General features: G+C 41.1%; 1 protein-coding gene and 4 gene segments (V, D, J or C); all 5 read left to right on the forward strand.

Moving 5' to 3' along the window:
* The first annotated feature begins 8,376 nt into the window (after positions 1-8,376).
* Positions 8,377-8,944, forward strand: LOC132893678 (T cell receptor beta variable 30-like). The segment is given in 2 exon segments: positions 8,377-8,465; positions 8,553-8,944. Coding segments are annotated over 2 exon segments (456 nt in total).
* Positions 8,945-19,499: 10,555 nt separating this feature from the next.
* On the forward strand, positions 19,500-20,893 carry LOC132893986 (T cell receptor beta variable 30-like). The segment is given in 2 exon segments: positions 19,500-19,598; positions 19,686-20,893. Coding segments are annotated over 2 exon segments (480 nt in total).
* A 930-nt stretch (positions 20,894-21,823) lies between these two features.
* On the forward strand, positions 21,824-22,799 carry LOC132893987 (T cell receptor alpha variable 9-2-like). The segment is given in 1 exon segment: positions 21,824-22,799. A coding segment is annotated over 1 exon segment (345 nt).
* A 5,720-nt stretch (positions 22,800-28,519) lies between these two features.
* On the forward strand, positions 28,520-29,190 carry LOC132893988 (T cell receptor alpha variable 9-2-like). The segment is given in 2 exon segments: positions 28,520-28,607; positions 28,700-29,190. Coding segments are annotated over 2 exon segments (405 nt in total).
* A 2,218-nt stretch (positions 29,191-31,408) lies between these two features.
* Positions 31,409-40,895, forward strand: LOC132893679 (uncharacterized). Its single transcript, XM_060932823.1, has 4 exons — positions 31,409-31,562; positions 33,286-33,378; positions 35,342-35,714; positions 40,799-40,895. The coding sequence occupies exons 1-4, from the start codon at positions 31,409-31,411 to the stop codon at positions 40,893-40,895; spliced, it is 717 nt and encodes a 238-aa protein (XP_060788806.1).
* Positions 40,896-65,230: the final 24,335 nt, after the last annotated feature.

Consider the following 65,230-nt stretch of genomic DNA (forward strand, 5'->3'; position numbering starts at 1 on the left):
AAATGATAAGACAGTCAGTGCAGTTCAGTTCAGTTCAGTTCAGTTTTATTCGTCATGTGTTAAAGGTTCTGACTGCAAAGTTGAATTCTGGGCAAAATGTTCTCTTTATATAGCTGTTGGAGTTTTGAGATGTTTCGCTGCTACACACACACTGTGTATCCTGTGTGCAAATGTTTTGCCAAGATAAAAAGCATCCTGCATTTTATGATTCTGGAGATTGCCGAAGCAAGTGACCAGCAATATCACATGACCACTGTGGGGCGTGTTTGTCCTACTTTTAACCAAAACAAGTCGGCGTGGGCAAACATGGTGGACTCGTCTCTCCCTCCAGCTAAAAGCCAGCAGAAAAGAAAAGGAAAGCCTGCATAGTGAGTACAACTGCAAGATAGCGTTAGGTTAGATGACGTGTCATTTTTATGGATAGATAACTAAAGCTAGCGCTTTGTTATCTTAGCTTTAGAATGCATGGGCTCGACTCCATGGTCGCGAGTATGGAGTTATACACTGAACATTTTGATCTTACAGAGAAAGAAATGATAATGCAAAAGCAGTAACAGAGAAAATATATATTTGTCTTTTGTTTCACAGATCTATTTGCGAATGTCAACCACAAATTACATCCCTACGACTCAAAACTCTCTGAGGTCGATTCAGAGTCACAATGTTTTTCGCGCGTTGCCATCTTGGTGTGACGCAGTTCCATAGTTATGCTAGTTAGTTCAAGCTCCTCGCATTCGGCTGTTTCTGTAGGGCTGTACTGTTTACCTCAAGAGGGAGAAAAACGTCCCAAAACGGAGAAAAATGACCCTCAGGACATCAGAATGATCACATCTCATCCACATAACATTGTTCTTGTGAGACAGGAAAATGCCATGCACTCTAAAAAAAAAAAAAAGTGAACATTTCAGATGACTTTGCAATCAGCACCTTTAACACAAGGTCAACATTACAATGAAATGCGTTGAACGAGAGAAGAAACAGAAACAAGTCTCTCAGCACTGGAGTCTGACAGAAGTTTAAAAGTATTGCAATATAAAAATTAAAAGTCATAAATATAAAATAGAAATCAAATAAAAATAGAAAGAATTAAAAGTCATATCGAAGGGGAAGTATGTGCATGCATTGTCTCAGGTGGTGGGGGTGGTGGTGGGGGTGTACCACAAGCACCAGTCTTGCACGTTGGTAAAACTGACACATGTGAGTACCAATAATTGCACATTATCGAAAGACAAATTAAGTACGAGTATCAATTACAGTTAGCATTATAGACAAAGTAAACAGAGTTGGTTTAGTGTGGGAAGCATCACAGGCTGATGTGGGAGCAGCACCAAGCAGGATCGGCAGCGTCTCAAGAGAGTGGTGTGATCAGCTGAGCGTACCAGCCGCACTGAGCTCCCTGACCAGAAGTGTATCTACAGCAAGTGGTGCTCAACTGATGCCAGAAAGATAGTGAAGGACCTCAGCTATCCGAACAATGAACTCTTCTGGAAGTGTTTCTGCTCCCTGAAGGCCAACACATACAGTAAGGAGGAGGTTCTTCCCACAGGCAATTTGGCCCCTCAACCAGGAAAACATCTATAGGACTCAGCCTTGGACATGGTTGCACAGCACGACAACCCCTACATTCCTGTTAATAACACCAATATTACCTCATACGGTATTTATACAGTGGTGCTTGAAAGTTTGTGAACCCTTTAGAATTTTCTATATTTCTGCATAAATATGACCTAAAACATCATTGGATTTTCACACAAGTCCTAAAAGTAGATAAAGAGAACCCAGTTAAACAAATGAGATAAAAATATTATACTTGGTCATTTATTTATTGAGGAAAATGATCCAATATTACATATCTGTGAGTGGCAAAAGTATGTGAACCTTTGCGTTCAGTATCTGGTGTGACCCCCTTGTGCAGCAATAACTGCAACTAAACATTTCTGGTAACTGTTGATCAGTCCTGCACACTGGCTTGGAGGAATTTTAGCCCATTCCTCCATACAGAACAGCTTCAACTCTGGGATGTTGATGGGTTTCCTCACATGAACTGCTCACTTCAGGTCCTTCCACAACATTTCGATTGGATTAAGGTCAGGACTTTGACTTGGCCATTCCAAAACATTAACTTTATTCTTCTTTAACCATTCTTTGGTAGAACGACTTGTATGCTTAGGGTTGCTGTCTTGCTGCATGACTCACCTTCTCTTGAGATTTAGTTCATGGACAGATGTCCTGATATTTTCCTTTAGAATTTGCTGGTATAATTCAGAATTCCTTGTTCCAACAATGATGGCAAACCATCCTGGCCCAGATGCAGCAAAACAGGCCCAAACCATGATACTACCACCACCATGTTTCACAGAAGGGATAAGGTTCTTATGTTGGAATGCAGTGCTTTCCTTTCTCCAAACATAACACTTCTCATTTAAACCAAAAAGTTCTATTTTGATCTCATTTGCCCACAAAACATTTTTCCAATAGCCTTCTGGCTTGTCCACATGATCTTTAGCAAACTGCAGATGAGCAGCAATGTTCTTTTTGGAGAGCAATGGCTTTCTCCTTGCAACCCTGCCATGCACACCATTGTTGTTCAGTGTTCTCCTGATGGTGGACTCATGAACACTGGCTAATGTTAATGTGAGAGAGGTCTTCAGTTGCTTAGAAGTTACCTTGGGGTCCTTTGTGACCTCACCGACTATTACACACCTTGCTCATGGAGTGATCTTTGTTGGTCGACCACTCCTGGGGAGGGTAACAATGGTCTTGAATATCCTCCATTTGTACACAATCTGTCTGACTGTGGATTGGTGGAGTCCAAACTCTTTAGAGATGGTTTTGTAACCTTTTCCAGCCTGATGAGCATCAGCAACGCTTTTTCTGAGGTCCTCAGAAATCTCCTTTGTTCGTGTCATGATACACTTCCACAAACATGTGTTGTGAAGATCAGACTTTGATAGATCCCTGTTCTTTAAATAGAACAGGGTGCCCACTCACACCTGATTGTCATCCCATTGAATGAAAACACCTGACTCTAATTTCACCTTCAAATTCACTGCTAATCCTAGAGGTTCACATACTTTTGCCACTCACAGATCTGTAATATTGGATCATTTTCCTCAATAAATAAATGACCAAGTATAATATTTTTGTCTCATTTGTTTAACTGGGTTCTCTTTATCTACTTTTAGGACTTGTGTGAAAATATGATGATGTTTTAGGTCATATTTATGCAGAAATATAGGAAATTCTAAAGGGTTCACAAACTTTCAAGCACCACTGTACATAATTATTTATTATATATTTTGGCAATTTCACTACAGCTACCTCAGCCTGATGTTGTACAGCATTGTATTGCACATACTGTACAACTGCACATTTATGTGCTTTATTCCGCATATAGTCCATACTGTTGCTGCCATTTATCTTTTCTATCCTTTCTGTGTTTATATTTTTCCTTTTCTACTTGTATACAAGAAGAAGAACAAGCCAAGAAGCCTTTATTTGTCACACATACACTCAAGCACAGACTTAAAGGAGATTACGCAGAACCTTTATTTTTAAATACATTTCTGAGTGGATAGTATCTCCATTCTTGACTCTTGTATGCTGCATAAATGGGAACAAAATATACATTTTTGAGAGTTAAAATCGACCACAAAGTTGGCATTCAAGTTGCCCCGCTGAGCCAGCCAGCCCTGAGTGCGTGACGTCACAGCGGTAACTGGTTTTAAGGCCGAGGCCTTCGACAGCTATAGACCAAAGTCATATAAATAAAAATTTATGTTGAAAGTAAGAAATACCGTTACCGACTTGCTCAACTAAGACTGATTTGACTTCATTGATTGTGGGTTGACTCTCATTAAAACAGGATGGGTGTTATAACTTATGTAACCTACATGTACATGCATGCATTTTCACTGATAAAACGTAAAAGGCTCATTAAATAATCAGATGAACTGAGACAATCACGTTCTGAAGCAAATTAAATCATCTTATACCGGTAACTTAAACACACAATACAAGTTACATGGATTAATCTAAATGCAGGTAAACAACGAGTGTTTTTGTTGTTTTGTATCCAAATGAGAGTAGGAGCTTACCCATCTGTGTTATCGCTTCTTGAAGGCCGATCTTGTGGCTGATTGTTTTGAAACAATCTGACTTTCAGTTGTTCGTTCATTTCTCCGTCCATTCGCTTCTTCCACGTAAGGGTGAGATATTGCTACTGAGGTAAGCATATCCAGCGGAGAAATCAGATGGCTGCTCCACTCATTCTCCATTTTCTCCATACTGAGTACTCCGCCATTACTGCTCGGCTCAGGCAATTACTAAAACCCGGGACGGGACGTCACTGGTTTAAGCAACAACCGTGGGGAGGTCACTGCCCGAGCAATAATATGTCCCGTCCCGGGTTTTAGCAACAACCCTCAGCTCACACTCCAGGAGAACTGGTGCAACTGAACTTACTTTCCCTTTTCTTATAGTTTTCTTTTCCTTAAATTGTTGGTACTGCACCCTCTTTCAGTACAGGCTTATAGCCAATGCTCCTCAACAGATCAGAGGTCTCGTACGAATCTTCAGTAAAATGTGCAGAGCAGAGGAGAGATCACTTCGTAGGCATCCAACGTGCCCGTGAATTTCTCACAAAACGTGTCCAAATCTTTGCAGTTTGAACATTCTTGGGCCATGAATGCAACGTAAATCCACCTTCTGTTGTGTTGCTGCACCAGCCAAAAACACATCTACATGGCACGGCGATAAATTAGCTCAAAATGGAGGATCGGCTTTGCAATCAGGTCTGTGTTTTAGTATAGCGGAAATGACGATGAGACCGATAGACTTCCTGCTGTGATGTCATGGATCTCAAGGTCATTCACTCAGACTGCTATCATTTTAATCGTAAAAGTTACTATATTAGATTTATTGTTAATGCTTAAAACTATTCCTATGCCATTCTTGAGGTTTCAGGCATTTATAAATAAAAAGTGAGGCCATGGTTCTGCGTATATGCTTTAAGCACACAGTGAAATTTAACCTCTGCATTTAACCCATCTGAAGCAGTGAACACACACATGCAGACACACATGAGCAATGATCACACGCACATGCTACAGCACCTGGGGAGCAGTTCTGGGTTAGGTGCCTTGCTCAAGGGCACTTCAGTCCAAACTCAGCCCAAGGCCGCCCCATGTTAACCTAACCTGCATGTCTTCGGACTGTGGGGGAAAGCGGAGCACCTGGAGGAAACCCACACAGACACGAGGAGAACATGCAAACTCTGCACAGAAAGGCTCCCGTCGGTTGCTGGGCTCAAACCCAAAACCTTCTTGCTGTGAGGCGACAGTGCTAACCACTAAACCACCGTACCGCCAAGTAAATTCTGGTTGATGTAAATTCTATTTTTAGGTCATGGACAGTTGTACTGTGTATGGTTGTGTGTGACCAATAAATTTGAATTTGTACTTAGTACTCACTTGGCACAGATATTTCCCTCTAAAATACCCGAAGGTTTATGGCTGCTGTCCCGAGAAGGATTAGCAGAACACTGAAACACAAAATGGCCTGCAAAGTTTTCTACATATTCAATTCTCCACACGTGACTCACATCAAGGAAGCACAGGGTCCCACCCCATAGCCAGTAACAACCATCTCCACACCTACCCACTGCTAATGTATGTTTCTCTCCTCAACATGAGGTGTTTGTGTTTGATTCTCTGCATTCTGACAGGACAATGGCTACTGACTTCATGTAAGCTTATAATGTTGTCAATATTGCATTATTTAAAGCAGCTTCAAAACAACTACAATAATTTCAAATCTTTTAAATAATAAATTTATCATCATCGCAGGTCTGCAGGTCATACAGGTCCATCAGAACCCAGAGAACCTGATTCTTTCTCCTCGATCATCACTGAGCATCTCCTGCTCTATAACTGGCACAACAAATCCATATCTTTACTGGTACCACTGGAATGAGACAGCAGGGTTCACACTGGTCTTTACCTCTCTAGGTACGGGTTCAATGAATCCTAACAGTGAGGGTCAGTTTAAAGCTCACAGACCAAAAGACCTTCAGATCATTCTGGAGTCTGATGAAGTGAGTGAGATCGGCTCTGCAGTGTGGTACTGTGCAGCCAGTCCCCACAGCATCACAGTTTCATCACAGAGCTGTACAAAAACCACAACATCATCTTCAGCCTGGGTTTTATGCACAAATATACAGTATTATATATTGTTTTAAATAGTTCATCAGTACAATATGTTAACTTGTAGTGGTTTTATTGATCTATAAAGTTATGTTTGCTTGATTGAAATATTCAAAAGCTATGGTTGTCTGCATTTTTTTCCAATTTATCTTTTTTCCCCATTATGTTTCTTAAAGTTTCTTAAATAATTGCTTGTCCAATAAAACAATAAAGAAAATAATAATCAGTATTTGTATTATTGTTGTTTACAGTATCATAGATACTGTCAAGCACGAGATTATTTCAGAGAAAAACTTTTTCAGCAAGAAAACAATTCAAAGCAGGCCTTCAGATTCATCAACCACAGAATCACAGTGTTAAGTAAACGTGTGTGTGTATGTGTTTGTTCGTTCTATGGGTGATAATATCCTGTCAAGGTTTCCAGGCACTTTGAAACGAGAGAAAAACATCACCTAAGATAAACCCCAGCGTATGTACAACCCCGATTCCAAAAAAGTTGGGACAAAGTACAAATTGTAAATAAAAACGGAATGCAATAATAATTTACAAATCTCAAAAACTGATATTGTATTCACAATAGAACATAGACAACATATCAAATGTCGAAAGTGAGACATTTTGAAATTTCATGCCAAATATTGGCTCATTTGAAATTTCATGACAGCAACACATCTCAAAAAAGTTGGGACAGGGGCAATAAGAGGCTGGAAAAGTTAAAGGTACAAAAAAGGAACAGCTGGAGGACCAAATTGCAACTCATTAGGTCAATTGGCAATATGTCATTAACATGACTGGGTATAAAAAGAGCATCTTGGAGTGGCAGCGGCTCTTAGAAGTAAAGATGGGAAGAGGATCACCAATCCCCCTAATTCTGCGCCGACAAATAGTGGAGCAATATCAGAAAGGAGTTCGACAGTGTAAAATTGCAAAGAGGTTGAACATATCATCATCTACAGTGCATAATATCATCAAAAGATTCAGAGAATCTGGAAGAATCTCTGTGCGTAAGGGTCAAGGCCGGAAAACCATACTGGGTGCCTGTGATCTTCGGGCCCTTAGACGGCACTGCATCACATACAGGCATGCTTCTGTATTGGAAATCACAAAATGGGCTCAGGAATATTTCCAGAGAACATTATCTGTGAACACAATTCACCGTGCCATCCGCCGTTGCCAGCTAAAACTCTATAGTTCAAAGAAGAAGCCGTATCTAAACATGATCCAGAAGCGCAGACGTCTTCTCTGGGCCAAGGCTCATTTAAAATGGACTGTGGCAAAGTGGAAAACTGTTCTGTGGTCAGACGAATCAAAATTTGAAGTTCTTTATGGAAATCAGGGACGCCGTGTCATTCGGACTAAAGAGGAGAAGGACGACCCAAGTTGTTATCAGCGCTCAGTTCAGAAGCCTGCATCTCTGATGGTATGGGGTTGCATTAGTGCGTGTGGCATGGGCAGCTTACACATCTGGAAAGACACCATCCATGCTGAAAGGTCTATCCAGGTTCTAGAGCAACATATGCTCCCATCCAGATGACGTCTCTTTCAGGGAAGACCTTGAATTTTCCAACATGACAATGCAAAACCACATACTGCATCAATTACAGCATCATGGCTGCGTAGAAGAAGGGTCCGGGTACTGAACTGGCCAGCCTGCAGTCCAGATCTTTCACCCATAGAAAACATTTGGCACATCATAAAACGGAAGATACGACAAAAAAGACCTAAGACAGTTGAACAACTAGAATCCTACATTAGACAAGAATGGGTTAATATTCCTATCCCTAAACTTGAGCAACTTGTCTCCTCAGTCCCCAGACGTTTACACTGTTGTGAAGAGAAAAGGGGCTGTCTCACAGTGGTAAACATGGCCTTGTCCCAACTTTTTTGAGATGTGGTGTTGTCATGAAATTTATAATCACCTAATTTTTCTCTTTAAATGATACATTTTCTCAGTTTAAACATTTGATATGTCATCTATGTTCTATTCTGAATAAAATATGGAATTTTGAAACTTCCACATCATTGCATTCCGTTTTTATTTACAATTTGTACTTTGTCCCAACTTTTTTGGAATCGGGGTTGTAATTCTCCAGCTGTGACGCAGGGTGAACTCGCACAGGGTCCCACCCCATTGCTCAGTAACAGCCTGTTTCAGCACAGAGCCCGAGTTACTACAACTGCTACTGCATGTTGTCCTAATGATCTTGATGCATTTGCATTTAGCTCTTTTTATTCTGACAGTACACTGGCTTTCAACTATATGTAAGCTAATAGTGTGATTAATTCAGCATTACTGAGAACTTTTAGAACAGCAATATCAAACTAATTACATTTTTTTTGGATTCACAGCCATGCAGCTCATACAGGTCCAACAGGACACAAAGGACCTGATTCTGTCCAAAGGATCAAAGCTGAAGGTCACCTGCTCTATAACTGGCATAAGTAGTCCAAACCTGTACTGGTACTACTGGAATGAAACAGCAGGGTTCACACTGGTCTTCACCTCTACAGCTACTAATTCAGTGAATCCTACCAATTATGGTCAGTTTAAATCTCACAGACCTGAACAGCTTCAGATCATTCTGGAGTCTGATGGAGTGAGTGAGATCGGATCTGCAGTGTGGTACTGTGCAGCCAGTCCCCACAGCATCACAGTGTCATCACAGAGCTGTACAAAAACCACAACATCTTCTAAAGCTTGGGTTTTATGCTCAAATACACAGTATTATGTACCTTTTTAAATTGTTCATCAGTACAATACTTTAACTGATAGAGGTTTTTTGATCTATAAAGTCATGTTTGTTTGATTGAAATATACAAAGTTAGTGTCATCTGCATTTTTTCCCAATTAATCTTTTTTATTGTTTCTTAAAGTTTCTCAATTTCTTGCTTGTCCAATAAAACACTAAAGAAAATAATAATCAGTATTTGTATTACTGGTATTTACAGGATAACACACGCTGTCAAGCACAAGATTATTTCAGAGAAAAACTTTTTAAGCAAGAAAATGATTCAAAGCAGGCCTTCAGATTCATCAACCACAGAATCACACCGTTAAGTAAAACCAGAGTGCATCCTTGTGGGGAAAGTCCTATACACTACGTTGAGTGGATATAAAAAGTTTACACACCCTCTGTTAAAATTGGCGGCTTTTTAAATGTAGAAAATAATGTCAGATATTTTTCTACTTTAAATGTGATACAGCAATCAATGAAATTCAAGTACAAAACAAAAAAAGAAATGTTTTCAAAGAAATACCAATTACCTGGATGCATAAGTGTGCACACCTTTATATAATGGGACATGTGACTGTCCTCAGAATTCACTAATCACATTCAAACTCCTGTTCAAAAGTAATTATCATCAACCTGTCATCAATTAAGTGATTCTGTTGAACTCCAAATCAATATCAGCTGTTTCTGTCAGATTTTCTTGACATCTTCTTTGTTTCATTTGACTGCTGGAGCCAGGATTTACAAAGAATCTCATTGTTGAAAGTTATGACACAGGAGAAGAGTACAAAAAAAATTTCCAGCACCATGGAACGGAATGAAGGCCATCATCAAGAAGTGGAGAAAATGGAGCACCATAGTCACATTATCAAGAACAGGACCTCCCTCTAAAATTGATGACAAGACAAAAACCTATTGGGGATGCTGCCAAGAGAGCTTGGCAATGTTTAAAAAGGTGCAGGAATATATTGCAAGTACTTCTGTCTCTCTGCATGTGACAACGATCTCATATATTCTTCACATATCTAGGCTATGGAGTAGGGTGGCTAGACTGACGCTGTTTCTCACAATAAAGGAAAGCACCCAAGCCTGCCTAAATCACCCAAAGCCATATGGCAAAATGTGCTATGGTCTGATAAGACCAAGGTAGAATACTGGCGGCATAATTCTGATATGTTTGGGGAAAAAACAAAACAAAAAAACAAAACACACAAGACAACACACCACCCAAAGAACATCATTTCCATGGTGAAGCATGGTGGTGGCAGCATCATGCTTTGGGGCTGCTTCACTTCAGCTGAGAATGAGGCTTTACTCAATATAGAGGAATCATGGTTCACTTCAAATACCAATCTGTCTTGGCAAACAAAACAAAACAAAAAACAGCCAGCCTCTGTTAGAGAGCTGAAGATGAAACAAATTCATTTTCCAGCATGATATCGACCCATGCATGAATCCAAGTCAGCAAAGGAATGGCTTCAAAAGAAGATCAACATTTTGGAATGTTCTATTCAGAACCCTGATCAAAATCCAATCGATAACATGTGGAAGGACTTGAAGAAGGCTGGGCACATGAGATCTTCTCACACTTTAATCCATATGGAGCATTTTTGCAAGGAAGAGTGAAATAAATTTGCCAAATCATGATGATTAAGTTGGTAGACTCTTAACCAAACAAGGCAGAGTGCTGTATTGTTCGCAAAAGGTGCTTTAACCAAGTATTACTTCAGGGGTGTGCACACTTATGACAATTACTGTCAATTTTTTTCTTTTCCCCCAAAAAATTCTATTTGTATTTCAGTTGAATTTTGTTAGCTGCTATATCACATTAAAGGTGCAAAATAATCTGATATGATTTATGTTGGTTCATTTTTTACATCATGAAAAGATGCAAAATTAATAGATGTGTGTCAACTTTGATATTCACTGTAGTGACATAGAGAGAGAGAGAGAGAGTATTCTATGGGTGATAATATCCTGTCATGACTTCCAGACACTTTGAAACGAGAGAAAAACATCACCTGAGATAAACCCCAGCGTATGTAATTCTCCAGCTGTGACGCAGGGTGAACTCGCACAGGGTCCCACCCCATTGCTCAGTAACAGTCTGTTTCAGCACAGAGTCCGAGTTACTACAACTGCTACTGCATGTTGTCCTAATAATCATGATGCATTTGCATTTAGCTCTTTTTATTCTGATAGTACACTGGCTTTCAACTATATGTAAGCTAATAATGTGATTAATGCAGCATTACTGAGAACAACAATATCAAGCTAATTACATTTTTTTTTGTATCCACAGGTATGCAGCTCATACAGGTTCAACAGGACCCAAGGGACCTGGTTCTGTCCAAAGGATCATCGCTGAAGGTCACCTGCTCTATAACTGCCACAAGTATTCCAACCCTGTACTGGTACCACTGGAATGAAACAACAGGGTTCACACTGGTCTTCATCTCTACAGCTACTGGTTCAGTGAATCCTGCCAGTGAGGGTCAGTTTAAATCTCACAGACCTGAACAGCTTCAGATCATTCTGGAGTCTGATGGAGTGAGTGAGATCGGATCTGCAGTGTGGTACTGTGCAGCCAGTCCCCACAGCATCACAGTGTCATCACAGAGCTGTACAAAAACCACAACATCTTCTTAAGCTTGGGTTTTATGCTCAAATATACAATTTTATCCTCCATTTTACTTTGGTTATCAGCACATGGCCTGAACTGATAGAAGCCTGACTGATCTCTGAAGTTAAAATTACACAAGTTTGTCCTTGGCTACAAAGGGCTAAGAATTTTTTTTCTTCTGTCAAGCACATAAAACAAACAATCCCCACCAGAATGCCTTGCTTGTTCAATAAAACAATAAAGAAAATAATAAATAATATTTACATAAATATACAAATAGTCCGTGGGTCACCAAGGGGCTACAAAATGCCTGCAAAAAGAAAAATATATTATACAGACAATTCTTAAAGCATCGAACTATAGAGGCAGAGGAAAAATATAAAAAATATAAAAATAAATTAACTAATATTATAAGGATATGTAAGAAAGACTATTATAATAAATTAGTGGAGAAAAACAAAAACAATATTAAAGGTATATGGACTGTACTAAATGGTATTGTGAGGAATGGATCCAAAACTACAAATTACCCAGAGTATTACACTGAAAATGATAAGATCATAAATAATATGGAGGATGTGGTGAATGGTTTTAATCAATTCTTTGTAAATGTGGGACCAGATTTAGCGGCAAAAATAAAGGAACCTGAGACAACACAATGTGGGGACATAGAAGATATGGGGGACAGAAATCCAAGTACAATTTTTCTAACTGCAACTGATGAGGAAGAAATTATCCAAATTGTAAGAAAATGTAAAAACAAAACTTCTGCAGACTGGAATGATATAGACATGTTAACAGTAAAGACAGTTATTGAGGGAATTGTGAAACCACTCACCCACATCTGCAATTTATCTTTTCAATCAGGTACATTTCCAGACAAAATGAAAATTGCAATAGTGATACCATTGTTTAAAAATGGAGATAGACACCATTTCACAAACTACAGGCCTGTTTCTTTACTCCCCCAATTCTCCAAAATACTCGAACAACTTTTTTCAGATAGACTGGACAAATTCATTGAAAAACACAACCTACTTACAGACAGTCAATATGGATTCAGAACGGACAGATCAACATCGATGGCACTAATGGAACTAATAGAGGAAATCACAAAATGTATAGACAATAAAAAAATAGCAATTGGAGTATTTGTGGACCTAAAAAAAGCATTTGATACTATTGATCATAGTATATTATTAAGTAAACTAGAAAAGTGTGGTGTTAGGGGAGTTGGGTGGAGTTGGCTGTCGAGCTATCTAAGAAACAGGCAACAGTTTGTGCAGATAAGTGACCATAAATCTGATTTCATGAACATTACATGCGGGGTACCACAGGGGTCAATATTAGGTCCGAAATTATTCATAATATATATCAATGACATATGTACAATTTCGCAAGTACTGAAATTTGTTTTGTTTGCAGATGACACCAATATTTTTTGTTCCGGTGAGAATTTGCAGCAGACTTTAGAGATAATCACAACTGAAATAAATAAACTAAAACTATGGTTTGACAAAAATAAATTATCATTAAATCTAAGCAAAACAAAGATTATGTTGTTTGGGAGACACAAAATAGATTGTAATGTAGAATTGATAATAGACAATACTAAGATAGAAATGGTACAGGAAATTAAATTTCTTGGTGTGATTTTGGATCATAAAGTCTGCTGGAAACCTCATGTAGGATATGTACGAGCAAAACTGGCAAAGTGCTCGGCAATTCTGTGGAAAACAAAATATATTCTTGATTGTAAATCTTTGCATACTCTATATTACTCATTATTTTTGCCATATCTGACTTATTGTGTCGAAGTCTGGGGAAACACCTACAAAACCACTCTGCAGCCGATATGTACAATACAGAAAAGAGCAATAAGGACAATAAACAAAACAGGATACAGAGATCACACAAACCCACTATTCATAAAATCAAACATGTTGAAATTTATGGATCTGGTCAAATTCAGAACAGCACAAATAATGTACAAAGCAAGAAATAATCTATTGACGAAAAATATACAAGGAATGTTTAGTGAGAGAGAGGGGGAATATAATTTAAGGGGAGACCTAAATTTTAAAAAAACAAAGGTTCGAACAAATATGAAAAGCATGTGTGTATCGAGCTGTGGGGTGACTTTATGGAACAGACTGGAGACAGAAATAAAACAAAGTGCAAATATAAATCTGTTTAAAAAAAGGTACAAAAAATATTTTTAAACAAGTATATAGAAGAGGAAGTATGTTAACGGAGGATGATGAGGGATAAATAGAATAGGGTTGATTGTTATATTAGAACTAACTTAGTATATGGTATATATTTATTTATGGGGGTAGATATCTTCATATTTACAGGGATAGGTATGTAGTAGATATTTAATTTTGTAATTATATATTTATATAGATATTTATGAAGTGTATATATGGTATAAAGTATATATATATTTTTGTAATTATATATTTATATAGGGCGGCACGGTGGTGTAGTGGTTAGCGCTGTCGCCTCACAGCAAGAAGGTCCTGGGTTCGAGCCCTGGGGCCGGCGAGGGCCTTTCTGTGTGGAGTTTGCATGTTCTCCCCGTGTCCGCGTGGGTTTCCTCCGGGTGCTCCGGTTTCCCCCACAGTCCAAAGACATGCAGGTTAGGTTAACTGGTGACTCTAAATTGACCGTAGGTGTGAATGTGAGTGTGAATGGTTGTCTATGTGTCAGCCCTGTGATGACCTGGCGACTTGTCCAGGGTGTACCCCGCCTTTCGCCCGTAGTCAGCTGGGATAGGCTCCAGCTTGCCTGCGACCCTGTAGAAGGATAAAGCGGCTAGAGATAATGTGATGTGTGTGATGTGATGTGATGTGTATGTATGTATGTATATGTGTATATATGTGTGTGTATATATATAATATGTGTATGTATATATGTGTGTGTATATATATATATATATATATATATATATATATATATATATATATATATATGGATATGGTATGTAGTATATATTTATTTTTGTAATTATATATTTATATGGATAATCATGAAGTGTATATATGGTATATATTTTATAGGTGTATTAATGTAGTTTGGATTTCGGGGTAGTTAAAAAGGGGTGGGAAATTAAAAAAAAAAAGTATTGTACTTCTTCCCACTCCTATTTCGAACAATGTGCGGTGTATTGTAATGTCTTAGCTCTTTATGTTATTTTATTTATTCTTTTTTTGTCACTTTTTTCATTTTCTTTCTTTTGTATGTACAAATAGTTACATACATTTTTATACATGTTCGAAATAAATAAATTCATTAATTCATTCATACATTATTGTTTTAAGTATAAAAAGGATAGTGAAGACAGCCAGCAGGATCATTGGATCATTTGTGCCCCTCTCCCTTCCCTGATGGAGATCTACCAGAAGTGCTCCACCTGCAGGGCTATCTCCATCATTAAGGACCCTTACCACCACATCATCTCCCTCCTACCATCAGGGAAGAGGTACAGAAGCATCAGCTGCAGAACCAGCAGGATGCTAAACAGCTTCTTCCCACAAACTGGAAGAATAATAACAAATAAAAATCTGAAGTGTCATAAACTTTATTAGGTACTAGATTAAAATGGAGCAAAATGTCTCACTGTGTTCTCGGAGCCTAAAGTTAAAACATTGTTTGATTTCTAACACTGCAAAAATTGAAAACTGAATTTGAGGAGAAAATGAATTAATACGAGTGAAATTATCTTGCTGCATGGACAGATATTTTTACTTGATAAGACATCCTAGAATAAACTGGTTGCAATCTAGAACTAGGTTTAATAATCTCAGAATTGGTGTCTTGTATTCTTCTAATAGGAAATGCTAGATCCTTTCAACTATTTTCAATATATTTTCACTTGCTAAAATATCATTTTTTGCAGTGAACAAGAAAATGATCCAAAGCAATCCTCAGATTAATTGATCATAAAATGAAATTTTTCGATTAAAGGTAGACTGCCTTTCAGATTTTCAAGTGTAGATTGTCAAAACAAATTTCCCTGACACACAATTAGTTTTGTTTAGAGGACCGAAAGCTACTGAATTCGAATCACAGACTTCCAATTTTATTAGTTTTTTTTAATCGAACAATTAATGAATTTAGAGCCACATGGCCCTAAATTCTCTATTTTTTCCTGCTTCACCATGACCCAATTCAAGATACTACATCATGCATCCCACATGCTGGGCTTTCCCCTTTCACGCAAGGCATTGTGGGATATAAATTTGAAACAGGAGAGAAAAATGGAAAAATGCGAATGAAAGATGAAAGACAGACTACAGTAACGGAAAGTGAGAAGAAAAGACGTTATGTTACATGCAAAGGAAAGGAAATGCAAGACCAAACTAATAAATATCGGCGGTCAGCGAGCACCTCAGTGTGATCAGCTGTTCATTTAGCGACAGAATGATGTAACTGTTGGTGCACGGTCAAAGGTAAACCTGTAGATGGCAGTAATGTGACACTGGATACCAGCTGCTGTGAAACCCAAAAGAAGAAGAAGCAGGTAAACCTGCGTATGCGCACACGGACTTCCTCTGTCTGCCTGACTGTGCGAAGCAAGTGATTTCATGTACATTTTTTGTGATGGAATCCCCTCAAATTAAATAACTTTCCAGCCACAGAACGGTCTGTTTTTTTTTAAGATATTACAAAAATAAACATGTAACACAATGACCAAATTTCAGAGGGAATTAAATTTCACAGATTTTATGAAATCAAAAGGCCGTCTAGCTTTAAATCTTTGTGGGGAAAATATGAAGTTGAGTGGCCTGGAGAGGTGTTTCTTTTTCTGTGAGTGCTATCCTGGCTTGCAGATACTTTGAAACAAACAAACAAACAAACAAACAAACAAACAAACAAACAAACAAACAAACAAACATCACCTGAGATAAATTCCAGCTGTGACGCAGGGTGAACTCGCACAGGGTCCCACCCCATTGCTCAGTAACAGCCTGTTTCAGCACAGAACCCGAGTTACTACAACTGCTACTGCATGTTGTCCTAATGATCATGATGCATTTGCATTTAGCTCTTTTTATTCTGATAGTACACTGGCTTTCAACTATCTGTAAGCTAACAATGTGATTAATTCAGCATTACTGAGGACTTTTAGAACAGCAATATCAAGTTAATGACCTTTTTTTGTATCCACAGGTATGCAGCTCATACAGGTCCAACAGGACCCAAGGGACCTGGTTCTGTCCAAAGGATCAAAGCTGAAGGTCACCTGCTCTATAACCGGCATGAGTAATCCAGACCTGTACTGGTACCACTGGAATGAAACAGCAGGTTTCACACTGGTCTTCACCTCTCGAGCCACTGGTTCAGTGAATCCTGCCAGTGAGGGTCAGTTTAAATCTCAGAGACCAAAAGACCTTCAGATCATTCTGGAGTCTGATGGAGTGAGTGAGATCGGATCTGCAGTGTGGTACTGTGCAGCCAGTCCCCACAGCATCACAGTGTCATCACAGAGCTGTACAAAAACCACAACATCTTCTAAAGCTTGGGTTTTATGCTCAAATACACAGTATTATGTACCTTTTTAAATTGTTCATCAGTACAATACTTTAACTGATAGAGGTTTTTTGATCTATAAAGTCATGTTTGTTTGATTGAAATATACAAAGTTAGTGTCATCTGCATTTTTTCCCAATTAATCTTTTTTATTGTTTCTTAAAGTTTCTCAATTTCTTGCTTATGCACTAAAACAATAAAGAAAATAATAATGAATATTTGTATTGTTGTTTACGGTATCATAGATGCTGTCAAGCACAAGATTATTTCAGAGAAAAAATTTTTAAGCAAGAAAATGATTGAAATCAGGCCTTCAGATTCATCAACCACAGAATCACACCGTTAAGTAAAACCAGAGTGCATCCTTGTGGGGAAAGTCCTATACACTATGTTGAGTGGATATAAAAAGTTTACACACACCCTGTTAAAATTGGAGGTTTTTTGAATATAAAAAAAAAAAAATCATGTCAGATCTTTTTCTACCTCAAGTGTGATACAGCAATAAACAGTATTCAAGTAAGAAATGTTTTAGGAGAAAAATAATAGGAATAAAAATACAATAAGACATGCAGGTTAGGTTAACTGGTGACTCTAAATTGAGCGTAGGTGTGAATGTGAGTGTGAATGGTTGTCTGTGTCTATGTGTCAGCCCTGTGATGACCTGGCGACTTGTCCAGGGTGTACCCCGCCTTTCGCCCGTAGTCAGCTGGGATAGGCTCCAGCTTGCCTGCGACCCTGTAGAACAGGATAAAGCGGCTAGAGATAATGAGATGACATGAAAATACAATAACCTGGATGCATAAGTGTGCACACCTTTTTTTTCTAATGGGACATGTGACTGTCCTCAGAAATCACCAATCACATTCAAACTCATGTTCAAAAGTAATTATCATCAACCTGTGATCAATGAAGGGATTCTGATGAACTCCAGATCAAGATCAGTTGTTTCTGTAAGATTTTCTTGACATATTCTTTGTTTCATTTGACTGCTGGAGCCAGGATTTACAAAGAACTTACAAAATCTGGACAGGATCTCATTGTTGAAAGGTATGACACTAGAGAGGAGTACAAAAAAAAATTCCAGTACCATGGAACGGAATGAAGGCCATCATTAAGAAGTGGAGAAAACTGAGCACCACAGTCACATTATCAAGAACAGAACCTCCCTCTAAAATTGATGAAAAGACAAGACAAAAACCTATCGGGGACTCTGCCAAGAGAGCTTGGCAATGTTAAAAGAGATGGAGGAATATATTGCTAGTACTTCTCTATCTCTTCATGTGAGAACGATCTCATGTATTCTTCACATATCTAGGCTATGGAGTAGGGTGGCTCGACTGACGCTGTTTCTCACAATAAAGGAAAGCACCCAAGCCTGCCTAAATCACCCAAAGCCATATGGCAAAATGTGCTATGGTCTGATTTTTTTTTTTTTTTTGGGGGGGGGACAAAACACACAAGACAACTCATCACCCAAGGACACCATTTACATGGTGAAGCATAGTGGTGGCAGCATCATGCTGTGGGGTTGCTTCACTTCAGCTGAGATTGGGACTTTAATCAACATACAGGAATCATGGTTTGCTTCAAATACCAATCTGTCTTGGCAAAACAAAACAAAACAGGCAGCCTCTGTTAGAGAGCTGAAGATGAAACAAATTCATTTTCCAGCATGATATCGACCCAAGCATGAATGCAAGTCAGCAAAGGAATGGCTTCAAAAGAAGAAGATCCATATTTTGGAATGTTCTAGTCAGATCCCTGAGCAAAATCCAATTGATAACATGTGGAAGGACTTGAAGAAGGCTGGGCACACAAGATCTTCTCACACTTTGATACATATGGAGCATTTTTCCAAGGCAGAGTGAAATAAATTTGCCAAATCATGATGATTAAGTTGGTAGACTCTTAACCAAACAAGGCAGAGTGCTGTATTGTAAGCTAAAGGTGCTTTAACCAAGTATTACTTCAGGGGTGTGCACACTTATGCAAAACAGTTATTAAAAGTTTTTTCTTTTTTTCAAAAAAATTCTATTTGTATTTCAGTTGACTTTTGTTAGCTGCTATATCACATTAAAGGTGAAAAATAATCTGATATGATTGATGTTGGTTTCATTTTTTACATCATGAGAAGCTGCAAAATTAATAGATGTGTGTCGACTTTTATATTCACTGTAGTGACATGGAGCGAGAGAGAGAGAGAGAGATAGAGAGAGAGAGAGAGAGAGAGAGAGTATGTGTTCTATGGGCGATAATATCCTGTCATGACTTCCAGACACTTTGAAACAAGAGAAAAACATCACCTGAGATAAACCCCTGCGTATGTAATTCTCCAGCTGTGACGCAGGGTGAACTCGCACAGGGTCCCACCCCATTGCTCAGTAACAGCCTGTTTCAGCACAGAGCCCGAGTTACTACAACTGCTACTGCATGGTGTCCTAATGATCATGATGCATTTGCATTTAGCTCTTTTTATTCTGACAGTAAACTGGCTTTCAACTATATGTAAGCTAACAATGTGATTAATTCAGCATTACTGAGAACTTTTAGAACAGCAATATCAAACTAATTAAATTTCTTTTTTTTTCACAGTCATGCAGCTCATACAGGTTCAACAGGACCCAAGGGACCTGGTTCTGTCCAAAGGATCACCGCTGAAGGTCACCTGCTCTATAACCGGCACGAGTACTCCAATGCTGTACTGGTACCACTGGAATGAAACAGCAGGTTTCACACTGGTCTTCACCTCTCGAGCCACTGGTTCAGTGAATCCTGCCAGTGAGGGTCAGTTTAAATCTCAGAGACCAAAAGACCTTCAGATCATTCTGGAGTCTGATGGAGTGAGTGAGATCGGATCTGCAGTGTGGTACTGTGCAGCCAGACCCCACAGCATCACAGTGTCATCACAGAGCTGTACAAAAACCACAACATCTTCTTCAGCCTGGGTTTTATGCTCAAATATACAATTTTATCCTCCATTTTACTTTGGTTATCAGCACATGGCCTGAACTGATAGAAGCCTGACTGATCTCTAAAGTTAAAATTCCACAAGTTTGTCCTTGGCTATAAATGGCTAAGAATTTTTTTCTTCTGTCAAGCACATAAAACAAACAATCCCCACTAGAATTACTTGCTTGTTCAATTAAACAATAAAGAATATAATAAATAATATTTGCATTATTGTTTTAAAGTATAAAAAGGATAGTGAAGACAGCCAGCAGGATCATTGGATCATTCGTGCCCCTCTCCCTTACCTGATGGAGATCTACCAGAAGTGCTCCACCTGCAGGGCTATCTCCATCATTAAGGACCCTTACCACCACATCATCTCCCTCCTACCATCAGGGAAGAGGTACAGAAGCATCAGCTGCAGAACCAGCAGGATGCTAAACAGCTTCAAATTGTTGAAAGGTATGACACAGGAGAGGAGTACAAAAAATTTCCAGCACCATGGAACTGAATGAAGGCCATCATCAAGAAGTGGAGAAAATGGAGCACCACAGTCACATTATCAAGAACAGGACCTCCCTCTAAAATTGATGAAAAGACAAGACAAAAACCTATCGGGGACGCTGCCAAGAGAGCTTGGCAATGTTAAAAGAGGTGGAGGAATATATTGCTAGTACTTCTCTATCTCTTCATGTGACAACGATCTCATGTATTCTTCACATATCTAGGCTATGGAGTAGGGTGGCTCGACTGACGCTGTTTCTCACAATAAAGGAAAGCACCCAAGTCTGCCTAAATCACCCAAAGCCATATGGCAAAATGTGCTATGGTCTGATAAGAGGTAGAATGTAGTAGGCATAATTCTGATGTTTTTTTTTTTTTTGGGGGGGGGGGGGGGGACAAAACACACAAGACAATTCATCACCCAAAGAACACCATTTCCATGGTGAAGGATGGTAGTGGCAGCCATATGGCAAAATGTGCTATGGTCTGATAAGACCAAGGTAGAATGTTGTAGGCATAATTCTGATATTTTTGAGGGGGAAAAAAACACACAAGACAACTCACCACTCAAAGAACACCATTTCCATGGTGAAGCATGGTGGTGGCAGCATCATGCTGTGGGGCTGCTTCACTTCAGCTGAGAATGGGGCTTGAATCAATGTAGAGGAATCATGGTTCACTCCAAATACCAATCTATCTTGGCAAAACAAAACAGAACAAACCATCCAGCGTCTGTTAGAGAGCTGAAGATGAAACAAATTCATTTTCCAGCATGATATCGACCCAAGCATGAATCCAAGTCAGCAAAGGAATGGCTTCAAAAGAAGATCAACATTTTGGAATCTTCCAGTCAGATCCCTGATCAAAATCCAACAGATAACATGTGGAAGGACTTGAAGAAGCCTGTGCATACGAGATCTTCTCACACTTTGATACATATGGAGCATTTTTGCAAGGAAGAGTGAAATAAATTTGCCAAATCATGATGATTAAGTTGGTAGACTCTTAACCAAACAAGGCAGAGTGCTGTATTGTTCGCAAAAGGTGCTTTAACCAAGTATTACTTCAGGGGTGTGCACACTTACGAAAAACAGTTATTGTAAGTTATTTCTTTTTTCCCCCCAAAATTATATTTGTATTTCAGTTGAATTTTGTTAGCTGCTATATCACATTAAAGGTGAAAAATAATCTGATATGATTGATGTTGGTTTCATTTTTTACATCATGAGAAGCTGCAAAATTAATAGATGTGTGTCGACTTTTATATTCACTGTAGTGACATGGAGCGAGAGAGAGAGAGAGAGAGAGAGAGAGTTCTATGGGTGATAATATCCTGTTATGACTTCCAGACACTTTGAAACGAGAGAAAAACATCACCTGAGATAAACCCCTGCGTATGTAATTCTCCAGCTGTGACGCAGGGTGAACTCACACAGGGTCCCACCCCATTGCTCAGTAACAGCCTGTTTCAGCACAGAGCCCGAGTTACTACAACTGCTACTGCATGGTGTCCTAATGATCATGATGCATTTGCATTTAGCTCTTTTTATTCTGACAGTACACTGGCTTTCAACTATCTATAAGCTAACAATGTGATTAATTCAGCATTACTGAGAACTTTTAGAACAGCGATATCAAACTAATTACATTTTTTTTTTATTCACAGTCATGCAGGTCATACAGGTCCAACAGGACCCAAGGGACTTGGTTCTGTCCAAAGGATCATCGATGAAGGTCACCTGCTCTATAACTGCTACAGGTACTCCAAACCTGTACTGGTACCACTGGAATGAAACAGCAGGTTTCACACTGGTCTTCACCTCTCGAGCTACTGGTTCAGTGAATCCTGCCAGTGAGGGTCAGTTTAAATCTCACAGACCTGAACAGCTTCAGATCATTCTGGAGTCTGATGGAGTGAGTGAGATCGGATCTGCAGTGTGGTACTGTGCAGCCAGTCCCCACAGCATCACAGTGTCATCACAGAGCTGTACAAAAACCACAACATCTTCTTAAGCTTGGGTTTTATGCTCAAATATGTTTTATGTTTAATATCCTGTTTTACATTGTTGATCAGCTCATGGCCTTAATGGATAGAAGCCTAGCTGATCTGTGAATTCACATTTGCGATACTGAAAAAAGTTTTTGCTATCTGCATTTTCCTCCAATTAATGTGAATTTTTAAAAAAGTTTCTTAATATTAAAATTACACAAGTTTGTCCTTGGCTATAAATGGCTAAGAATATATGTTTCTGTCAAACACATAAAATAAACAATCCCCACCAGAATTACTTGCTTGTCCAATACCATAATAAACTAAATAAAAAAAAAAAAATTTTTGCATTATTTTTATTAAAGTATCATCAGCGTTATTAGGTACTAGATTATGATGAAACAAAATGGGTCACTGTGTTTTTGGAGCCGAAAGCTGGAACACTGTTGGATTTTTAAAAAGAAAATGATCCAAAGCAGTCCTCAGATTAATTGATCATAAAATTAAATCTTTATATCGGATTAAAGGTAGACTGTCTTTCAGACTTTTCAAGTTTAGGTCCTATAAACAATTTTCCCTGACACCCAATTATTTTTGATTCATGGACTGAAAGGCACTGAATTCAAATCGCAGACTTCCAATTTTATTAGTTTTTTTGAATAGAACAATTAATGAATTTAGAGCCATGCGGCCCTAAATTCTCTGTTATTTTTTCCTGCTTCACCATGACCCAATACAAGATAGTACATCATGCATCCCGTGGTGGGCTTTCCCCATTTACGCAAGGCATTGTGGGATACAAATTTGAAACAGGAGAGAAAAATGGAGGATGTGATTGTGCGAATGAAATGTGAAAGACAACAATAAAGGAAAGCGAGAAGAAAAGATGATATGTTATATGTGAAAGAAAGGAAACGCAAGACCAAGCTAATAAATATGGGCGGTCAGCGAGCACCTCGGTGTGATCAGCTGTTCATTTAGCGACAGAATGATGGAACGGTCAGTGCACGGTCAAAGCTAAACCTGTAGATGGCAGTAATGCAACATTGGACACCAGCTACTGTAAAACCCAAAAGAAGAAGAAGAAGAAGAAGCAAGTAAACCTGCGCATGCGCACACGGACTTCCTCTGTCTGCTTGACTGTGCGAGCGATTTCAGGTACATTATTTGTGATGGAATCCCCTCAAATTAAATAACTTTCCAGCCACAGAATGGCCTGGGTTTTTTTTTTGGAAGATATTACAACAATAAACATGTATCACGATGACCAAATTTCAGCGGGAACTAAATTTCACTAATTTAATGAAATTGAAAGGCCGTCTTGCTTTAAATCCTTGTGGGGAAAATATGATATTTCATGGCCTGGAGAGGTTTATCTTTTTCTGTGTGTGCTATCCTGGCTTCCAGACATTTTGAAACAATCAAACAAATAAATAAACAAACAAATAAGAATCATCTGAGATAAATTCCAGCTGTGACGCAGGGTGAACTCGCACAGGGTCCCACCCCATTGCTCAGTAACAGCCTGTTTCAGCACAGAGCCCGAGTTACTACAACGGCTACTGCATGTTGTCCTAATAATCATGATGCATTTGCATTTAGCTCTTTTTATTCTGATAGTACACTGGCTTTCAACTATATGTAAGCTAACAATGTGATTAATTCAGCATTACTGAGGACTTTTAGAACAGCGATATCAAGCTAATTACTTAGACATTTTTTTGTATCCACAGGTATGCAGCTCATACAGGTCCAACAGGACCCAAGGGACCTGGTTCTGTCCAAAGGATCATCGATGAAGGTCACCTGCTCTATAACTGCTACAGGTATTCCAAACCTGTACTGGTACCACTGGAATGAAACAGCAGGTTTCACACTGGTCTTCACCTCTCGAGCTACTGGTTCAGTGAATCCTGCCAGTGAGGGTCAGTTTAAATCTCACAGACCTGAAAAGCTTCAGATCATTCTGGAGTCTGATGGAGTGAGTGAGATCGGATCTGCAGTGTGGTACTGTGCAGCCAGTCCCCACAGCATCACAGTGTCATCACAGAGCTGTACAAAAACCACAACATCTTCTTAAGCTTGGGTTTTATGCTCAAATATACAGTTTAATATCCTGTTTTACATTGTTGATCAGCTCATGGCCTTAATGGATAGAAGCCTAGCTGATCTGTGAATTCACATTTGCGATACTGAAAAAAATCTATAAGTTTTTGCTATCTGCATTTTCCTCCAATTAATGTGAATTTTTAAAAAGTTTCTTAATATTAAAATTACACATGTTTGTCCTTGGCTATAAATGGCTAAGAATATATGTTTCTGTCAAACACATAAAATAAACAATCCCCACCAGAATTACTTGCTTGTCCAATAACATAATAAACTAAATAAAAAAAAAAAGTTTGCATTATTTTTATTCAAATATCATCAGCATTATTAGGTACTAGATTATGATGAAACAAAATGCGTAACTGTGTTTTTGGAGCCGAAAGCTGGAACACTGTTGGATTTTTAAAAAGAAAATGATCCAAAGCAGTCCTCAGATTAATTGATCATAAAATGAAATCTTTATATCGGATTAAAGGTAGCCTGTCTTTCAGACTTTTCAAGTTTAGGTCCTATAAACAATTTTCCCTGACACACAATTATTTTTGATTCATGGACTGAAAGGCACTGAATTCAAATCGCAGACTTCCAATTTTATTAGTTTTTTTGAATAGAACAATTAATGAATTTAGAGCCACACGGCCCTAAATTCTCTGTTATTTTTTCCTGCTTCACCATGACCCAATACAAGATAGTACATCATGCATCCCGTGGTGGGCTTTCCCCGTTTACGCAAAGCATTGTGGGATACAAATTTGAAACAGGAGAGAAAAATGGAGGATGTGATTGTGCGAATGAAATGTGAAAGACAACAATAACGGAAAGCGAGAAGAAAAGACGATATGTTATATGTGAAAGAAAGGAAACGCAAGACCAAGCTAATAAATATGGGCGGTCAGCGAGCACCTCGGTGTGATCAGCTGTTCATTTAGCGACAGAATGATGGAACTGTCAGTGCACGCTCAAAGCTAAACCTGTAGATGGCAGTAATGCAACATTGGACACCAGCTACTGTAAAACCCAAAAGAAGAAGAAGAAGAAGAGCAGGTAAACCTGTGCATGCGCACACGGACTTCCTCTGTCTGCTTGACTGTGCGAGCGATTTCATGTACATTATTTGTGATGGAATCCCCTCAAATTAAATAACTTTCCAGCCACAGAATGGCCTGGGTTTTTTTTTTTTTTGGAAGATATTACAAAAATAAACATGTATCACGATGACCAAATTTCAGCGGGAACTAAATTTCACCAATTTAATGAAATTGAAAGGCCGTCTTGCTTTAAATCCTTGTGGGGAAAATATGATGTTTCATGGCCTGGAGAGGTTTTTCTTTTTCTGTGAGTGCTATCCTGGCTTCCAGACATTTTGAAGCAATCAAACAAATAAATAAACAAACAAATAAGCATCATCTGAGATAAATTCCAGCTGTGACGCAGGGTGAACTCGCACAGGGTCCCACCCCATTGCTCAGTAACAGCCTGTTTCAGCACAGAGCCCGAGTTACTACAACTGCTACTGCATGTTGTCCTCATGATCATGATGCATTTGCATTTAGCTCTTTTTATTCTGACAATAAACTGGCTTTCAACTATATGTAAGCTAACAATGTGATTAATTCAGCATTACTGAGAACTTTTAGAACAGCAATATCAAACTAATTACATATTTTTTTGATTCACAGTCATGCAGGTCATACAGGTTCAACAGGACCCAAGGGACCTGGTTCTGTCCAAAGGATCATCGCTGAAGGTCACCTGCTCTATAACCGGCACGAGTACTCCAACGCTGTACTGGTACCACTGGAATGAAACAGCAGGGTTCACACTGGTCTTCATCTCGGTAACTACTGGTTCAGTGAATCCTGCCAGTGAGGGTCAGTTTAAATCTCACAGACCTGAACAGCTTCAGATCATTCTGGAGTCTGATGGAGTGAGTGAGATCGGATCTACAGTGTGGTACTGTGCAGCCAGTCCCCACAGCATCACAGTGTCATCACAGAGCTGTACAAAAACCACAACATCTTCTTCAGCCTGGGTTTTATGCTCAAATATACAATTTTATCCTCCATTTTACTTTGGTTATCAGCACATGGCCTGAACAGATAGAAGCCTGACTGATATCTGAAGTTAAAATTCCACAAGTTTGTCCTTGGCTATAAATGGCTAAGAATTTTTTTTCTTCTGTCAAGCACATAAAACAAACAATCCCCACCAGAATTACTTGCTTGTTCAATAAAACAATAATAAATAATATTTGAGTTATTGTTTTAAGTATAAAAAGGATAGTGAAGACAGCCAGCAGGATCATTGGATCATTAGTGCCCCTCTCCTTTCCCTGATGGAGATCTACCAGAAGTGCTCCACCTGCAGGGCTATCTCCATCATTAAGGACCCTTACCACCACATCTTCTCCCTCCTACCATCAGGGAAGAGGTACAGAAGCATCAGCTGCAGAACCAGCAGGATGCTAAACAGCTTCAAATTGTTGAAAGGTATGACACAGGAGAGGAGTACAAAAAATTTCCAGCACCATGGAACTGAATGAAGGCCATCATCAAGAAGTGGAGAAAATGGAGCACCACAGTCACATTATCAAGAACAGGACCTCCCTCTAAAATTGATAAAAAGACAAGACAAAAACCTATCGGGGACGTTGGCAAGAGAGCTTGGCAATGTTAAAAGAGGTGCAGGAATATATTGCTAGTATTTCTCTATCTCTTCATGTGACAACGATCTCATGTATTCTTCACATATCTAGGCTATGGAGTAGGGTGGCTCGACTGACGCTGTTTCTCACAATAAAGGAAAGCACCCAAGCCTGCCTAAATCACCCAAAGCCATATGGCAAAATGTGCTATGGTCTGATAAGACCAAGGTAGAATGTAGTAGGCATAATTCTGATTTTTTTTTTTTTTTGGGGGGGGGAACAAAACACACAAGACAATTCATCACCCAAAGAACACTATTTCCATGGTGAAGCATGGTGGTGGCAGCATCATGCTGTGGGGCTGCTTCACTTCAGCTGAGAATGGGGCTTGAATCAATGTAGAGGAATCATGGTTCACTCCAAATACCAATCTATCTTGGCAAAACAAAACAAAACAAAACAGCCAGCCTCTATTAGAGAGCTGAAGATGAAACAAATTCATTTTCCAGCATGATATCGACCCAAGCATGAATCCAAGGCAGCAAAGGAATGGCTTCAAAAGAAGATCAACATTTTGGAATCTTCCAGTCAGATCCCTGATCAAAATCCAACAGATAACATGTGGAAGGACTTGAAGAAGCCTGTGCATACGAGATCTTCTCACACTTTGATACATATGGAGCATTTTTGCAAGGAAGAGTGAAATAAATTTGCCAAATCATGATGATTAAGTTGGTAGACTCTTAACCAAACAAGGCAGAGTGCTGTATTGTTCGCAAAAGGTGCTTTAACCAAGTATTACTTCAGGGGTGTGCACACTTATGCAAAACAGTTATTGTAAGTTATATCTTTTTCTTTTTTCCCCCAAAATTATATTTGCATTTCAGTTGAATTTTGTTAGCTGCTATATCACATTAAAGGTGAAAAATAATCTGATATGATTGATGTTGGTTTCATTTTTTACATCATCAAAAGCTGCAAAATTAATAGATGTGTGTCGACTTTGATATTCACTGTAGTGACATGGAGAGAGAGAGAGAGTGAGTGTATGTGTTCTATGGGTGATAATATCCTATCATGACTTCCAGACACTTTGAAACGAGAGAAAAGCATCACCTGAGATAAACCCCAGCGTATGTAATTCTCCAGCTGTGACGCAGGGTGAACTCGCACAGGGTCCCACCCCATTGCTCAGTAACAGCCTGTTTCAGTACAGAGCCCGAGTTACTACAACTGCTACTGCATGTTGTCCTAATAATCATGATGCATTTGCATTTAGCTCTTTTTATTCTGATAGTACACTGGCTTTCAACTATATGTAAGCTAACAATGTGATTAATTCAGCATTACTGAGGACTTTTAGAACAGCGATATCAAGCTAATTACTTAGACATTTTTTTGTATCCACAGGTATGCAGCTCATACAGGTCCAACAGGACCCAAGGGACCTGGTTCTGTCCAAAGGATCATCGATGAAGGTCACCTGCTCTATAACTGCTACAGGTATTCCAAACCTGTACTGGTACCACTGGAATGAAACAGCAGGTTTCACACTGGTCTTCACCTCTCTAGCTACTGGTTCAGTGAATCCTGCCAGTGAGGGTCAGTTTAAATCTCACAGACCTGAACAGCTTCAGATCATTCTGGAGTCTGATGGAGTGAGTGAGATCGGATCTGCAGTGTGGTACTGTGCAGCCAGTCCCCACAGCATCACAGTGTCATCACAGAGCTGTACAAAAACCACAACATCTTCTTAAGCTTGGGTTTTATGCTCAAATATGTTTTATGTTTAATATCCTGTTTTACATTGTTGATCAGCTCATGGCCTTAATGGATAGAAGCCTAGCTGATCTGTGAATTCACATTTGCGATACTGAAAAAAGTTTTTGCTATCTGCATTTTCCTCCAATTAATGTGAATTTTTAAAAAAGTTTCTTAATATTAAAATTATACAAGTTTGTCCTTGGCTATAAATGGCTAAGAATATATGTTTCTGTCAAACACATAAAATAAACAATCCCCACCAGAATTACTTGCTTGTCCAATACCATAATAAACTAAATAAAAAAAAAAAAAATTGCATTATTTTTATTAAAGTATCATCAGCGTTATTAGGTACTAGATTATGATGAAACAAAATGGGTCACTGTGTTTTTGGAGCCGAAAGCTGGAACACTGTTGGATTTTTAAAAAGAAAATGATCCAAAGCAGTCCTCAGATTAATTGATCATAAAATTAAATTTTTATATTGGATTAAAGGTAGACTGTCTTTCAGACTTTTCAAGTTTAGGTCCTATAAACAATTTTCCCTGACACCCAATTATTTTTGATTCATGGACTGAAAGGCACTGAATTCAAATCGCAGACTTCCAATTTTATTAGTTTTTTTGAATAGAACAATTAATGAATTTAGAGCCATGCGGCCCTAAATTCTCTGTTATTTTTTCCTGCTTCACCATGACCCAATACAAGATAGTACATCATGCATCCCGTGGTGGGCTTTCCCCATTTACGCAAGGCATTGTGGGATACAAATTTGAAACAGGAGAGAAAAATGGAGGATGTGATTGTGCGAATGAAATGTGAAAGACAACAATAAAGGAAAACGAGAAGAAAAGATGATATGTTATATGTGAAAGAAAGGAAACGCAAGACCAAGCTAATAAATATGGGCGGTCAGCGAGCACCTTGGTGTGATCAGCTGTTCATTTAGCGACAGAATGATGGAACGGTCAGTGCACGGTCAAAGCTAAACCTGTAGATGGCAGTAATGCAACATTGGACACCAGCTACTGTAAAACCCAAAAGAAGAAGAAGAAGAAGAGCAGGTAAACCTGTGCATGCGCACACGGACTTCCTCTGTCTGCTTGACTGTGCGAGCGATTTCAGGTACATTATTTGTGATGGAATCCCCTCAAATTAAATAAATTTCCAGCCACAGAATGGCCTGGGTTTTTTTTTTTGGAAGATATTACAAAAATAAACATGTATCACGATGACCAAATTTCAGCGGGAACTAAATTTCACCAATTTAATGAAATTGAAAGGCCGTCTTGCTTTAAATCCTTGTGGGGAAAATATGATGTTTCATGGCCTGGAGAGGTTTTTCTTTTTCTGTGAGTGCTATCCTGGCTTCCAGACATTTTGAAACAATCAAACAAATAAATAAACAAACAAATAAGCATCATCTGAGATAAATTCCAGCTGTGACGCAGGGTGAACTCGCACAGGGTCCCACCCCATTGCTCAGTAACAGCCTGTTTCAGCACAGAGCTCGAGTTACTACAACTGCTACTGCATGTTGTCCTAATGATCATGATGCATTTGCATTTAGCTCTTTTTATTCTGACAATAAACTGGCTTTCAACTATATGTAAGCTAACAATGTGATTAATTCAGCATTACTGAGAACTTTTAGAACAGCGATATCAAACTAATTACATATTTTTTTTTTTATTCACAGTCATGCAGCTCATACAGGTTCAACAGGACCCGAGGGACCTGGTTCTGTCCAAAGGATCATCGATGAAGGTCACCTGCTCTATAACCGGCACGAGTACTCCAATGCTGTACTGGTACCACTGGAATGAAACAGCAGGGTTCACACTGGTCTTCATCTCGGTAACTACTGGTTCAGTGAATCCTGCCAGTGAGGGTCAGTTTAAATCTCACAGACCTGATTGGCTTCAGATCATTCTGGAATCTGATGGAGTGAGTGAGATCGGATCTGCAGTGTGGTACTGTGCAGCCAGTCCCCACAGCATCACAGTGTCATCACAGAGCTGTACAAAAACCACAACATCTTCTTCAGCCTGGGTTTTATGCTCAAATATACAATTTTATCCTCCATTTTACTTTGGTTATCAGCACATGGCCTGAACTGATAGAAGCCTGACTGATCTCTGAAGTTAAAATTCCACAAGTTTGTCCTTGGCTATAAATGGCTAAGAATTTTTTTTCTTCTGTCAAGCACATAAAACAAACAATCCCCAGCAGAATTACTTGCTTGTTCAATAAAACAATAATAAATAATATTTGCGTTATTGTTTTAAGTATAAAAAGGATAGTGAAGACAGCCAGCAGGATCATTGGATCATTTGTGCCCCTCTCTCTTCCCTGATGGAGATCTACCAGAAGTGCTCCACCTGCAGGGCGATCTCCATCATTAAGGACCCTTACCACCACATCATCTCCCTCCTACCATCAGGGAAGAGGTACAGAAGCATCAGCTGCAGAACCAGCAGGATGCTAAACAGCTTCAAATTGTTGAAAGGTATGATACAGGAGAGGAGTATAAAAAATTTCCAGCACCACAGAATGGAATGAAGGCCATCATCAAGAAGTGGAGAAAATGGAGCACCACAGTCACATTATCAAGAACAGGACCTCCCTCTAAAATTGATAAAAAGACAAGACAAAAACCTATCGGGGACGTTGGCAAGAGAGCTTGGCAATGTTAAAAGAGGTGCAGGAATATATTGCTAGTATTTCTCTATCTCTTCATGTGACAACGATCTCATGTATTCTTCACATATCTAGGCTATGGAGTAGGGTGGCTCGACTGACGCTGTTTCTCACAATAAAGGAAAGCACCCAAGTCTGCCTAAATCACCCAAAGCCATATGGCAAAATGTGCTATGGTCTGATAAGACCAAGGTAGAATGTAGTAGGCATAATTCTGATTTTTTTTTTTTGGGGGGGGGGACAAAACACACAAGACAATTCATCACCCAAAGAACACCATTTCCATGGTGAAGCATGGTAGTGGCAGCCATATGGCAAAATGTGCTATGGTCTGATAAGACCAAGGTAGAATGTTGTAGGCATAATTCTGATATGTTTGAGGGGAAAAAAAACACACAAGACAACTCACCACCCAAAGAACACCATTTCCATGGTGAAGCATGGTGGTGGCAGCATCATGCTGTGGGGCTGCTTCACTTCAGCTGAGAATGGGGCTTGAATCAATGTAGAGGAATCATGGTTCACTCCAAATACCAATCTATCTTGGCAAAACAAAACAAAACAAACCATCCAGCGCCTGTTAGAGAGCTGAAGATGAAACAAATTCATTTTCCAGCATGATATCGACCCACGTATGAATCCAAGTCAGCAAAGGAATGGCTTCAAAAGAAGATCAAAATTTTGGAATCTTCCAGTCAGATCCCTGATCAAAATCCAACAGATAACATGTGGAAGGACTTGAAGAAACCTGTGCATACGAGATCTTCTCACACTTTGATACATATGGAGCATTTTTGCAAGGAAGAGTGAAATAAATTTGCCAAATCATGATGATTAAGTTGGTAGACTCTTGACCAAACAAGGCAGAGTGCTGTATTGTTCGCAAAAGGTGCTTTAACCAAGTATTACTTCAGGGGTGTGCACACTTATGCAAAACAGTTATTGTAAGTTATTTCTTTTTCTTTTTTCCCCCCAAAATTATATTTGCATTTCAGTTGAATTTTGTTAGCTGCTATATCACATTAAAGGTGAAAAATAATCTGATATGATTGATGTTGGTTTCATTTTTTACATCATGAAAAGCTGCAAAATTAATAGATGTGTGTCGACTTTTATATTCACTGTAGTGACATGGAGAGAGAGAGAGAGAGAGAGAGAGAGAGAGAGAGAGAGAGTGTGTTCTATGGGTGATAATATCCTATCATGACTTCCAGACACTTTGAAACGAGAGAAAAACATCACCTGAGATAAACTCCAGCGTATGTAATTCTCTAGCTGTGACGCAGGGTGAACTCGCACAGGGTCCCACCCCATTGCTCAGTAACAGCCTGTTTCAGCACAGAGCTCGAGTTACTACAACTGCTACTGCATGTTGTCCTAATAATCATGATGCATTTGCATTTAGCTCTTTTTATTCTGATAGTACACTGGCTTTCAACTATCTGTAAGCTAACAATGTGATTAATTCAGCATTACTGAGAACTTTTAGAACAGCGATATCAAACTAATTACATTTTTTTTTTTATTCACAGTCATGCAGGTCATACAGGTTCAACAGGACCCAAGGGACCTGGTTCTGTCCAAAGGATCATCGATGAAGGTCACCTGCTCTATAACTGCCACAGGTACTCCAAACCTGTACTGGTACCACTGGAATGAAACAGCAGGTTTCACACTGGTCTTCACCTCTCTAACTACTGGTTCAGTGAATCCTTCCAGTGAGGGTCAGTTTAAATCTCACAGACCTGAAAAGCTTCAGATCATTCTGGAGTCTGATGGAGTGAGTGAGATCGGATCTGCAGTGTGGTACTGTGCAGCCAGTCCCCACAGCATCACAGTGTCATCACAGAGCTGTACAAAAACCACAACATCTTCTTAAGCTTGGGTTTTATGCTCAAATATGTTTTATGTTTAATATCCTGTTTTACATTGTTGATCAGCTCATGGCCTTAATGGATAGAAGCCTAGCTGATCTGTGAATTCACATTTGCGATACTGAAAAAATCTATAAGTTTTTGCTATCTGCATTTTCCTCCAATTAATGTGAATTTTTTAAAAAGTTTCTTAATATTAAAATTACACAAGTTTGTCCTTGGCTATAAATGGCTAAGAATATGTTTCTGTCAAACACATAAAATAAACAATCCCCACCAGAATTACTTGCTTGTCCAATAACATAATAAACTAAATAAAAAAAAATTTTGCATTATTTTTATTAAAGTATCAACAGCGTTATTAGGTACTAGATTATGATGAAACAAAATGGGTCACTGTGTTCTCGGAGCCTAAAGCTGGAACACTGTTGGATTTTTAAAAAGAAAATGATCCAAAGCAGTCCTCAGATTAACTGATCATAAAATGAAATCTTTATATCGGATTAAAGGTAGACTGTCTTTCAGACTTTTCAAGTTTAGGTCCTATAAACAATTTTCCCTGACACCCAATTATTTTTGATTCATGGACTGAAAGGCACTGAATTCAAATCGCAGACTTCCAATTTTATTAGTTTTTTTGAATAGAACAATTAATGAATTTAGAGCCACACGGCCCTAAATTCTCTGTTATTTTTTCCTGCTTCACCATGACCCAATACAAGATAGTACATCATGCATCCCGTGGTGGGCTTTCCCCGTTTACGCAAAGCATTGTGGGATACAAATTTGAAACAGGAGAGAAAAATGGAGGATGTGATTGTGCGAATGAAATGTGAAAGACAACAATAACGGAAAGCGAGAAGAAAAGATATGTTATATGTGAAAGAAAGGAAACGCAAGACCAAGCTAATAAATATGGGCGGTCAGCGAGCACCTCGGTGTGATCAGCTGTTCATTTAGCGACAGAATGATGGAACGGTCAGTGCACGGTCAAAGCTAAACCTGTAGATGGCAGTAATGCAACACTGGAAACCAGCTACTGTAAAACCCAAAAGAAGAAGAAGAAGAAGAAGCAAGTAAACCTGCGCATGCGCACACGGACTTCCTCTGTCTGCTTGACTGTGCGAGCGATTTCAGGTACATTATTTGTGATGGAATCCCCTCAAATTAAATAACTTTCCAGCCACAGAATGGCCTGGGTTTTTTTTTTTTTTTGAAGATATTACAAAAATAAACATGTATCACGATGACCAAATTTCAGCGGGAACTAAATTTCACCGATTTAATGAAATTGAAAGGCCGTCTTGCTTTAAATCCTTGTGGGGAAAATATGATGTTTCATGGCCTGGAGAGGTTTTTCTTTTTCTGTGAGTGCTATCCTGGCTTCCAGACATTTTGAAACAATCAAACAAATAAATAAACAAACAAATAAGCATCATCTGAGATAAATTCCAGCTGTGACGCAGGGTGAACTCGCACAGGGTCCCACCCCATTGCTCAGTAACAGCCTGTTTCAGCACAGAGCCCGAGTTACTACAACTGCTACTGCATGTTGTCCTCATGATCATGATGCATTTGCATTTAGCTCTTTTTATTCTGATAGTACACTGGCTTTCAACTATATGTAAGCTAACAATGTGATTAATTCGGCATTACTGAGAACTTTTACAACAGCAATATCAAGCTAATTACCTTTTTTTTTTTCTATCCACAGGTATGCAGCTCATACAGGTCCAACAGGACAAACGGGACCTGGTTCTGTCCAAAAGATCATCGCTGAAGATCACCTGCTCTATAACCGGCACTACTAACCCATATCTTTACTGGTACCATTGGAATGAAACATCAGGGTTCACACTGGTCTTCACCTCTACATTTACTGGTTCAGTGACTCCTGCCAGTGAGGGTCAGTTTAAATCTCACAGACCTGATTGGCTTCAGATCATTCTGGAGTCTGATGGAGTGAGTGAGATCGGATCTGCAGTGTGGTACTGTGCAGCCAGTCCCCACAGCATCACAGTGTCATCACAGAGCTGTACAAAAACCACATCATCTTCTAAAGCTTGGGTTTTATGCTCAAATACACAGTATGATATCCCTTTTTAAATTGTTCATCAGCACAATAGTTTAACTGATAGAGGTTTTTTTTGATCTATCAAGTCTTGTTTGCTTTATTGAAATATCCAAAGTTAGTGTCATCTGCATTTATCCCAATTAATCTTTTGTTTTTTTCTTAAAGTTTCTCAATTACTTGCTTGTGCACTAAAACAATAAAGAAAATAAGACTGAATATCTGCATTATTGTTGTTTACGGTATCATAGACGCTGTCAACCACGAGATTATTTCAGAGAAAAACTTTTTAAGCAAGAAAATGATTGAAAGCAGGCCTTCAGATTCATCAACCACAGAATCACACCGTTAAGTAAAACCTGAGTGCATCCTTGTGGAGAAAGTCCTATACATTATCTAGAGTGGATATAAAAAGTTTACACACCCTGTTAAAATTGGAGGGTTTTTTTTAATGTAAAAAAATAAAAAAATAATAAATTCATGTCAGATCATTTTCTACCTCAAATGTGATACAGCAATAAACAGGATTCAATTAAGAAATGTTTTAGGAGAAAAATAATAAGAATAAAAATACAATAACCTGGATGCACAAGTGTGCACACCTTTTTTTTTCTAATGGGACATGTGACTGTCCTCAGAATTCACCAATCACATTCAAACTCATGTTCAAAAGTAATTATCATCAACCTGTGATCAATGAAGGGATTCTGATGAACTCCAGATCAAGATCAGCTGTTTCCGTAAGATTTTCTTGACATCTTCTTTGTTTCATTTGACTGCTGGAGCCAGGATTTACAAAGAACTTACAAAATCTGGACAGGATCTCATTGTTGAAAGGTATGACACAGGAGAGGAGTACAAAAAAAAATTCCAGCACCGGAATGGAATGAAGGCCATCATCAAAAACTTTGACTTGACTCAATATAGATAAATCATGGTTCGCTTCCAATACCAATCTGTCTTGGCAAAACAGAACAAAACAAAACAGCCAGCCTCTGTTAGAGAGCTGAAGATGAAACAAATTCATTTTCCAGCATGATATCAACCCAAGCATGAATCCAAGTCAGCAAAGGAATGGCTTCAAAAGAAGAAGATCAACATTTTGGAATCTTCCAGTTAGATCCCTGATCAAAATCCAATCGATAACATGTGGAAGGACTTGAAGAAGGCTGGGCATACGAGATCTTCTCACACTTTGATACATATGGAGCATTTTTGCAAGGAAGAGTGAAATAAATTTGCCAAATCATGATGATTAAGTTGGTAGACTCTTAACCAAACAAGGCAGACTGCTGTATTGTAAGCTAAAGGTGCTTTAACCAAGTATTACTTCAGGGGTGTGCACACTTATGCAAAACAGTTATTAAAAGTTTTTTCTTTTTCTTTTTTCCCCCCAAAATTCTATTTGTATTTCAGTTGAATTTTGTTAGCTGCTATATCACATTAAAGGTGAAAAATAATCTGATATGATTGATGTTGGTTTCATTTTTTACATCATGAAAAGCTGCAAAATTAATAGATGTGTGTCGACTTTTATATTCACTGTAGTGACATGAGAACAAAAACGGACTTTTGCGTTTTTGTTTCAGACCGTCCCCGTGTAAAGTGGGCCTCAAATCCGATCTTTTCGCCCATATGTGACCTGTATCCGATCTTTTATTGACAATATGAACGACACAGATCCGATTTTTTTAAATCCGGCCCAGGCCGTTTGGATATGTGGTGCTAATTCCGATTCCTATCCGCTCTTTTCATATGCGACTTCAGTCTGAACCGCCAGGTCGCATTCATCCGACTTACACGTCATCAACAAGCCACAAACGTCACTATTCTGCGCTGAAGTAGGCGGCGGGTCTCTCAAAAAAGTTACAACAACATGGCGCATAATCACGGGCGCAGATAGAGGGTGGGACGAGTCATATTTAAATTCACCTCGCTCGGTCCCCCCACTTATAGGGAGGAAAAAACGTCTATGCTGTCTTTCTTTGCATAAGGCAAACCTCACGGAAAAATCAAAAGACTAATTACCATTCGGTTTATTGAGGTGCACAGCAGTGTATACATAGTTGCAACAACTCACATAAAACAAAGACTGATATTCGGTTGGTTGAGCTGCGCAGACTGCACAGGTTGCGAGCTCGAGCTTGGTTGCTATGGTTACTAACAACAAGTTTGACAGGCATATCGGGGTTGGTTTGCTGGCAGCTTTGTCCCCCCCCCAGTTTTTTGTCCCCCCCCCCAGTTCAAAAAACGTATCTGCGCCCCTGCGCATGACATCAATGCGAGGGACGCTTCGGGCTGTGAAGGTTCTGAATCTTCTCAATGGAAGGACGCAGAGGTTAGGGAGCTGATTTCCATTTGGGGGGATACAGCTATTCAAGCTAGATTGGATGGGTCATACCGCAACCGGGCGGTTTTACTTCCGTAAACACTGGCCATGCTCACTGCGTGTGACGTCGTCGTATCCTGCAGTGCGCATGCGGAACACTTTTAGGTCGCTTTTCGTTCATACTGAGGATCACATACAAGTCGCATATATTTGTTAATGTGAACGACCTCACAAAAAAATCGGAATTGAGCATTAAGCCTTGCAGTGTGAACGTAGCGTATGTGTTCTATGGGTGATAATATCCTGTCATGACTTCCAGACACTTTGAAACGAGAGAAAAACATCACCTGAGATAAACCCCAGCGTATGTAATTCAGACCCTCCAGGATGTTGTGATTTGCAACTTCAACGCAAATTCAACCAATCCCCGCGAATTCAGGGCGGTGTTGCAATTATATCCAATCACTGCAACTTTCCCGCAAATTTGACCAATCGTTGGCGTCGTCTTGAGGTGACGTCGACAAACTACCTTCCGCCTTACTTCCGTGTATACGTTCAAGAAAAGCAGCATGTGTGCAGTGTTGCCAGATTGGGCGGTTTTAAGTGCATTTTGGCGTGTTTTTTTTTTTTTTAACATATTTTGAGCTGGAAAACGTCAGCAGTATATGGCAACACTGCATGTTGTTTAAATTCTGTTACTGAAAGTGTGTTATGTTTACAGTGAAGGACTGTGTGCACTTTACATTATTTTTTACTTAATACAAGAAATTAATGGATGCCAACATTTTTGCCAAAATGTTATTTTATTTTCCATTGTTTAGGCAGCTTCAGCATCATACTGTGAGATTCTGTTCAAATTGTTTTTTTCTTCTATGAAGCCTGAGCCATTTATTTTATTAGTTTATAATTATTGTTTAATTTAGTCTTCAGGAGAGACTGCCTGCACACAGTACTAGTATTAATAGTTTTTTTTTCTTACATGAAAGCTGAGGCATTTATATTATATTTTAAGGTAACTTCATGTTGTGCTGTGAGGTTCTCTGCACTTTAACTTTTGAACCAACAGGTGCATTTGGATAAGTAAAGCCTATTTTTCTGCATTTTTGTAGTCCTGGTAATCTTTTATATTGGTAAAGTTGTTTATAGGACCATTTCTCAGTGTCTTTGTTTTTTTAATCAATAGTTTTTCAGTAATAACTTAATATTTAAAATATCACTCAATTTTAATCACAAAAAGAGAAAATCGCAACAATTTCTCGCAAATTTCACTTCTTCCTGCAATGAAATCACAACAAAAACCTACAAAACACCACAACTTTCATCGCAATTTTTTGGAAAACCCCCTGCAACATCAGACATTTTAGCCAGCAACAATCACAACAAAGGCCTGCGGAATCCTGGGGGGACTGAATGGTATGTCCTTCACTACACTGGCTTTCAACTATATGTAAGCTAACAATGTGATTCATTCAGCATTACTGAGGACTTTTAGAACAGCAATATTATGGCAGCGGGGTCGTGGTCAAGCGTCGGTCTGTGACCGGAGGGTGGAGTCAGGGAAGGTAAGTGGCAGAATCACTGCACCTGATGTTAATTAATGTGTTTGTGTGTCTTCCCCAGTGACCGCACCTTATTTAAGGAGAGAGAGCGGAGAGGCAAGAAGAGGTTGTCTGCTGTCCTACCATCGGGACAGCCGCCAAATGGTCCTCCACCAGCTCGATTGCCTGATCCAGTGACGCCGGGCGGTGGCACTGGATCCACTCTGCGGTTCCTGCTGGTAAGCGCGCGATGAACTGCTCCAGTACTGCCTGGTCGATGATTCCCTTGGTGTCGCGGTTGTCGGCCCTCAATCACCGCCAGCAGGCGTCCCGGAGTTGCTGGCCAAACGCGAACGGCCGGCCGACTTCCTCCAAGCGCAAAGCGCGGAAGTGCTGTCGTTGTTGCTCGGGGGTGCGCCCCACACGCTGGAGGACAGCCCGGCAAAGGTCCGCGTAGGCCGGTCAGCGGGGAGCTGTAGCGCAGCCAGCTGCGCCTCTCCCGTTAGAAGGGGGAGGAGGCGCGCTGCGTGCTGTTCCACCGGCCACCCCGAGGTCTCTGCTACCTGCTCAAAGAGCGTGAGAAAGGCCTCGGGGTCGTCCTGCGGGCCCATCTTCATTAGGGTGAGGTGTGAAGGGCCCGCGGCAGTGGAGTTGGTGGACCCCGCCGACGCGAGGAGGTACTGGAACGGCTGTCAATCTTCCTGCTGAGCCAACACCAGGGCCTCGAACTGTTGTTCCTGCTCCTTCCGGAAGGCGACTAGCGCCTGGTGCTGGCTTTGCTGGGCCGTGGCAAGTGCGTGGACCAGGTCGGCGAAAGGGGAGGACTCCATAGGGCTGTTCTGCTTCTGCGCTCCAAGCTCCCGGGTTTCGGCACCACTGTGGCAGTTCGTATGAATGGGCGGAGCACAGAAGACGGCAGGACAGAGCTAAGGTTGGTAAACCTTTTTATTTTCAATGCTTTTCAGTGGTCTCTCACTTAATAACACACAGATGCACGCACACACAACCGGCGTCTGGTTCGGGGGAGAGCTCCCTCTGCTCTCTCTCTCTCTCTCTCTCCTTAAATAGGGCGCGGTCACTGGGGAAGACACACAAACACATTAATTAACATCAGGTGCAGTGATTCTGCCACTTACCTTCCCTGACTCTGCCCTCCAGTCACAGACCGCCGCTTGACCACGCCCCCGCTGCCACAGATATCAAGTTAATTACCTTTTTTTTTTGTATCCACAGGTATGCAGCTCATACAGGTCCAACAGGACCCAAGGGACCTGGTTCTGTCCAAAGGCTCATCGCTGAAGGTCACCTGCTCGATAACCAGCACGAGTAATCCAAACCTATACTGGTACCACTGGAATGAAACAGCAGGGTTCACACTGGTCTTCACCTCAAGCCACTGGTTCAGTGAATCCTGCCAGTGAGGGTCAGTTTAAATCTCACAGACCTGATTGGCTTCAGATCATTCTGGAGTCTGATGGAGTGAGTGAGATCGGATCTGCAGTGTGGTACTGTGCAGCCAGTCCCCACAGCATCAGTGTCATCACAGAGCTGTACAAAAACCACATCTTCTTAAGCTTGGGTTTTATGCTCAAATACACAGTATTGTATACCTTTTTTAAATTGCTCATCAGTACAATACTTTAACTGATAGAGGTTTTATAGATCTATAAAGTCACATGTTTGCTTTATTGAAATATTCAAAAGTTAGTGTCATCTGCATTTTTCCCAATTTATCTTTTTTCATTCTTTCTTAAAGTTTCTTCAATAATTGCTTGTCCAATAAAGCAATAAGGAAAATGTACACAATATTTGTATTGTTGTTTAAAGTATCATACACGCTGTCAAGCACGAGATTATTTCAGAGAAACTCTTTAAGCAAGAAAATGATTGAAAGCAGGCCTTCAGATTCATCAACCACAGAATCACACCGTTAAGTAAAACCAGAGTGCATCATTGTGGGGAAAGTCCTATACACTGCGTAGAATGGATATAAAAAGTTTACACACCCCCTGTTAAAATTGGAGGGTTTTTTTAATGTAAAGAAATCATGTCAGATCTTTTTCTACCTTAAATGTGATATAGAAATCAACAAAATTCAAGTACAAAAAAAAAAAAAAAGTTTTAGGAGGAAAAAATATACAATAACCTGGATGCATAAGTGTGCGCACCTTTTTCTAATGGGACATGCGACTGTCCTCAGAATTCACCAATCACATTCAAACTCATGTTCAAAAGTAATTATCATCAACCTGTGATCAGTGAAGTGATTCTGATGAACTCCAGATCAAGATCAGCTGTTTCTGTAAGATTTTCTTGACATATTCTTTGTTTCATTTGTCACATTATCAAGAACAGGACCTCCCTCTGAAATTGATGAAAAGACAAGAGCTTGGCAATGTTAAAAGAGGTGCAGGAATATATTGCTAGTACTTCTCTATCTCTTCATGTGAGAACGATCTCATATATTCTTCACATATCTAGGCTATGGAGTAGGGTGGCTCGACTGACGCTGTTTCTCACAATAAAGGAAAGCACCCAAGCCTGCCTAAATCACCCAAAGCCATATGGCAAAATGTGCTATGGTCTGATTTTTTTTTGGGGGGGGAGGGACAAAACACACAAGACAACTCATCACCCAAAGGACACCATTTCCATGGTGAAGCATGGTGGTGGTAGCATCATGCTGTGGGGCTGCTTCACTTCAGCTGAGATTGGGACTTTAATCAACAGACAGGAATCATGGTTTGCTTCAAATACCAATCTGTCTTGGCAAAACAAAACAGGCAGCCTCTGTTAGAGAGCTGAAGATGAAACAAATCCATTTACCAGCATGATATCGACCCAAGCATGAATCGAAGTCAGCAAAGGAATGGCTTCAAAAGAAGATGATCAACATTTTGGAATGTTCCAGTCAGATCCCTGATCAAAATCCAATCGATAACATGTCGAAGGACTTGAAGAAGGCTGGGCACACGAGATCTTCTCACACTTTGATACATATGGAGCATTTTTGCAAGGAAGAGTGAAATAAATTTGCCAAATCATGATGATTAAGTTGGTAGACTCTTAACCAAACAAGGCAGAGTGCTGTATTGTAAGCTAAAGGTGCTTTAACCAAGTATTACTTCAGGGGTGTGCACACTTATGCAAAACAGTTATTAAAATTTTTTTCTTTTTCTTTTTTTTCCAAAAAAATTCTATTTGTATTTCAGTTGAATTTTGTTAGCTGCTATATCACATTAAAGGTGAAAAATAATCTGATATGATTTAAGTTGGTTTCATTTTTTACATCATGAAAAGCTGCAAATTTAATAGATGTGTGTCGACTTTTATATTCTGTAGTGACATGGGGAGAGAGAGAGAGAGAGAGAGAGTGTGTGTGTTCCATGGGTGATAATATCCTGTCATGACTTCCAGACACTTTGAAACGAGAGAAAAACATCACCTGAGATAAACCCCAGCGTATGTAATTCTCCAGCTGTGACGCAGGGTGAACTCGCACAGGGTCCCACCCCATTGCTCAGTAACAGCCTGTTTCAGCACAGAGCCTGAGTTACTACAACTGCTACTGCATGTTGTCCTAATGATCATGGTGCATTTGCATTTAGCTCTTTTTATTCTGATAGTACACTGGCTTTCAACTATATGTAAGCTAACAGTGTGATTAATTCAGCATTACTGAGAACTTTTAGAACAGCAATCTCATCTCATTATCTGTAGCCGCTTTATCCTGTTCTACAGGGTCGCAGGCAAGCTGGAGCCTATCCCAGCTGACTACGGGCAAAAGGCGGGGTACACCCTGGACAAGTCACCAGGTCATCACAGGGCTATATGGAGTTTTTTTAATGTTAAAAAAAAAAAATCACGTCAGATCAATTTCTACCTCAAATGTGATACAGCAATAAACAGGATTCAAGTAAGAAGTGTTTCAGGAGAAACATAATAATAATAAAAATACAATAACCTGGAAGCATAAGTGTGCACACCTTTTTTTTTTTTTTATAATGGGACATGTGACTGTCCTCCGAAATCACCAATCACATTCAAACTCATGTTCAAAAGTAATTATGATTAACCTGTCATCAGTGAAATGATTCTGATGAACTCCAAATCAAGATCAGCTGTTTCTGTAAGATTTTCTTAACATCTTCTTTGTTTCATTTGACTGCTGGAGCCAGGATTTACAAAGAACTTACAAAATCTGTATAGAATCTCATTGTTGAAAGGTAGAGGAGTACAAAAAATTTTCCAGCACCATGGAATGGAATGAAGGCCATCATTAAGAAGTGGAGAAAATTGAGCACCACAGTGACATGATCAAGAACAGGACCTCCCTCTAAAATTGATGAAAAGACAAGACAAAAACCTATCAGGGACGCTGCCAAGAGAGCTTGGCAATGTTAAAAGAGGTGCAGGAATATATTGCTAGTACTTCTGTCTCTCTGCATGTGACAACAATCTCTCGTATTCTTTATATATCTAGTCGACAGAGTAGGGTGGCTCGACTGACTCTGTTTCTCTTCTATTTTTAGACATGTTTACTTCTTTTTTGATTCAGGAGCTTGGTAGCAAATTTGAATTTCCCTCCGGGGATTAATAAAATAATTCTGATTCTGATTTTTCACAATAAAAGAAAGTACCCAAGCCTGCCTAATTCACCCAAAGCCATATGGCAAAATGTGCTATGGTCTGATAAGACCAAGGTAGTGTAGGTACAACAGCGCCACAGTCCCGCATAAGAACTACAGATCCCATCAACTGTGGGTGGTAAAAGAGAGCAACTGGACTTGCTTGAAGATTCTTGAAGACGTTTCACCTCTCATCCGGAAGGCTTCTTCAGTTCTGTCTGACTAGTAGGGAGTATCAGGTATTTATCCTCTCATGGATTAAAAGCTCATCTACGGTGCATACCTGTCAACTTTGAGGTTTGAAAAAAAGGGATATTTCCCAGATTTTTAACTCAAAATAAGGGAAAATTTCGGAAAGTCAAACTTTCCGAAAATTTCGGAAAGTCGGTAATCGAACTGACTTTTCTTCACAAAATTAAATTCGTCCTGCCATTTGGGCAAGTAGCGGCAATACACCTTTTTTGATTTTGCCTCACTCCTTTCTTTATTCAGGTGACCAGACACAGGTGCCCTGTGTCTGGTCGGAGTTTTATCGCACCGCTCCTGTGAAGGACGGCCCCATGAGGACAGTTGAGGGTTACACCTGTTAAAACTGTTAATATTATGGTCAGGCTGTCTGTTGTTGCCCAAATGAGGATGGGTTCCCTTTTGAGTCTGGTTCCTCTCGAGGTTTCTTCCTCATGTCGTCTGAGGGAGTTTTTCCTTGCCACCGTCACCACAGGCTTGCTCATTGGGGATAGATTAGGGATAAAATTAGCTCATGTTTTAAGTCGTTCAAATTCTGTAAAGCTGCTTTGCGACAATGTTTATTGTTAAAAGTGCTATACAAATAAACTTGATTTGATTTGATATTCATGTCTCTAGTCTCGCCGTCTACTGAAACTCGCTGCCTGAGGACAGTGCTTGAAGTGGAAAAAAAGAAGTGCAGGAACCCTGATTTTCTGACAATGCCATTCCGGTCATTCAAATAAGTTCAAATTTTTTAACTGAAAATTTCAGTTTTTGTATTGCCGTCACGCATTTTGCAAAACTTGGCTCATAAGGACAATGCTCTACTCTTTTCATCTGTTGTTGTGCTACAGTATTTGTTGCTTGAACAGATGTGTTTTCACAATGACTCTCTGAGATATTATTTTTGAACGAAGTGGCTTGGTTTGTAGACAGCTGGAGTAAAAACAAATCAGAACTAAGAACCACAACCATATTGTCAAGTTGTGGATGATTTTCCCCAGTTTTGTGCCCCAACTTCAAAAGAGCTTTGATCACACAAGGAACACTCAGTTTTTCCCCTTTTTTGTTTTTTATTGAAGTTCAAAGGTGATGAAGGGGTTGATTAGGGCTTGATTAGGTTGATAACCTTAAGAACAACAGAAAAACATTGCATCATTTTAAGTTTAAACTAATAAAAACAAGTCATCACAACATTACTTTAAGTTTCAAAAATAAAAAAAATGAGTAATTAGTGCACGTATTGCACTAAAAGAAAAGCAAAAGAAGGTTTAACACCTTTAAGTTTACTAATCACATACAAACACCTTTAAGTTTAACTAAGTTCACTAATCACCAAACCGCTCTCACGGTGCGCTCACTGGATGCGACCCAGCGCACGGAAAGGACGCGGCCAATAACAAGAAGGCGCTGCTCAACGCGCTGCGCACAGCTGCTCAGCTCGCGCTGATTTTTTGGCGAAGCGTGATAAAGGCTGTACAGCTTGTCGAAGAAGATCTTAAAGTTGTTCATGCCATTGATCTGCTTTAAAACATCCCCAACTGCTAATTCAAGCCTGTGGTTGAGGCAGTGCCAGACAAACAAATGGGGAAACTTCGCACACAACTGCGCTGCCACTCCGGTGAAAATAAAGAAGTGCAGGAACGCAGTTCCGGTGCGTTCCGGCCCACTTCAAGCCCTGCCTGAGGAAAGAATTACGACTATCTTTTAGTTTTGTGAGAGGTTCCGAGCAGTGACCTTGGTCAGACTAGCGCTATGGTTCTGACAGTCTTCTTCACAGACATGCAATTAAAATCAATGTGTAATTACTAGACTGCCACCTGCTGTACTGGAGAGGGCGGGGACGTGAATTCATGGCCCGACTTCCTGCTGTAAACTCCTGTCAGAGGCGCGTCATGAATTCTGGACCTACCGACTTTTTTATATTGTGAAAATACGGGATATTTTCGGGAAAATAAAAAAACGGGAAGACAGCGGGAAATAAGTCAAAATAAGGGATTTCCCGGGAAAAACGGGAGGGTTGACAGGTATGCTACGGTGTCGTTAAGTCATCCTGTTGGTGTGGGTCACTGGGGGCTGGATGTGAACGGCCTCGAGAGTCGTTAGGGTGATCAATGGATTGCCCGTTAAGGTGATCAATGGAATGCTGATTCTCTCTGTCCTCTTGTGAGTCACTGAAAACAGCTGGGTTTTGGTGTGCATTCAGGCCCTGTCCACACGGCAACGGATTCAGGTGAATCTGATAAAATTTTTTATCGTTTCGGCTGGGCGGCACGGTGGTGTAGTGGTTAGCGCTGTCGCCTCACAGCAAGAAGGTCCGGGTTCGAGCCCCATGGCCGGCGAGGGCCTTTCTGTGTGGAGTTTGCATGTTCTCCCCGTGTCCGCGTGGGTTTCCTCCGGGTGCTCCGGTTTCCCCCCACAGTCCAAAGACATGCAGGTTAGGTTAACTGGTGACTCTAAATTGACCGTAGGTGTGAATGTGAGTGTGAATGGTTGTCTGTGTCTATGTGTCAGCCCTGTGATGACCTGGCGACGTCCGGGGTGTACCCCGCCTTTCGCCCGTAGTCAGCTGGGATAGGATCCAGCTTGCCTGCGACCCTGTAGAACAGGATAAAGCGGCTACAGATAATGAGATGAGATGAGATGAGATGAGATGAGATCGTTTCGGCCTGGTGTCCACATGGCACCGGCGTTTTGGGTGCCCCACAACGATATTTTTTGAGAACGGGTCCCAGAGTGGAAAAATCTGGCAACGGCGCCATTGCAAAGTTGTCTGGATGAGTAGAACGGATTTGTTTACGATGACGTCACAACCACATGACTAGAACAAGCAGCACTCTCGCTGTTTTGTATGAACCACTGCATTGCATTCACTTTTGTATACAGCTTTTCTTTTAAATAAACAAGTAACTGAACCATTTCTTGAATTTCTTTTTTTTATTGGATAAGACTGCTTTTCAAAATGTTCACACACAATATAAAAAGTTATATAAATTATATAAAAATGCTTTTCAAAATGTTCACACACAATAAGAAAATTGTTATATAAAACTATGCACACTAATAAAACTAATTTGTGACCCCTCACCGAATCCAGGGACACATGTCGGCCGAAACGAATCCGAGATAATCGCAAAAGAAGCATTTTTTTTTCGAAATTTGTGATTTTTGTTTTTTTTCATCATGTGCAAGTTGAGATCTTGAAGAATGCAATCAGTATTTCAGATAATAGATTGTTTTGTTGGAAAAGCATACATTTTTTTGTTGCAAATTGTCTCGTTTTTGTCAGGACTGTAGCCTGCTGGGGGGTGTGGGTAAATTACCATATGGGCCATTCACATGATGATTTAAGTCATTTGTTTTTTTTTTTCTGCGAATCAGCTGTATGATCCGAGTTGAGCGCATGGCTACTTAACTGCATACAGGCGTGTGATTTCACTATGGAATGAGTTACTAAACAGAGCGCAGAGGAGCTGACACACCGCGAAGCAAACAGACACACGGTATTTACATCGGAGATCACCATTTCTAGCAAAAAAAAAAAAAACGCAACCTCGTTTTCCAGATTGAATGGAATACTTAAATGATTGGATGATACACGGACCGTTCTAGGATTACATTCCATCGGAGGCATTGGTGTGTGCAAGGCGCCGTTTCTCTTTCTGATGGGGTAAGTTTATTAATCTAAGGCTGTGTGGTTATTTTTGCATGTAACGGAGAGTGTTGTGGTTTGGTTAAGCCTAGGTCACAACCGGACGTACGATTTTTTGGCCGTGTGATTTTTGGCGTTTCCCAAATCGCTGTGGTTTTTTTTTTGTTCACGGAGAAAGATGCGCGTTGGCCGTAAGTTTGTCTTGCAACCTGAAAAAAACGTAAGCGCCTGTAGAGTTTGTTTGACATGACAAAGAACCTCTGCGGCCGGTCTGTGGCTCGAAAATCAGCACATCACACGCGCGCTCTCGTGCGTTTCATGCGCGCTCTCCGTGTGTTTCTTGCGTTTTTTGCATGTAGACCGGCTGTAGGAGCGCGTACTGTACGGCCGGTTGTGACCGAGGCTTTACATGAAACTAGTGTTGTGTTAGTTGTGTCATCATTGTGCTATCTTTCTTTCTTACGGTGTGAGTAATTTTTCAACCACAAAACGTTAAAGTATACTTTAGGACTTATTTTTGTACTTCATAATTGTGTTGGGCATACTTTTCATGGAAGAAAAATTGACGTGGTGATCTTTGTTTACATGAAAGTAGTATCGTGCTAGCTCGTAGGGGGTAGGGCTTTCCTTAATGTCATGCAAATGAGCACCATTATGTGCCCGCCCTACACCCAGAGTAGCTGAGATGGAAAACTTTGAGGGCGATTTTCTCCCCTTTCTGTTTTAAGAAGTATACACTTTCAAAAGGCCACACATTCTTCAAATATTGTCAGATCTCCACATGGAAGGCATCATTGGAAAGCTTAGAAACTGTACTTTCTGAATCTGTCAATAACTCAAAATGCCCCCGGGCCGACATGTGTCCCTGGATTCTGTGATCTGCCACATTTGTACACACAGAAGGCACGATTTCCTCGCGTAGTCACAGCCATCTTCTTGTTGTTGTGTGTTTGTTCCTGACAGTGCTTCACACCTGGTAGAAGAAGGGGTTTATGCGCATGCGTCTACTTCTTCTATTGTTCTGGTGTCTCCGATGGGACCGTCTTACAGTGCCCCTAGAGGTGTGGCATGTGTATTGCATCGTTTTCAGCAAGCGTTGTGTTGCCATATGTACCTGATATTTTACTGATCCGTTGCCCATGTGGACGCGATATTTTTTTTAATAAAATCTCGTTGCCGTTGTCGTGTGGATGTAGCCTCAGTTGTCTGGGAAGTGTGCCAAGGACTGCATTGTAGGTGGCTGATAATTGATGTCTTAGACCCCCACCTCTGTTCAGTGATGGCCGTTCCAGGTTGACAAAAATGGCTTCTTTAACTCCTCACTCATACCAACGATCCTCTCTGGCTAAAATGCGTACGTTGCAATCCTGAAATTAGTGTCCTTTGTTGTTAAGATGAAGGTAGACAGCAGAGTCCTGGCCTGAGGAACTGGCTCTCCTGTGTTGAGCCATACGCCTGTGGAGCGGTTGTTTAGTTTCTCCAATATACGAGTCCGTGCATTCCTCACTGCACTGAATTGCATACACTACGTTGTCCTGTTTGTGTCTGGGTATTCTGTCCTTAGGGTGGACCAGTTTCTGCTTCAGGGTGTTACTGGGTCTGAAATGTACCGGAATGTTGTGTTTGTAGAAGATCCTCCTGAGTTTCTCAGATAGACCAGAAATGTAGGGAATGACAATGTTCTTGCGTTTGTTCCTGTTATCCTCCTTGTCCGTTATGTTCCTTTTTCTGCTCTTGAAGAAAGACCAGTTCCTCAGGCCAGGACTCTGCTGTCTACCTTCGTCTTAACAACAAAGGACACTAATTTCAGGATTGCAACGTACGCATCTTAGCCATAGAGGATCGTTGGTATGAGCGAGGAGTTAAAGAAGCCATTTTTGTCAACCTGGAACGGCCATCACTGAACAGAGATGGGGGTCTAAGACATCAATTATCAGCCACCTACAATACAGTCCTTGGCGCACTTCCCAGACAACTGAATGCACACCAAAACCCAGCTGTTTTCAGTGACTCACAAGAGGACAGAGAGAATCAGCATTCCATTGATCACCCTAACGACTCTCGAGGCCGTTCACATCCAGCCCCCAGTGACCCACACCAACAGGATGACTTAACGACACCGTAGATGAGCTTTTAATCCATGAGAGGATAAATACCTGATACTCCCTACTAGTCAGACAGAACTGAAGAAGCCTTTCGGATGAGAGGTGAAACATCTTCAAGAATCTTCAAGCAAGTCCAGTTGCTCTCTTTTACCACCCACAGTTACTATGACCTGGATGACTGAGAATCTTCACAGACATCCCATCAACCAACTTCCGCGTTGACTTACGTCACGCCTGGGTGGGATCACCTATGTTACTTCCTCCATGAGCTCATAAGTGACTCAAACACAGTCCGTCTAAGAACTACAACTCCCATCAACTAACTTCCGCGGTGACCTACGTCACGCCTGGGCGGGATCACCTACGTCACTTCCTCCATGATCCTATAAGTGACCCGGAAATCCACCATACTTCCTCTTTGGCTCTGCAACCACGCGGGAACAGACATAAAGAGGCACTCTCTCATCGGACCGTCCAAAACCACGACTTCTTTCTTGCAAGAAGAAAGATTCAGCGCGTTTTTTTCTGTTTACCATTGGCCACGGTAGAACTACTTGAATCGCGCGATCTAACTCAGATGAGTTACAACCGGTTTTTATTCGTATTATAGTAACATACGACTGCCGCCCAAAGCAGTTAATTTAAAGTTAGAAGCGACCGGATTCCTTCTAGCTAAAAGCGCTGTGCACACTGTTTGATCAGAGACTTCTTTTCTTCACGAATGACAACGCGTCGGACCAAGAAATTCTCTGTGCTTCATGGAGGCCTCCACAAACTGTGACACTCTGTCTCTCCAGAACCTCTCCTCATAATCTTGCGTCGAGGCAAGATACTGAAGTAAGATTGGCCTTTTGGGCAAAAAGACTAGTCTTAGGAATTAGCTTTATTAAGTAGTGTGAATTTAAACTCAGGAACGGTTTAATTGTGTACACTGTAGACACTCGGTGTTGAATTGATTATTGTTCTATTTGCGTTGATCTCTCAATTGTTTAATAGATAGGCTTTTGCATGCTCTCTACTCCTTCCTAACACCTTTATTTTCATTATTACACATATTTTGACCTCATCAAGATTTCAGTGGATTTAGTAAATGTTATAAGCTAGTGGAATTAGCGACCACGGCTAATTTGTTTTGTCACCTTCGCTAGCAACCTAGAGTTAATTCTTTTGTTCCCACCACGTGGTCACACTCACCCAGAGTTAATTCTTTTGTTTAGACCACAGGCCTCACAAACACACCTTAGCTAGCAACCCAGAGCTAATTCTTTTGTTGGAGGCCACAGGCCTCACACACACACACACACACACACACACACACACACACACACACATGCTCCCATATATACACATACCTCACTGTTTGCTGAAGATTTCAACTGCTATTATTCAATTTTATCTTTGTTATAATAAATTCAATTAATTGTTAAACTGTGTCTGTGTTGCTTCTATATTCTTTGAAGTACCCAATCTCAAAGAATTCCAAGGTGCATATGAGTTGTGTAATACGGTAAGTGATCATAATAATTTGGAATATACCATAATTTAGCTGTTTGGTAATTTATTATTAAGCACCAAAATTAAAGGTATTATTTAATGAGACTGATTCAATGAGACTGATTTAATGAGATTATTAATGAGACTGATCACTTAATTACAAATTGCACCTACTGTACAGTAGAATGTTGTAGGCATAATTCTGATATGTTTGAGGGAAAAACAAAACAAAACACACAAGACAACTCACCACTCAAAGAACACCATTTCCATGGTGAAGCATGGTGGTGGCAGCATCATGCTGTGGGGCTGATTCACTTCAGCTGAGAATGGTGCTTGAATCAATGTAGAGGAATCATGGTTCACTCCAAATACCAATCTATCTTGGCAAAACAAAACAAAACAAACCATCCAGCATCTGTTAGAGAGCTGAAGATGAAACAAATCCATTTACCAGCATGATATCGACCCAAGCATGAATCCAAGTCAGCAAAGGAATGGCTTCAAAAGAAGATGATCAACATTTTGGAATGTTCCAGTCAGATCCCTGATCAAAATCCAATCGATAACATGTGGAAGGACTTGAAGAAGGCTGGGCACACGAGATCTTCTCACACTTTGATACATATGGAGCATTTTTGCAAGGAAGAGTGAAATAAATTTGCCAAATCATGATGATTAAGTTGGTAGACTCTTAACCAAACAAGGCAGAGTGCTGTATCTGGGCTGCCAACTCTCATGCAATGAGCGTGAGACACACGCATTTGACTGTCTTCACACGCTCACACGCCATACCTCCGATTTCTCATGCTAGAAAAAAAATCTAGTTTATCTATCTGATCTAGGCTACCCATTGCGTCGTGCCAACCACTTGCGATCGATCAATTATGCCTTACGCATGGCTAAACAGGCAGAGAGGTGTTCCCTTCTGTACACACTCCCCTTTGGTAGGTGGCGCATCTAATGATGCTGCACTCACCGGAAGTTCGATAATTGCCTACCGTCAATTTAGAGGAAGAGGAGGGAGAAGAAGGTATCCGAGTTGAAGACGAGTGTCTCAGACAGGTTTGTACATATGCACGCCAATGTGTGGCATTACTGGCGTAATTATGAACTTATATAAAGTTTCTTAATCGTTTTAGCCTATAAGTGTTGTGAGAATATTTAATGCCATATCAAGAGCTGTGTACTAAGCATGATAAATCATTATAGGCCTACTGCCGTGCCACAGCCTCTATCTTCCCCAACAAGCAGCACGGGAGAGCACCTCCTAAGCACACGTTTATTAAGGCACATTTTTAGTTTGTTTACTGTATGTTATCATACTTTATGACTTTATTTGAAGCCATACTGGAAATGTTGTAAAATAAAGCAAGTAAAAGATAATATTACAAATGCAAGAAGAGCCATTAGCCACCATACCTATTGTTTATTTACAGGGTATTTATTTTTAATTATTTATGATGTATGTAATTGCTCAGTTAAAGTAAATAAAGCATGGTCACCTGTAATATCAAAGAACTTGACCATTTTGCTGTAGGCCTGCCTACCACTCAGAGCAGGTAAGATTCAGAATAAACACAAGAAACTTGTCCTCCAGGAAAAGGCATGTTGTTGTGACTGCGTAGATTTATTAAACCAACATGACTATTTGAATTCTTTCAAAGGTAAGATGTCCCGAAGGGTAAGACCACTGGCAGGACAAAAGTGGAATATTTTATTTTGACAGTCCAGCCAAGCCAGAAAAGGCAGACAGGACAGACAGAACAACAGACAGAAGAGCAAAAAACAGGGCAGACAGAAGAGCAGGTCTATAGGGCTACAGGAACATTGGCAGTCATCTGTAGTTTTCTAGTGTGGGGGCTTTTAAGCCAAAACTTGGTGCTTTTGTTGGCCACAAGCTGAAGGCCTGGCAAGTCAGGGTGTGTAAGAATGTAGGTATGGCACAGCAGGCCACTCCAAAAATCCACCAGAATGCAGGAACATCTACTAAATCCAAAATCTCAACCCCCCCCCCCCCCCCCATTGTCCATCTCCAGCTGGACGACCCACAAACAAAACACCAGAATGCAGGGGGACAAGTGAATATCAAACTGAATACAAAATTCCCACTTACTGCGTGGTGTGTGGAAAAATTTTGCCGTCGACCCCCCCCCCCAAAAAAAAAAAAAAAAAAAAATCTCACTCCAAGGAATTTTGAAAAGTTGGCAGCCCTGGCTGTATTGTAAGCTAAACGTGCTTTAACCAAGTATTACTTTAAGCTCATAGGCAAGGGTCGGAGGTGGAACGTAGATTATCAACTTTATTTTCTAGAAGAATGACCCAAAAAATGAATTCAATCTTCCTGATGTCTAATTTCTACCCTTAAATTGAATAAAATGGTTAAAATATACTGGTTTGTGCAAGTTCCAGAGGTTTGTTTACATCTCACTTACGCACACTTTTACTGCCGGGGGCAGTTGTTGTGATGTCATTCAAGGCAAACCGCCTGGGAGCAGTTCTGTGTTTACTTGCGAACCGAGCATACGTGTATAGACTTTGGTCGTGAGAGGTTGTGTAAAATGTCTGAAAGCGATAGCGATTTTGAAATAGGAACTCTCCAAATTGAATATCGAGAGGTGAAACCATATATGTATGAACCTATGGCTGTTGCAAAGCCATAGTGGATATAGGTAACGATTACTTGACAGTGTGCCGGTAGGCCACATTAGCCTGCCATCCGCAGCATTTCCCGGTGTCAGTATATCGGGCCTGACATCTCATCTCGTCTATCAGTGATTTTTTTTCAACTACCGAGCATTTAAATAAAAAAGGTAAAAATGTTTACCTCCTATCTTTTCCTTTTTGCTTGAGTGTTGCTGGTCAATTTCTTCTTTGACTGCTTGAATTTGTGTTCGAATTTTGTCGGAACAGCATCAGGTTTGAGCCTTCTCTGTCCGACACTGACACCTAAACTCTCCAACAGATGGGGATTCTTTAAAAATGAATTGTTGTCGAAGTGATCGGAGCACAGAGTGGAGTATTTACCCAGCTGCCAACCCTCTCGCTTCACACGCACAATCCACACTGTCCGCCTCTTCTCCTATTTCGGAAAAAGCCAACCCTCTGGCTTCCTGCGCACAATCCACTCTCTCTGCCTCTTCTCCTATTTCGGAAAAAGCCAACCCTCTGGCTTCACACACACAATCCACTCTATCCACCTCTTCTCCTCTTTCGGAAAAAGCCAACCCTCTGGCTTCACGTGCACAATCCACTCTCTCTGCCTCTTCTCTTCTTTTGGAAAAAGCCAACCCTCTGGCTTCACGTGCACAATCCACGCTGTCCGCCTCTTCTCCTCTTTCGGAAAAAGCCAACCCTCTGGCTTCACGTGCACAATCCACGCTGTCCACCTCTTCTCCTCTCTCGGAAAAAGCCAACCCTCTGGCTTCATGCTCACAATCCACTCTCTCCGCCTCTCCTCCTCTTTCGGAAAAAGCCAACCCTCTGGCTTCACGCGCACAATCCACTCTCTCTGCCTCTTCTCCTCTCTCGGAAAAAGCCAACCCTCTGGCTTCATGCGCACAATCCACTCTCTCCGCCTCTTCTCCACTCTCGGAAAAAGGTAAAAACTTCTTCCTGAACCGGTCCCATTGTTCCAGTTCACTGCACAACAATAAGGCATGTTTTTTCTTTGGAAATTCCCGAACGCACGTCTGCACTCAAGCCTAACGGCAATGCAGATAAACGGAAGTGGACTCAACTCAAGCGATTTGTTTGTCTTGAATGACATCATGCGCCGAGTGGTCACAAAAATCGCTGAGCAGAAATTCGCCATGATCCGCACCAACTTATTTTAATTATTACTTGTTAACAATCCTTCTTGGGACCAGAAGAAAATTACAGAGGTTTTTTTAACATATAAAGTTTCAAATGTGCATAAATTGAAAACCTTTGCCGAAGATCTTTAAGGGGTGTGCACGCTTATGCAAAACAGTTATTGTTAGTTTTTTCTTTTTTTCCAAAAAAATTCTATTTGTATTTTAGTTGAATTTTGTTAGCTGCTATATCACATTAAAGGTGAAAAATAATCTGATATGATTGATTTTGGTTTCATTTTTTACATCATGAAAAGCGGCAAATTTAATAGATGTGTGTCGACTTTTATATATACTGCAGTGACATGGAGAGAGAGAGAGAGAGAGAGTGTGTGTTCCATGGGTCCTGCCATGACTTCCAGACACTTTGAAACGAGAGAAAAACATCACCTGAGATAAACCCCAGCGTATGTAATGCTCCAGCTGTGACGCAGGGTGAACTCGCACAGGGTCCCACCCCATTGCTCAGTAACAGCCTGTTTCAGCACAGAGCCCGAGTTACTACAACTGCTACTGCATGGTGTCCTAATGATCATGATGCATTTGCATTTAGCTCTTTTTATTCTGATAGTACACTGGCTTTCAACTATATGTAAGCTAATAGTGTGATTAATTCAGCATTACTGAGAACTTTTAGAACAGCAATATCAGGCTAATTACCTTTTTTTGTATCCACAGGTATGCAGCTCATACAGGTCCAACAGGACCCAAGGGACCTGGTTCTGTCCAAAGGATCATCGCTGAACGTCACCTGCTCTATAACGGGCACTACTAACCCATATCTTTATTGGTACCATTGGAATGAAACATCAGGTTTCACACTGGTCTTCACATCTACAGTTACTGGTTCAGTGACTCCTGCCAGTGAGGGTCAGTTTAAAGCTCACAGACCTAATTGGCTTCAGATCATTCTGGAGTCTGATGGAGTGAGTGAGATCGGCTCTGCAGTGTGGTACTGTGCAGCCAGACTCCACAGCATCACAGTATCATCACAGAGCTGTACAAAAACCACAACATCTTCTAAAGCTTGGGTTTTATGCTCAAATACACAGTATTATATACCTTTTTAAATTGTTCATCAGTACAATACTTTAACTGATAGAAATTTTATGGAGCTACAAAGTCAGATGGTTGCTTTATTGAAATATTCTAAAGATATTGTCGTCTGCATTTTTTCCCAATTAATCTTTTTTCATTGTTTCTTAAAGTTTCTCAATTACTTGCTTTTGCACTAAAACAATAAATAAAGTAATAATGAATATTTGCATTATTGTTGTTTACAGTTGTGGCAGCGGGGGCATGGTCAAGCGTCGGTCTGTGACCGGAGGGCGGAGTCAGGGAAGGTAAGTGGCAGAATCACTGCACCTGAGGTCTATTAACGTGTGTTTGTGTGTCTTCCCCAGTGACCGCACCCTATTTAAGGAGAGAGCGAGAGCAGAGGGGAGCTCTCTCCCCAACCAAAAGACTAGTGTGTGTGCGTGCATGGCTGGGAGAGTGTTCAAGCTGAAAAGCTGAAAATAAAAAAAGAGTTTGGAACTTAATTCTGGGCTGCCGTCTTTCTGTGCTCCTCCCACTCATATGAACTGCCACAGTGGTGCCGAAACGCCTGTCGATCTTCCTGCTGCGCCAACACCAGGGTCTCAAACCGGTGCTCTTGCTCCTTCCGGAGGGCGACTAGCGCTTGGTGCTGGCTCTGCTGGGCCGTGGCGAGGGTGTGGACCAGCTCTGCGAAGGGGGAGGACTCCATGGGGCTGTTCTTTTCCTGTGCTCCATCCTGGGTTTTGGCACCACTGTGGCAGTTCGTATGAGTGGGAGGAGCACAGAAAGATGCCAGGCCAGAATTAAGTTCCAAACTCTTTTTTATTTTCAGCTTGAACACTCTCCCAGCCATGCACGCACGCACACACACTAGTCTTCTGGTTGGGGAGAGAGCTCCCCTCTGCTCTCGCTCTCTCCTTAAATAGGACGCGGTCACTGGGGAAGACACACAAACACACGTTAATAGACCTCAGGTGCAGTGATTCTGCCACTTACCTTCCCTGACTCCACCCTCCGGTCACAGACCGACACTTGACCACACCCCCGCTGCCACAACAGTATCTTGCTTACTTTTGCTTACTTGCTTAAGGCAGTCTGTCGTTGCCGACGATGACGTCACTCCTATGTGTCCGCACGTGTCCTGCTGTGGCTGATTAGACCAATTCTTGATTTGCATGTCCGTCCGCAGACGCCGCATGTGTGTTCACCTATGCTGTTTGGGGGCTGATGTCGCCGTCTTCTTCTCTCCTCGCACTGCTGATTGTAGCCGGATGTGAATGTGGCAGTTCCTGCAGCGCATTCCTGATGCCACCTGCTCCTGTTCGCAGCAATTTCCTCTAGGCGCTGAGGCTGCATGCCACATTTTTTAAGGTTTGCCTTCAGGTTGTCCTTGAAGCGTTTGTGCTGCCCTCCAACAGTTCATCTGCCATTGGAGAATTCCCCATACAGCATGTGTCTCGGCAGGCGGTTGCTGGGCATGCGGATGATGTGGCCAACGCATCTGAGCTGCCTCTGGAGGAGCAGTATTTCCAGTGGCTCGATATCAGCCCTGCGGCGAATCTCGGTGTGTGGAACCTTGTGCCACCACTTTAGTCCAAGTATTCTTTGGAGACATCTCGTGTGGAACTGCTCGAGCATGCGGATGTGCCACCTGTATGATGTCCAGGTCTCGCTAGCATATAGCAGAATTGACAGGCAGATGGCTTTGTACACTGCGACTTTTGTTTTGATTGTAAGGTCTTTGTTGAGGAATACCCTGCCCGCAAGTCTCCCAAAGGATGAGGAGGCAAGGCCGATGTGCCTCTGCACCTCATCTGTGATGTCACCTGTGATGCTGAGCAGCGATCCTAAGTAGGTAAATACTGGAACTTTCTTTAACGCTGTGTCTTTGATGGAGAACGTGGCAGGCTCTGTGCCTGGCTGACCCTGGTCCATAGCTTTGGTCTTGTCGCAGTTAATGAGAAGACCAGCTCGTGTGTAAGTGTCGTCCAGTATGTTTAGGTTTCTCTGAAGCCCTGCGGCTGTGGGGCCAGCAACGGCAGCATCGTCTGCGTATTGTAACTCCAGTATGTCCTTGTGTGTGACCCCTGTGTGAGCTTTCAGCCTGCGCAGGTTGAACAGGTTGCCGTCCAGCTGGTATATGAGAGAGATACAGTCCTCTGGCTTAATCCGCTGCTTAGCTGCCAGCATCACAGCGGCGAGGAACAGATTGAAGATCACTGGAGCGATAACACACCCTTGTCTAACACCTGTGCAGTCTTGGAAGGGGTCAGACTTGCTCCCACTGCCCAAGACCCTTACCATGGCTCCTTCATGCAGACCTTTGAGAACTGTCAGGAACTTGTCAGGGCAGCCAAATCTCTTGAGCACTTCCCACAGTCGCGGCCTGTTCACTGTGTTGAATGCCTTGGTTAAGTCTATAAAGACTATGCAGAGATCTTGGTGCTGCTCCCTGAACTTCTCCTGTACCTGTTTGAGTACGAAGATCATGTCGACGGTGCTGTGATCCTTTCTGAAGCCACACTGACTTTCAGGGAGGACCTCTTCTGCCATGGCCTTGATGAGTCTCAGAAGCATGATCCTTATGAGCACTTTGCCCGCACTCAACAAGAGTGAAATGCCACGACTGTTGCTACAGGTTGCTCTGTCTCCCTTCTTCTTGTAGATACTGACAAGGTCTGCATCTTTCCATTGCTGTGGGACACAGCCTGAGGTCCAGCAAGCAACAACGAAGGAGTGTAGACAGTGAGCAACTGCTTCGCCACCGTACCGAAGAATTTCACCAGGTACCTCATCAGGGCCTGCTGCCTTGTTATTTTTGAGGGAGTTCACCAATGATCGCACCTCTTCAAGTGTAGGAAGATCATCTAGGCTTTCCATTACTGGAAGCTTTGGGACATCATCCAGGATACTGTCATCGACTTCTGTGTGTCTGTTTAGGAGTTGTCTGTAGTGTTCTGCCCAGCGGGCCAGGATGGCGGATTTCTCAGTTATGAGAGTTGTTCTATCTGCGCTTTGGACAGGGAAGTGTGTGCCTCATCTCGGCCCATATGCAGCCTTGAGAGCACAGTAGAATTGTTGCTGGTTGCCTTTGTCTGCGTAGCCCTGTATTTCTGTGGCAAGGTGGATCCACCATTCATTTTTCATTTTCCTTAGTTCTCGCTGTACGTGGGACCGTACTTCAGCTAGCCTGGCTCTGTTGGCTGGAGATGGGTTCCTGAGGATAGTGGCATGAGCAGTGTGTTGCTCCGTTAGGAGGATACGTATGTCCTCCCTTTGTTCGTCAAACCAGTCTCTATTCTGTCTAGTAGTGGTGCCGATTACTTGGCATGAGGTGGTGTTAAGGGTGCTGGCCACTGCATCCCAGGCAGTGGTCAGCAGCTCTGTGTTGACAGATGTGTCTTCCAGCACTTGGGTAAGACGGCTGGCCAATGCCATTTGCAGTTCTTTTCTTTTGCCACTGTCTTCTAAGGCTTTTATGTTGAGTTTTCCAGCATGTGCCTTCTTGCGTATGTGTTTCTTGATGTTTAGTCCAAGTTTTGTGCATACCATTCTGTGGTCAGTCCATCCTTGTGCTCCTCTCATTACTCGTGTGATTTTAACGTCTTTCCGGTCACATTGTCGGACTAGGACTTAGTCCAGCATGTGCCATCTCTTTGACCTGGGGTGCATCCAAGTGGTCTTGTGCATTGTATGCAGCTGAAACAATGTGTTTGTAATCACAAGGGCGTGCTCAGCACAGAAGGAGAGGAGACGCAGCCCATTGTCATTGCACTTGCCTACTCTGTGGACTCCCAGTACTCCCTGCCACAGATGGTGACTGTTGCCAACTCGGGCATTGAAGTCCCCCAGTATGGCCAGTTTGTCTGCATGTGGAACTACTCTTACAGCTGAGTTTAAGGACTCGTAGAATTGATCTTTGTCAGCTTCGCTGGCAACAAGTGTGGGTGCGTATGTGCTGATGATTGACAAGTGCCGATTGTTCTGTAGTGGGATGTGCCATGTCATTATCCTCTCACTAATTCCTTGTGGGTCTTCCTTTGCAGCTTTCAGGAGCTCTGTCCGTATTGCGAAGCCCACTCTGTACAGCCTTCTTTCACCTTCAGGGAGGCCTTTCCAAAAGAAGGTGTAACCTTCGCCTTCTTCTACCAGCTAGCTCTCCTCTGCTAGGCGTGTCTTAGAGAGTGCGGCTATATCTATGTTGTATCTGCCAAGCTCGGCTGCAATCAGTGCAGTGCGTCTCTCAGGGCATTCAGATTGGTCTGTGTCCAATAGTGTTCTGACATTCCAACTTGCAAGGGTTAAGTTTATTCTGTTTTTGTTGTTTCAGCTGCATAAGTGGGACGCCACGGCAGGTACGGCCGCCTGCCCGTGGTTTGTTGGAGCGAACAATGTTTAGGCCACCTTTTCTAGGCCCTCCCCCGGCTTTGGGGTGGGCAGTGTAGACCCTGAAAAGGGCTGCCCAGACACTGCGGGCACTGCCTTTGGAGGCTGTCGCTCCTCTCCCAGCCAGCCAACGACCATCATCACCGAAGCCGCCGCACGTGCAGGGTAGGAACTGGGAGCTTCCAGTGGCATCCTCACCTGCTCCCGTCACTCCGTCCCTGTTGCCGTGGGACTTGTAGAGATTCAGTAGATACTTCTGTGACACACGGAAAATAGGAGTGAAACATGTGCTTGGGAAGTTTTAAGTGTAGAGGGGGTGCACGGGCCCAATCCACTGGCTTGGCCACCCTGGCAAGTGCTCCAGTGGCAGGGAAAACCGAGATGACTGGCGTGCCAGGGGGTTGCAGAGTGTCTGCGGTAGTAGTCGACTGCTGCGCTAACACCCAAGCACTCGCTCCGAAGGGGGGGCGTAAGGGTAGGAGGTAAGGGTAAGGGGGTGAAAGGAGTAGGGGGTACTGGGAAAGGCGGGGTATGGGGGGTATGGGGGGGTACTGCCTTTCGTCTGACCTCTCGCCTGTAACCTGCCCGGCATGGTTGAACCTGCCTATATTTGACCCCCGCCGGTATAGCCCACAGGGTCTTTGAGGAACTCAAGCCTCCCCACCATGGCAAGGTAGCATTACAGTATCATACACACTATAAAGCACAAGATTATTTCAGAGAAAAACTTTTTCAGCAAGAAAATGATTGAAAGCAGGCCTTCAAATTCATCAAACACAGAATCACACCGTTAAGTCAAATCAGAGTGCATCCTTGTGGGGAAAGTCCTATACAGTACATAGAGTGGATATAAAAAGTTTACACACCCCCTGTTAAAATTGGAGTTTTTTTAATGCAAAACAAAAAAAAAAAATCACGTCAGATCTTTTTCTACCTTAAATGTGATACAGCAATAAACAGGATTCAAGTAAGAAATGTTTCAGGAGAAAAATAATAAGAATAAAAATACAATTACCTGGATGCATAAGTGTGCACACCTTTTTTTTTTTATAATGGGACATGTGACTGTCCTCAGAATTCACCAATCACATTCAAACTCATGTTCAAAAGTAATGATCATCAACCTGTCATCAATGAAGGGATTCTGATGAACTCCGAATCAAGATCAGCTGTTTCTGTAAGATTTTATTGACATCTTCTTTGTTTCATTTGACTGCTGGAGCCAGGATTTACAAAGAACTTACAAAATCTGGACAGGATCTCATTGTTGAAAGGTATGACACAGGAGAGGAGTACAAAAAATTTTCCAGCACCATGGAACAGAATGAAGGCCATCATTAAGAAGTGGAGCACATTGAGCACCACAGTGACATGATCAAGAACAGGACCTCCCTCTAAAATTAATGAAAAGACAAGACAAAAACCTATCGGGGACGCTGCCAAGAGAGCTTGGCAATGTTAAAAGAGGTGCAGGAATATATTGCTAGTACTTCTGTCTCTCTGCATGTGACAACAAGCTCTCGTATTCTTTATATATCTAGTCTACAGAGTAGGGTGGCTCGACTGACGCTGTTTATCTTCCATTTTTAGACATGTTTACTTCTTCTTTGATTCAGGAGCTTCGTAGCAAATTTGAATTTCCCTCTGGGGATATAAAATAATTCTGATTCTGATTTCTCACAATAAAAGAAAGCACCCAAACCTACCTAAATCACCCAAAGCCATATGGCAAAATGTGCTATGGTCTGATAAGACCAAGGTAGAATGTTGTAGGCATAATTCTGATATGTTTGAGGGGAAAAAACAAAACAAAACACCTTCTTCTTCAGCCTGGGTTTTATGCTCAAATATACAATTTTATCCTCCATTTTACATTGGTTATCAGCACATGGCCTGAACTGATAGAAGCCTGACTGATCTCTGAAGTTAAAATTCTACAAATTTGTCCTTGGCTATAAATGGCTAAGAATTTTTTTTTCTTCTGTCAAGCACACAGAACTAATAATCCCCACCAGAATTACTTGCTTGTTCAATCAAACAATAAAGAAAATAATAAATAATATTTGCGTTATTGTTTTAAGTATAAAAGGATCGTGAAGACAGCCAGCAGGATCATTGGATCATTCGTGCCCCTCTCCCTTCCCTGATGGAGATCTACCAGAAGTGCTCCACCTGCAGGGCTATCTCCATCATTAAGGACCCTTACCACCACATTTTCTCCCTCCTACTATTAGGGAAGAGGTACTGTACAGAAGCATCAGCTGCAGAACTAGCAGGATGCTAAACAGCTTCAAATTGTTGAAAGGTATAATACAGGAAAGGAGTACAAAACAATTTCCAGCACCATGGAATGGAATGAAGGCCATCATCAAGAAGTGGAGAAAATGGAGCACCACAGTCACATTATCAAGAACAGGACCTCCCTCTAAAATTGATAAAAAGACAAGACAAAAACCTATCGGGGACGCTGCCAAGAGAGCTTGGCAATGTTAAAAGAGGTGGAGGAATATATTGCTAGTACTCCTCTATTTCTTCATGTGACAACGATCTCATGCATTCTTCACATATCTAGGCTATGGAGTAGGGTGGCTCAACTGATGCTGTTTCTCACAATAAAGGAAAGCACCCAAGCCTGCCTAAATCACCCAAAGCCATATGGCAAAATGTGCTATGGTCTGATAAGACCAAGGTAGAATGTGGTAGGCATAATTCTGATTTTTTTTTTTTTTTGGGGTGGGGGGACAAAACACACAAGACAACTCATCACCCAAAGTACACCATTTCCATGGTGAAGCATGGTGGTGGCAGCATCATGCTGTGGGGCTGCTTCACTTCAGCTGAGATTGGGACTTTAATCAACAGACAGGAATCATGGTTCGCTCCAAATACCAATCTGTCTTGGCAAAACAAAACAAAACAAAACAAAACAGCCAGCCTCTGTTAGAGACTTTTATATCCACTCTAGTGACATGGAGAGAGAGAGAGAGTGTTCCATGGGTGATAATATCCTGTCATGACTTCCAGACACTTAGAAATGAGAGAAAAACATCACCTAAGATAAACTCCAGCTGTGACGCAGGGTGAACTCGCACAGGTTCCCACCCCATTGCTCAGTAACAGCCTGTTTCAGCACAGAGCTCGAGTTACTACAACTGCTACTGCATGTTCTCCTAATGATCATGATGCATTTGCATTTAGCTCTTTTTATTCTGACAGTACACTGGCTTTCAACTATATGTAAGCTAACAATGTTTTAATTCAGCATTACTGAGAACTTTTAGAACAGCAATATCAAACTAATTACATTTTTTTTTTGCATTCACAGCCATGGAGGTCATACAGGTCCAACAGGACCTGAGGGACCTGGTTCTGTCCAAAGGATCATCGCTGAAGGTCACCTGCTCTATAACCGGCACGAGTACTCCAACGCTGTACTGGTACCACTGGAATGAAACAGCAGGTTTCACACTGGTCTTCACCTCTACAGCTCCTGGTTCAGTGAATCCTGCCAGTGAGGGTGAATTTAAATCTCACAGACCCGATTGGCTTCAGATCATTCTGGAGTCTGATGGAGTGAGTGAGATCGGATCTGCAGTGTGGTACTGTGCAGCCAGTCCCCACAGCATCACAGTGTCATCACAGAGCTGTACAAAAACCACAACATCTTCTTCAGCTTGGGTTTTATGCTCATATACACAATTTTATTCTCCATTTTACTTTGGCTATCAGCACATGGCCTGAACTGATAGAAGCCTGACTGATCTCTGAAATTAAAATTACACAAGTTTGTCCTTGGCTATAAATGGCTAAGAATTTTTTTCTTCTGTCAAGCACATAAAACAAACAATCCCCACCAGAATTACTTGCTTGTTCAATAAAACAATAAAGAAAATAATAAATAATATTTGCATTATTGTTTTAAGTATAAAATGATCGTGAAGACAGCCAGCAGGATCATTGGATCATTAGTGGCCCTCTCCCTTCCCTGATGGAGATCTACCAGAAGTGCTCCACCTGCAGGGCTATCTCCATCATTAAGGACCCTTACCACCGCATCATCTCCCTCCTACCATCAGGGAAGAGGTACAGAAGCATCAGCTGCAGAACCAGCAGGATGCTAAACAGCTTCAAATTGTTGAAAGGTATGATACAGGAAAGGAGTACAAAACAATTTCCAGCACCATGGAATGAAGGCCATCATCAAGAAGTGGAGAAAATGGAGCACCACAGTCACATTATCAAGAACAGGACCTCCCTCTAAAACTGATGAAAAGACAAGA

This window comes from Neoarius graeffei, chromosome 11, assembly GCF_027579695.1.
Source record: "Neoarius graeffei isolate fNeoGra1 chromosome 11, fNeoGra1.pri, whole genome shotgun sequence".
NCBI lineage: Eukaryota > Metazoa > Chordata > Actinopteri > Siluriformes > Ariidae > Neoarius > Neoarius graeffei.

Coding starts and splice junctions, on each gene's coding strand:
- LOC132893679 (XM_060932823.1), top strand. CDS start 31,409: ATGGAGATCTACCAGAAGTGCTCCACCTGCAGGGCGATCTCCATCATT. Junction 33,379..35,341: donor CTGCTCTATAACTGCCACAG/GTACTCCAAACC, acceptor TTCTATCCACAG/GTATGCAGCTCATACAGGTC. Junction 35,715..40,798: donor GTTTTATGCTCAAATACACA/GTATGATATCCC, acceptor TTGTATCCACAG/GTATGCAGCTCATACAGGTC.